This window comes from Rhamphochromis sp. 'chilingali' (genome assembly GCF_963969265.1).
Source record: "Rhamphochromis sp. 'chilingali' genome assembly, chromosome: 20".
In the NCBI taxonomy this organism is placed as follows: Eukaryota; Metazoa; Chordata; class Actinopteri; order Cichliformes; family Cichlidae; genus Rhamphochromis; species Rhamphochromis sp. 'chilingali'.
Window position 1 is genome coordinate 6,116,614 of NC_137947.1, and position 72,089 is coordinate 6,188,702.

At 39.6% G+C, this 72,089-nt stretch overlaps 1 protein-coding gene across 1 annotated transcript; it reads left to right on the top strand.

Annotated features, from left to right (window-relative positions):
• The first annotated feature begins 20,942 nt into the window (after positions 1-20,942).
• valopa (vertebrate ancient long opsin a) lies at positions 20,943-34,774 on the top strand. The gene is made up of 5 exons (XM_080869188.1): positions 20,943-21,498; positions 23,650-23,860; positions 27,653-27,770; positions 28,421-28,654; positions 34,378-34,774. Exons 1-5 carry the CDS (start codon positions 21,135-21,137, stop codon positions 34,621-34,623), a joined length of 1,173 nt encoding a protein of 390 aa, XP_080725314.1. The 5' UTR covers positions 20,943-21,134; the 3' UTR covers positions 34,624-34,774.
• The last annotated feature ends 37,315 nt before the right edge of the window (positions 34,775-72,089 follow it).

Sequence of the window (72,089 nt, forward strand, 5' to 3'; positions counted from 1 at the left end):
TCTGAGAGCCTGTTACAACCAGTCACAATGAAACTCCTGTTAACTCCTGTCATTTTGTCTCTCCTATGACACCTGTCAGGTCTGTCTTAACAAGCAGCTGGGTTGATACCGAGATGCAGAATCATACCGCCTGTTAGCCCTGCTTTAATATCGTACAGATTTGGGATTTATATTGAATTTCCTATCCGAGTGCCCCGTTGTTGGGAGCCTTGGACATGTTTCAGTTGCTCCTCTGGGGCTGCTGCTCATGGCCCATTTACTGATTCACTCCAGGAGAGCTGTCACCATGAGAGGAGAGAGTCACTTCTACTCCTCTGAGCTCATGAATTCACATGAGGCTGCTGTGCCTGCCTCTGCTTAAGAAACACTGACTTTTAGGGAGTGTTTCCACAGAGCTCCAACTTCAAATCTCACAGACTCAGCAGAGAATTGGAAATCTTTGACACACTGACAATAAACATGTCAGTAAATGCTTTTCATCACGAAATATGAAATTCAAAACATAGTTGATCATTAACAGACGATTTCAAAATCCATAATGTGGAAGTTCAAAGACAAATGAACTTTTAAATTTTAAATGTTTATTAGGCAGCTTTATATTGGTTCAGTATTAGTTCATACCAGTTGTGTGTGGTGACTTCTACATAAAGGCAAGCAGAGGTGATGATTCTCCTTGTAACTGTAATTTTTCATCTTAATGAAAAAAATGTGCATCACTATTTTCTAAAGTCGTGAATTCTAAAATTCATGGATAACAACAATAATTATGGTTTAGCTTAACAAATATTATCTTGATTAAAGAGCTTCCACATACTGGTGGATTAAACATTACAGAGAAAAAAAGATTTTGGTAATTACCAAATGTAATGTTAATTTAGGCGAAATATGTTATTTCACAGAGATGCGATCATGAAAGTGCTGGATCATCAAGGCTTTCCCTGCTAACATGGTAAAGTAGTTATTAAAAACTCCTTCACATTACACTCTTAGCCAAGGTGGTTAATAAGATGAAACTTGTTTGTTATGATTAGAAATTAGATAGTTCTTGCTAATACTAACTCTCACAAAGCTTTTACACAGTTGAGATATAGTGAAAGCAGAGCCAGCTGGAGCTTGTCCTATCAGTCTCCCATTAAAAACCAGATGTTTATCACAATACACATGTGCAAACAACCAGAAAAGCTGTCTGCCTTTCAACTTGAAATGCTCCAGCTGCTGTTAGTAGTACACAGACAGACCCATGAAATTGAGATGTACTGCAGATTCCAAGGGATTTGAAGGCGTGCAGAGTTAAACCTGCCTCCAGAGAAAATAACCAACTGTGGCCACAAGATGGCAGTAATTTTAACAATGGATACAAACAGGCCAGAAGCTTTATGACCAATGACTGAGCTTGTCACTAGACAAGCACGGCTTGCTTTGATTGCTCTGACAGAGTGCTACTGATCCACACAGAGAAGAGCATATGGCTGAGAGATGAACTCATCTGAGCTAGTTAATCCATCGGCAAGGTGTTAAAGGTGGTTTGGCTGCCAAAACCAATAGCTCATCCTGAGAATAAATAAATAAATAAATAAATACACGCACATACAAGTGGCTAACAATAACAAATGCTGCACCACAAATGGCACATATCTTCTGGATGACCCCTCCATACCTTTGGAGCAAATCCAGAAAAAACAGTTTGAATGAAAGTTATATATATATATATATATATATATATATATATATATATATATATATATATATATATATATATATATATATATATATATATATATATATATATATCAAATTATTCATGTTACAGGTCTGTAGGTGTGCATGCATGTTCATGTACTCAGCATTTCTGCCTTTGGGTATATCAAAACCTGCCAGCCAGTTAAATTGGTAGACTTCCTGTTGTCTTCTCCAGACAATGCTGTAACCTTCAGTACACTTTCAGGCACAAAGAACTGTGGGTAATTTATATAATTCAAAGGGCCACTGGGGCTCTGTTTTCCAACTGTAACATGTAAACAGACCAAAAGGGGTCAGTTTTAAGGCATGGATCAACACTATGTGTTTATATATGTGTTCATAAACATTGCACAACTTATTGCTGTTTCTGTCTTTTTATAAGGATTTAGATTCTGACGCTAGTGCTGTATTTTTCATATGTTGTCCAACAGGTTAATAGGTGTATTCTGCTTCATTAGTCTGAAAATTCCAAGAAGCGCGTGTGTGTCTAAAGAGGAATTAAGCCATAGTTGAGTTACGCACATGGCTGAGATGAGAGCAGCCCCTGACATATTTTTCTAGAGGATATCCACTTGACTGGCTCATTAGTCTTCAAGCTGTTCACTTTAGCTCCAAACTTGGATACTCGCCCATCTACAGGACTGCTGATGTATCTGTGCTATCCTACAGTGGTTTTACAGAAGACTGATTTTTTAAACCATCCCTCTTTTTACTATATGCAAACTTTATAGCATGGCTGACGATAAAAGAAAACTTTATTCTGATACCAGGTTCATGCTTTGTCTGTGGTTGCACCTTCCTGGTTTCTTTTGCTTAACACTTTCCTTTGTCTGCCTCCTGTGCTTTTATTCCCCCCCCCCCCCCCATTGAGTCCCTGATCATTTCCAGCTTTGTCATATCTTCTCCCGCCTGGCTTTCCCTCTTTGTATCTGTACAGTGCGCTATTCCCCACCATCATTGTGTTCCCCTGTGTCTGGGAGACTTCACCTCTGGTTCATTGTATAATGAATAATTGTATTATTTAGATTCCTGTTCTGTTTAAGTTCCATAGTGTTTTTTAGTGTTTGTGTGTGTGTGTGTCCAATAATGTGAATTTTTTCACATTATTGGATTTTTTCCAATAAAGACTCATTTGTTATTTACCTTGCCTCTGTGTCCTGGATTTGCGTCCTTCTTCACCATCATGACACGTAATCCTCTACACTCACCTACACCTTACTAGGACCTCCTTTTGTCTTCAAAATTGACTTACTTCTCTAGGAAAGATCCAGCAAAGTGCTGGAAAAATTTCTCAGGTCCATTTTGCTGCAAACATTCGCCTGCATCCACGATGCGACTCTCCTGTTCCACCACATCTCAAAGATTGAGACCTGGTGACTGCAGAAGACATCTGAGTACAGTAATCTCATTGTCTTGTTCAAGAAACCAGTTTGAGATTATTTGAGCGACCACCAGAATTATCACTTAATTCTGGTGGTAGAAGATGTGTACACTGTGGTCATAAAGTAATGAAAACAGGACCAATCTCTGGTAGACTGTGGTGTTTAAATGATGCTCAGCTGGTACTAAAGGGGCCAAAAAGTGTTCCAAGATAAATTCCACCACACTGGTTACGTCGCCACTACTAGTCTGCATTGATTATGCAGGTAGGAAGGATTTCATGCTTTCATATTGCTTATGCTAAATTCTCACCCGGCCATCTGGATGTTGCCCCAAAACGGTTGGAAAAAGACAATCTTAAAAAGACAAGTCTTTCTAATCCTCTATTACACATTTACACTTTTGGTGAGCCCTATAGTCTCCATTTCTTATTCTTAGCTGACACTGCCGCTGTAGCTTCAAGGTTTGATGTGTTCTGCGTTCTTCTGCGTTCTACATATCTTGGCTATAACGAGTAGTTATTTGAGTGTTGACTGTTGACTTCCTATTAGTTTGAAGCAGTGTGGCCATTCTGCTTTGACCTCCATCATCAACAGTAGATTTTTCTCTTTCTCAGACCATTCTTTATAAACCCCTAGGGTTAGTTGTGGTGGAAAATGACAGTAGATCAGCAGCACCTGAAGCCTCAGATCATGTTCAAAAGCACTAAAATCCCCTTTCTTCTGCATCGTGTTGCTCGGTTTGAACTATTGCAGGTCATCTTGACTAAGTCTACGTGCCTAAATACACTGAGTTGCTGCCATGTTATTGGCAGGTGTACAGTGGCCCTGAGAGGCCAAACGGACTGCAATTTAAGAAAACACCAGCAATAAGAAAAACGCTGCAAAAGCACACACAACACAACGGAAATAGGAAAAACAAAAACAGAAATAGAAAAAAACGAAAACTGAAATAAGAAAAAACAGATTTCCAAAAGCACAAGGGAAGTGTTTCTGGGGAGACAATAACCTGATGGACCAGTCGCAGGTACCAAAACATGCTAGGTAAGTGTATTTTAATCTCATGATTCATATAATAGTGATGACGAATTTTTCATCTTTTCTTTCCTCACAAAACCGATAGATCTTCCACTTCTTTTAAGTGTCTCCCAGCGCAATTCTTAGCATATTTTGGTTCCCGCAACTGGTCCGTTGGGTTATTGTCTCCCCAGAAAGACTTCCCTTGTGCTTTTGGAAATCTGTTTTTTCCTATTTCTGTTTTCGTTTTTCCTATTTCCCTTGTGTTTTGTGTGCTTTTGCAGCATTTTTCCTTTTGCTGGTGTTTTCTTAAGTTGCAGTTTGGCCTCTCAGGGCCACTGTACAAGTGTCCCTTATGAAGTATACATGTTAGATTCGCTCCCTGTTTGATTCAGATTCAGAAGCACCAAAAGGACTTTATTATTATTTTAAACTTTAAAGTCATGCCAGGAAAACTTTTTTGTCTTTTTTGTCTTATATGGTGACAAGTTGAGAGGCGGATGTTGTCCATGACCTGCTGGCTCGCCACAGGAGCACGTTCAGTGAGAGACTGAGATTACCAAAAAGCATCACTGAATGACACAGGAAATCATTCCTGCCCGTGGCCATCTCCCTGTACAACTCCTCCATCTAATACACTGTAAACACTGCAACAGTTACACCCTTTTGCACACGCTCGACAGTAAAATAACAAATGACACAGCTCACAGGTTGGAGTTAAATGTCAATCATATATACTTCACCTCTGTAATACTCTTGATATTTATAATTGAGCAATTTGTATATATTAGTGCTATTTCTTACATTTGTAAACTTTGTAACATATTGTATTATTTAATTAGTTTAGTCTGATACTGTCACTGTTACCTACATCATTTCCTTAGGGATTAATAAAGTATTCTGATTCTGAAGTTCTGCCCCATCTAAAGGTGGTGAAACCAGCATGAATTTTACACACATATTCACCTAATCATTAACAGTTCATTTTAAAACATAACTTTGAAATAATGGGCTGCAGGCTTGCTGCTATCAAAAGCTTTCAAACAGTGTTGCCTGCAACAAAAATTCAAAATTAATGTGTCTTAATGTGATAGATTATGGAAAAAACCCTCAAACACACATTTCTGGTGTGAAAAACAGCACATTGTTAGCTCGCCTTTGCAGGAGCCAATTCCAATTCTGCCCATTCTACATGCAACATGAATAAGCTGAACGCCCAGCACATATTTTGTTGCAGAACTGACCTTGTGTTATTTGAACAACCTTAACAAAGTGGGTTGTGTAATACTGATGAAGGAAGTGAAGAACATCACGTCTATCTGGTCCCCATGTGGCTGCAGAGCGATGAAGGGGGGAGGGCGGTGTTTTTTCGAGGTGACACATGGTTTTTCTCAGCACAGACAGATCAACATCTCCTTGGCCCTCATGAGTCTCTAGGCGAACAGCTGAGACTGGCTTCCTATCAGGGATTCTGTCTTCGCCCCTTCCTCACTGACATGATTTGCATTAGATGTAAAATTCACAACACGGCTCATTAGGGGAAAACTAAAATTTGTAACCTTGGAATAACAATGCTCCAGGTGCATTTTGGTGTAGCATTAGCGGGATATTAGCCCTTAAAGAATTTCTATTAATCTGGGAGGTTTCAGTGGAGGCTGTGTCTTAGCATCAATGTTCTTGTGATGTTTCTGCCGCTGTTTCTCTTTAGTGGGGACTTTAAAGTAGTTTGCAATCAAAAATGTGTTGAAATAATGAACAAAAAAAAGAAAAATCTATCCCGTTACATTAAACCCAAATTTGTGTGTGTGTGCCAGATATCAACACAAACACTTATCAGGAACATTGGGAAGCATTTACCAGAAGAATATTGTATTATAACTCAATGCTATTCAGTTAACCTGCCATTAGCTTTAACGTTGTCCTGTTCCACTGCAAATGTGTAACAATGACCAAATTTGTGAATGGAACCAGGAAATGTGACCAAAGTAAGCAATCTTTTTAGTTTCCCTGTCAGATTTCGGTACGTTTTTCAGACCATTTCAGTCAGCTTTAGAAAGAAGAGTTATCACATTTGGCATTAAGATCACCATATGCCTGTTTATGAAGCAGACATTCATGTTCTTTCATTTGGCAGGGCAGGGAGGTGGGGAGGGTTATGTGGTGGTCAGCTTTCCTGGAAGTGTCTGCAGTCTGAGACATGCATCAGAGGCATCCAGTCTGGATTTCCAGCGGCGCTGAAGGTCCCATCAGACAGCCAGCTGCTCCATCACACTCTTCACCTCGGGCCACGCTCATTTAGCAACACTGAAACGCTCCACACAGCTACATGCAGAGCTTACATTCATCAAATCAGTGTTTTCACCTTTCCTGTCCGGCTCAGGCTGGACCACAGTCAGATGGTTAAAAAGAAAAAAAAGCCTTTCAGTTTTTGTTTTTAATGTAAATGATTTAGTATTAATGAAATGATGAATGTTTAGTAAAATGATGACATCCATATCTGTATGCTAAATGCTATCACTGTTAAATCTGTCAGAGAAAGTCCTTCACTTTAAAAAAGCAAAGACCTACAAAGAGCATCTTTTCAAAGAAGCGCTTGAAAAGTGGTCCAATAGTAGCTTGGCCACTTTCCATTGTAAGGTGATTGCCTGGTTTTAGGCAGCCTATCTCCAAATAGTTGCGGTCTGATGTGGACTGCATGCAATCACCGTTACACAGACTGGTGAAGGTTTGCAAGTAAGTGATAATTTCAGTAAGTTTTATTTTATAAATGCAAAGAGATTTCCAACAGGTCGCAATCAATCTGAGTCCATCTGTGCCAAGGAGCTCAACTCAGGTGCAACGTAACTCTTTGCTGGAAGGGACTTAACGCAACTGATTGCCAACTGGTTGTATTCTGGTTATATTCATATATAAAAGCAAGGTTACTGAGCAACCATGTCGTCTTAGAGTTGAATCACTGTCTTCCAAGTACATCACAATTTATGGAGGGGTTTTCTGAATTTCTCTTTCAAATCTATGAGGTTCTGTTTGGACTCCAAGAAGAGCTTCAACATGCAACAAGAAGAAATGGGAGTGAGACAAAACATTTTTTGAGCATGCAATTTATTGAAAACAACACTTAAACTGAAACAGGCTGTTTTACAGCTGATCAAACGTTTAGGACCACATGCCTTTGAAAGGCCAAATCTCTGCAAAAATGTGGATTCAATGTCATAATAACAGTTCTGCTGTAGATTAGCATGTAGCATATACCTGCTCAATACCAAAGGAGCCTAACCAGAAGGAAGACATGAATAGCTTTTTCCTCATAATAGGAACTGATCCGACATTTAAGAACTTGCCCCTGGAGAGTAGTTTGGAAAGGTCAGGCCAACCAGTTGAGGCCCGTTCATGTGAGTGTCACATTACACCAAATGAACAGCATAATGCTGTGCTTTCTGATACAACATGGTGCTAAAAGGTTACAACAAATGAACTGTTCAACACCAAAGCCATTATCTGTGGGATCGCAAAGGTTGCTGCAGCTTCATGAGAGTCCTGCACATTGTGAGCATATGCAGTGATCATTCAGCATTGTGTACAATTACAAAAGAGCAATTAGCATTTATATAGGTTCCAAGTGTGGCATACGGACATTATTAAGATAACTACATGTGGGGTAAAGGCTGAGGTCTGATTACCACCGACATATTTGGCTTACAGACAATGTTCAGTTAAGTCCTACTCTTCCATTATATCCCTTCCCCTACAGACTAAATAACTTTTTTTGGTCAACATTGAATTTCAATAGTTAAATTAGTAAAATCGATGTGAAATGAGGGAAATCTTTTTGTTTTTAACTCTCACAGCTTTTTATTTCTTATGCATGAAAGAAATTGCTGAGGTTGTGATCTTTTCCTGCTCAGCCAGTAAACTAATGGGTATAAATGCCAGTCCATTTACCTTACCCGAGTCTTTCTCGAAAAGTGCTGACAATTATCATTCGACTCCTGATGGGGGGTTGTCTGGGCCTTTCATGTGACAGATAAGGGAGCGGGCAAATAAACTGGGAGACAGACACGTAATGCCATTTGGCAGACTGGAATATGAAGAAAGGTCCCAGGATGAGCATCATCAAAAGAAGCCACCAAAATCTTTTTTTTTCTTTTTTAATTTTCTCATCTACTCAGGTCACGCACACGCACACGCAGGGAGGATCATGTCTATTTGATCTCTAAAAGGTCCGGAGTGGAAAATTAGCTGATGCTGAAAGTGCAGAAATGATATTGACGCTGTCATAGGTCATCTATGCGTCGCGTACTGCTCGCCTACCTAACAGATGTTTAAGCAAAAGGAAACAAATCAGAGTGAGGAATATAAAACTATGATGATTTTGAACAATTCATCTCACTGTGAACTTGGAGTTAAAGTGTAAGCTGTTATCATGACTCATTCCTCTGACGTTGGTCTTTGTCACGCTATGTTACACATACGTCAAATGAGAGGCGAGCCAGTGTTGTAGAAATCCTGAAATCATTACTCTGAATACAACCCACCGGTAGTTCTGGGTAATATTTTCTATAAAAATGTACATTTAAAGATCAGGTCAGTGGAGACCATTAAAAATGTTTCAATATGCAATGACAACCAATAAATAAATAATTCGTCACAGGCAAATCCAGCAGCTTTCAGGTTCAGCTTCCAAACCTGCTCTGACCCTGCAGGGCATAAACGTGGGACCTTCTGTCCCCAATGCTTCTCCATTGAAGACGAAATCTTCTCATGTGGGAGGAAGTCCTTATTATAAGCTGATTATTTTGTTTCTTCTTCTGTAATCTCAACAGCCTCCATTGTGTAGTTCTAGAAACGTGACTTTTCACTTGTTGACGTCTATTGTCTTGAACCACAGCCTGCGCCTTCTTTTCCCCCCCTCAGTTTGTTAGTAATGATCTGGCTTTTAGCTGAAAGCTTATGTGTAACTGTTTAGGTCGTCCAACCTCTGGAAAAGCAACTTATTCTTGTAGCCTCCAGATTGCTTCTTTCTAGGTAAACATAGCTGAGATGAAATGTTTGAGGCTTTTGGTTCCTCAAATCCTTTTCTTCTGAACCCTTTCCTTTGGCTCCTGGTTGAACTCAGCTACTAAGACCTCCTGCATCTTCCAGTTTCTTGAAAACATTTTTATCCTTTTTTGCTTTTTTAATCCTTTGTGGACCCATTTCCTCCGTCCGAAGTTATTGTTGATTTCTCTATGTCCTGCTTTTTTTTTTTTTTTTTTTTTAGCTTGATGCATCCTTTTTTCCTGTGTAGGAGCCATATGAGTAGTTAGTTTTTTGGATTAAGAGGGTTGGTTTAAATGCACACACTGTCTTGGTGCACGGGTGTGGGGCGTGATTCATGGGTGTTATATGATACATGTGGTTGCACTCACTTGTTCACCACACCTGATGTTGATGAGCTGAAAGGTAGGGTGAGCATGAGGGGAAACTTTCTGTTGACCACAGCTTGAGTCATTTTGACCACAACCTGATGTATAGTTTAATGCACTAATTGATGCCATAGTCAGATGTTGTAGTTTGGCATGGTGTACTGTTTTGCGAGTTGCATTCATGCAGTCTGTGCATTTGTGTCATGTTTGATCCCATGTACTGATTTGTATAGTGGACACTACAATGTGGAATAAAAGGAGCAAATAGTACAGAAGTGCATCTCATGTGTTTATTGTTGTGCGTCATCAGCGTCCTCATGTTTAGGCTGCCGAGGCCGTTGGTTGGAGGAGCCGCAACAACCTCCCTGAGTTCTGGAGAATAGAAGGCCACTTTCTCTTCAGTTATCTGGTGATTGCTCAGGGCTTCACTATGATCTTGCTCTGATATGATTAAGAAGTTGGCCTAAAGTGGGTTTACATGGATTTTGTTATTACAGTCTAAAATTTGGAGGTAAAATAACTCAAGAGGATGCTGATTCAATTTTGGGGATCGCCATCGTATATCCTATCCTATCTGCTTTTTACTTCTGAGGGGTAAAAGCTGGGTCAAGGGCCCAGGACCAAGACAAGGTCTCTGTAGGCTCTTAATAAGGCCTTCACAGCTTCCCATGTTTTAACCAGTAAAGACTGGTGATAATTTTCAATCTGGAGTAGAAAAACAACTTTTTGTACCTTTTATTGAAGGGAAAACCTTTAAAACATCTGAACAAAAACCAAAAAAAAAAAAACAGAATTTAGATGATAAAATAATTTTTAAGCACTTACTTTTCATAAAAAAAAAAATCAAACAACATTTATCAACAGTAATTATCCCATTAAGTTTGTTGCATGGTGTTCTATAACTGTGTTAAACAATTTTAAACACAAATAGGAAATGGAAGTAAACATCAAACTGTCAGAGAGTACACAACCACAAACATCTACTAGTTCTAGGTGGTGACAGGAGTTTGGTTAGGAAAACTTATTTGGTGCTTTTCCACCCCGTGGTGCAAAAACAAACTATTTGGATCACAATGGCAATGCTGGAACAGCCATGTAGGAAAAAGGTAGCACGGCTTGGCACTGGCTGTCAGCTAAAAAGCAAACAGAGTAACAAAGTTAATCAATATGATTTAAGCTTATAACTTAATCAATGTTGCATTTGCTCTCCATTTGCCCAGCCCAGTATGTCCAGTATACATGCAAACTCCTCCAAAGCTGCTTAGAAAAGAAACCCGCTACATGACCTAAATGTTAGATGGAGACATGATGATATGATAAATGCACAAAAACGTACCAAGCAGCAGCACACATGCAAGCATATGGACATTTTCCCGAGGGTGATGACAGCAAGAATAAATTTCTGCCGAGTCTTTGAGGTTATATGATCTATAAGGTCACCAAAAAGCACACATTACTCATGGTACAGTTTTTTCTTTCATCATTTTATTATCTTTTGTGGATTTTTCTCACATCATCAATCTTTCGGGGACTGTATTTTTAGCTATTACTGAAGTCTGTTAGCAAGTCTTTGCTTTTTAAGAGAGAAAAGAGAGGCTGCCGCCCTTTCTGCCATTTTTGTTTGCTTTTGAAATTCACTGAATTAAAAAAAGATTACTTGTAATTCCTGTATAGTGCATTTATATCCCAATAAATTAAATGTGAACACATTCAATTTTGGGGATCGCCATGGTATACCCTATCCTATCTGCTTTTTACTTCTGAGGGGTAAAAGCTGGGTCACAGTCGTGTTAATTCTGAGAGCAATTGTTGATTTAGTTGAAACCACAGTCTTCTGACTAAAACATCATTTAGTTTTAGTCTAATTTTAGTCAACTAAATATCATAAGATAACAGGAGACTAAAGCTAAATTTTAATTAGTTCACTACAATACGAAGTGTAAAAGTTTGTTGCACACGGTTTATATTCCTTGACATCAAACATCAAATGTATCCATACTTTTTAATCCAGTCTTCCTCCCAGGCATCGACATTTCGTGTGTTTTCATGAGGACCGTTTTTATTAGTCTATGAAAGTGTTGATTAATTAATAATTAATTAATTTCATATTAGTTTTCGTTCACATGAATTTGTTTTTATTTAGTTATCATTTTGTTTTCCTAAGAAGAAAAGTTTGATGAAACTATGATGAAAATGAGTAGCGAACGACATTAAGACTGAACATAATGTTTCCAAATGGAATCATTTCCTGAAACAACTTTTTTATTTTTGCTTTCTGTGTTCAACTTGCTTGATCACTATATTTATGTCACCTTCTTTAAACTAGGTATGGGAGCAGAAGGAGAAAACCACCAGTAAGCTAGCAAAGCTTTAATTTTTGCTTACAATATTCTAACCTCTGTCGTTTGCCTCTACAAAGACATCATTTGCTTTAGAGATTACCGATATGGTCTGCTGCATTACTGTGTGCTGCAGCCCATCCACAAAGGTACCAACTTTATCATATTTATTTATATTGATACCAGTGCAGTATAGACTCATACAAAGTGTTTGGAAGGAAAAACATCTGTACTTCTTTAAGTTGCTTGAAGACGTTTCACCTCTCATCCGAAAGGCTTCTGCAGTTGTTGAGCGTGTAATTCCCTGCTTCCTGACATGTATTGTTTTTACATTGGGGTGTTAAATAGTCACTGTGCCCCGTTACCTGCCAGCAGGCGTGACTGCCTAAACATGAGGCCAAGAGCATTTTCCATTTTATGCCCACTTTCTTCTCTTTCATCTTTGCAGACACGATTATTTTTAACCTCTGGGTGGTCTTGGGTCGATTTGTGCCATTTTTCATTGTTCATTTACACGCCATTTGCACTGTGTTAAATGGAATATAGCGAAAGTCTGCAAAAAAAAGTTCGGTCACATTTACTGTTAAAATTTCAGTATGACTTCCGGAAATTAGCTTCAGTGGCTAAGCTACAGACAAACTTACACTATTGGTCCTAGTGGTCGATTTGTGCCCCATTGAAACCCATTATAAACGCTATTTTTCACGGCAAAAAAATTACGGTCAAATCGATCGTGATCGGTTATGTTTCCGTTTCCGTTTGCAGTACTGGCCTTAGAGTTGTAATTTTTTTATTTGTCCACCGGGTGGCGCCCTTGCCCCACATTTGACCCCGGGCTGGAAAACAGCGGGCTGCTTAAACAGACCTGCGGGAAACGAAGCCTCATTTCCGGCGTGCAGCAGCGGCTTCGCCCGCTGATCGGGCGGGACCATTTTCGGCCCCTAGGACCGTTTGAGGGTGCTTTTTTTTTTTTAATCAACAGGAAATGACGTATTTGTTGTGACGTGGTACCGGACGTGTGTGTTGGAAAAAGGGGTCCGACGCAACATGCCCCGGTCATCGTCGGGAGTTAACCCGGGAGGATGCACTGATTTCGGCCTAGAGGAGGAGCATTTGCCGCCTGGAGACCATTTTCTGGTCCTGAAAAAAAAAAAAAAAGGCGATCGAAATGAAGGTTGGTGCCAATCTTTAGTCCATCTAAAGGCCTAATTATAATAACAATCAAATATTACTTCAAATGTTTTTTTTTTTAAATATTTCGTTTTGTTTTGGGGGGCTAAAAAAAACGGTGCGCTCATGTAATTAAACTGCGATTAAAAGGGTTAAAATCCGTGAAATGTAATTAAAACTTGACATGAATATTTCAAGGAGAAGTAGGTCTAAAAGATTGGCTAATTTAAAGTGGAAAAAAATATTAATATATAAATTTTTTACAGCGCTTTTTAGGGCGTGGTCGATTTGTGGCTCTAAGCCCGATAGTGTATGCATTTTTCTAGGACCCCCCAGAGGTTAAACTCAATCACACATCCTACTGGGTCAGATGTTTTGGCTCTATAATTGTTGGTGTCTCTGAAGAGGCGAGTCTTGACTAAACAAAGTAATTTTTCAATTTTTAGTTGAACTTCCGAAGGCTGACTCAAAGGCAAGAACACCAAAATTAATTTATCAGAAAAGTTGTCTACAGCATTGCATTGGACAAAGACTACTCTGTCCAATGCAAAACCTTAACAATTATCTGGTTAAGACTTGTGTCAAAAAATTAGTTTATAGGACTGCATTCTTGGAAAAATGGAGGCATGTCAGGAGTCTTTCAATCATGGCTCCTAAGGATTCATTTGTTTGATAGTGTAGTGTGACTTCTGTTAGAGAGTCATATGTCAAAGCGCTTGACCAACATGCTATGTGGCACATGGGAATTAATACGACTAAATAACCTCCTCTTTATCGCCAATAAAACCTGACTATGTGTCAAACATCAAAAGAATCTAATATGTTTACGAGTTATGTAACACCAAGTAGTAATAAATCTATGAACAAAAGAGACCAGTGATAAGTTTATTGGTATCCATCTTCTCATTTTGTTCACAGTTACTGGCATCACTTGTTTACCTATAATTTTCATGCGCTATGAAAGCCTTGTTGAAAGAAGCTTTGTTATCACTTTACTATGTCTCTCTCTGTACGACTGCCAGAAACCTCAACAGCACTGAAATCAAAGCCACATTGTTCCGTGAAGCAATAAAGTGGTTTTTATTGTGCAAATCTGATCTGAAGGCTCACTATAAAAACTGCAATTTTCTGCAGCAGTCGCTGTCTTTTATGAATTCTGTAATTCATATCGGATACCATACAGAAAAGGGAAGAGCTGGTATTTTTCATAACAAATTAGCCCAAAATGCATTAGGATGTTGAACAATATATCGAGGTTTCCTGAATCCAAGCTCAAGGTTTCTAATAAAGATGTATTAGGAAACACTAAAGCTAAGACTCGCTAAAACAGATGACCACATCTCATGCTTTGAGTCCTGTGATACTCTCATAGCCAGCATGTACTGAGTATTCATTTTGGGTGATATGAAGACCACCGATTTGGTTCAAAGCCAGACTTCAGATACCAGTAACAAACCTTTTCTTTCAGCCTGTGAATGTATGGAACGTGGTCACACTGCTGTTTCGCTGTTCACTAGTCTTCACCTCAAAACAGGTGTCTGTGAAAAGAAAAGGGAATGGTGATTGAGAGAAAATAAGGAATGCTATTAAGGGGAACTAATGCAAATGTGTATGCAAAATCCAGAATTAAGGGGGGCACTAAGAAGTGACTGTATGATGTGATTACTCACCTGTTCTCTCCAAGGTGTTTGGGCAAATGCTTCCACTGGGGTCCAGACACCATTTAAAGGTTCCGGGAGCGACTGTGGGTTAAGAGAGTGTGGTGAATCTTGTTGTGCTTGGGTTTCTGGGTTTTTATAATATTGGGTTTGGTGTAAAATTAAAGTGTGAAATATTTATTAATATAAAAACGTGAAGTGTATTTCTGTATTTTTTTATTCAAATTGATATATTGTATACTGTGGTGGAAGGTTGGGATTTAAGAATTTACCTGAGAGTGGAAGAATGGTTTAGTCTGTGACAGCTGAACATATTCAAGGCTGCCAGTTGTCATTAGAGAGGGTGGATTGTGCTGTGAAGAAGCTCGACGAGTGAATTGTTTGTAAGGAGAGCTGTATGGCAAATAAATACTTTTTGTTCCACTACACTTGCCTTGGTCCATCTCACTGTGTTTCCAGCTGCTAAGGGCCGCCCTGTTACAGGGACTCTCAAGGGAATATCAGTGGTACTAAAGGTAGCTGTAGATAATGTTATATCTGTGAGATGATTATGAGTATTTTTTTGTCTAATGGTTAAATTTTTATTTGTGAAGAAGTTCATGAATTCATTACTAGCTAACGTTAAAGGAATGGTCGGCTCAACAGAGCTCTGACTTTTTGTCAGCCTGGCTACAGAGAAACCTGGGGTTGTTCTTGTTTTCTTCAATCAGTGATGAACAGTAAGATGTTCTAGCTTTATGTAGGGCGTTCTTATAAAGCAGCAAACTATTTCTCCAGGCTAAATGATGAAATTCTAAATTTGTGATACGCCATTTCCTCTCCAGTTTACGAGTTATTAACTTGTAAGCTGGAGATCATTAACAAGATAATCGACCTCTATTTGTGTAGCGTTCAGGTAGCTGCTCTGCTCTGTGTTGGCACAGGCCATTGAAGATGATAACTATGGGTGGATTATATTCTGAAACTTAGTTACAGCACTTTCAGAAAGACATCTACTGTGATGAAATCTGCTTCCCACTGCTCTGCAGTCAACTAAATTTAAATATTATTAGGAAATGATCAGACAGGAGAGGGTTTTCATGAAACACTGTTAAATGTTCAGTTTCTATGCCATATGATAAAATAAGATCTAGAGCATTAATTAATGGCACCACTCTGTGTTAACTAATAAACAGAGTGGTTTATCACACAAAGAGAGTGGAAAGAGGTGATTGAAGATGAAACATTCACTGCTTCATGAGCAGCCTAGGATTTGGTGTGCAGGCCTAATGATTAGGCTCTATCTAAATGGAAAGATTTAAGCTTACTCTTAAAAATAGAGAGGGTGTTCATCTGCTGAATCCAAACTGGGAGCTTACATGTTCCACAGAGGAGGGGCCTGAAAACTGAAGCGTCTGTGTCCCATTCTAAGTTTAAATATCCTGTGAACCACAAGGAAACCAGCAGTCTGAGAGTGAAGAGCTCTACTGGGGTGATACAGCACTATGAGGGAGAAATATGCTCTCTCTGTCTAGTCCCTGTCAGTACTCTCACCGCAGCATTTTGGATTAACTGAGCTTTTGGAACAAGCTGATAATAATAAACTACAAAGTCCAACCTAAAAGTAATAAATGCATGAACTAGTTTTTCAGCATCAATTTCAGAAAGGCTGTTTCTATTTTTAGAGATATTGAACAAGTGCAAGAATGCAGTCCTACATATTTGTTTTATATTGCCATCGAAACAAAAGTGAAAAAGTGCATCAGTCATGAAGTTAAATCCAAAAACAGGTATGTGTCATGACTCTCTATTTATTTAGTTCTTGTTCGGTTGTAAAACTTTTATTACCACCATAGTTATAACTGCTCATAGATGCTTTCGATGTGACAATGCAGTGAAATGAACCTTGACTGTCAGCATCTGCCACCTACACAGATTTTCTAAGTCTGTGTATGATCTCAAATGTTTGACGTGGACGCTCCTGGAACGGAATGAAACTGTTAGTGAAAGATAAAATGTTTTCTTTACACGGCTTTGGTGTTTACTGCATACATCCACATGCTACGAAATCAAAGTACACAAAAATGCCTTTTTATTTTTTTTGGCCCAACTTCTGATAACCAGACAGTTGCGTGAGAGAACTTTAAAATACACCAACTATGCTTGTTGAATACACAATTCTTAAAAGCAGTGCGTGGGTTTTTCATGGATGTGTGTTATATATAGTCTAGTATTCAAATTCAGATCAAACATTTCAGATGAGACTTAAACGGTGAGTCGACTGTAGATTTAAAAAGCTGCAGAGAATTCACTGGTTTTAGAATTGTTTGGTAAATTCTTCTACAATAAGCCTGAATAGTATAAAACGTGTTGTCTGCACACTGCCAAGTGATCTAGAGTACAGGCAGTAGAATAACGTAGGTTATTTTAGGACCCTTTTACCCCATGCTCACGAGAAACAGCCGTACATCAAATCCAGTCAATATTTTAAAAATGAATGCTTTTGTGATGCCTTTGAATTTGATGAGATCCTAATAAGGAAAGCCTGTTTTATGTGCTTTTAAGTTGTTCAGATGTGCACTGTCGCATAGTTGGTGTCAGTCATATCAGGCAGAAATGTACAAAAGCACAAACTGCACCATCAAAATAAACAAATATAATACACTCACTCATGATCCAGAAATTTCTTATAAGGGGTTATAGAAATCAACTGCAGCCACCCTACAGCTGCAAAATATTTCAAAAGTTTTTAGAACCTGCAATTATCTCTTTGAACAAACATGTGATTTATACATTTTTTTGAACATTTAAAATATTAAATGACAGTCCCACACTCCTACAAAGTCAGACATCGTTAACATTTCCACATTGCAATAGAAAACTAGTTGAATTTCACAGTATTATCAGTAAAAGTATGTAGAAAACTTTTTTAAATGTCTTTTTTTTTGTCACAAAAATGAATAAAATTCTATTATCATTCTATTTATGCAACTTTCATGCTGGAGCAAATATGACAAGTTGTACCACAACAAACCCCATCAGGAGACTGTCCTGTCCAAATAGAACAAAATTCTCATGTTTCCAGATGGTACTCTGATTATAACACAGGAAATCGTTGTGGTGAACGTGTGCAGATATTTTTTTCATCTCAAGAAAATTTTATTTTTGGAATATTTTCTGTTCAGTCGTCTCCATTATTTTTTTAGCACATTGAAATCTGAAGCTCTGTTTGAACATGAATATCTCAAAAACTATTAAAGATAAAACCATGACAATTTCAAATATATATGTTTCACAGTATTATATATGTTCAAACTTTGTAGCATAAAATTTTTATGCAAATCGGATTCAGCCAAGCAGAAGTCCTGTGTTGGTTTGAAATGAAATGACCTATTTATTGGTCCTACCCTTCTCCCTGTCTGTTGCACTGAACATAAAAGAGCACCCTGACCCTCACATGTATCCCTCATCTAAACTTTGCATAATTTTTCTTGTTTACTTAGGTATCTTTCTCTAAATAGCCTGATTGCGTGCCTTGTCCTATTCTGTAAGTTGGGTATTTTTTTTAAAGGAAATAAAGTACAAAAAAACATGTAAATAAAGAAACCTAATTTTCCCAGCTATGTGTTTTCATTTCTCAAAAAACTTAAAACATAAACAGCTTATTGGATCACTAACTAAGCAAGAAAGAAATCTGTGAATGAGCTTCTCCCATTTTCAGCCATTTCCACACCATCATAGAGTGCCATTATGCCATTATAGAGTGACCATCTAACTTTTCCAGTTCTGTCCTGGTGATTCCCCCCACCACCCTTGGGCTTGGACTCCTATCCGGTGCCACAGAAGACTGGTACACATGTAACAGAGCCAAGACATGAATTTGTGCTGTCAGTTGCCTAAAAAGGAGAAACATCAGTGCTGGAAAAAAATAAGCATGAGCCAGAGGAATGTTACATGTCATCCTGCTGTCATACTGATTATATCATTGACATTTACACCACTGAATTACACTGATAGGTTCGTAGGTGTTCATGCAGAAGTATATGTCAGGTGCAATAGAAAATCACTGCTGGAGCTAAATGATGTTGTATTTGAAGAAACTGTGGAAAGCATTTTAGCAAAAGATGAACTAAGTGAATCTGATCTTTTGCCTCTCTTGAGCAAAAGCACAAGGTTGAGCTCGGCAGTGGAGCTTTAAAACACCTGCCAAACAAAAGCAGTCATACAGAGGTCTGGACAGTTAGAGCAGGCAATAAATCCTCATTTACGTGATGGTCACTGAGGTGTGACAAGCTGGCTTTCACAAGAGGGAACTAGATCAAAGACTGGGCTGAGATGGAGACAGCGGGAAGGTGATTCACCTCAGAGGAAAAAGTTCTGTGCAGGCTTGACCTTCAGGTTCTGGCTCTAAGTTAACATGAAAGTGGAACCTGAAATATAGATGACATGTTTGTTTGACTGGGAATGAATTTGGAGCTAATCTTTAACTCCTAATCCTTTTGAAACTCTTGATCCTTTTGAACCTTCATGCCGTGCCTCGGACTGAATTGTATCATCACTGAATTACACAAACTTAAAGTCAGGAGCAGTTTTATTTAGCGCTGCATGCACCTTTCTTGTGGTGTTATTTTCTATAACCTTTGAGCAACTAATAATGTCTCACACTGTGTAGGAATTATATATGAGGCGGTTTCTCTGTATGCACAGCTTTCAATAGCGCTGGATGTTTGACTTTCTTGCTTGAAAGAAAATGTTTTGGATAGCTGCAGTTAAGTTACACAGGCAGTCTTCTCAGTAAGAAATTCTCCTCTTACCCCTAAACAGCCAATATGATGTAAAAATGCTCTTGAAGAGACACTTTCCACTAAGTAACAGTGAAGCTGTTTCTAACTAATCATTTAGAATACACAACCTTCACTAAGCCTCTAATTTTTTAAAAGAGCTTTAAAAATCCTCTGAGACAAGTTTGTACTTTAGCCTCTCGTCTGATGAGAGATTCAAACTGCAAAGCCTGATGTGCAATTTTCATACATTTCATAAATGTATGAAAACAACTCTGACCTGCTGGAGCAGGGACACCGGTTCTCTCCAGTGGCACTAACTGTTGAACGGTCCATCCAATGCATGTTCACTTAGTTTGAGATTTCAAATGTGTATGTCAGTGCTTGTTCCTGTGGCTGGATATATAAAAATATTAAGGTGGTGGCACTTTACATTCAGAGGTAAAGACCTGATCACCTTCACGCAGTGGTCTTAATGTTATTGCTGACTGGCATACAGTCAATCAGCCTTCTGATTTCTTTAAAAAGCAGTGGTTTATCAGCATAAGTACAACCTTCCTTGCTTTCAGACTGTTCTCTGCACAAGCATTTTCCCTCAGATTATAAAGGGTGGTTTGGAGCATAACAGGCTGTCTTGTAAAATGTTCGCCTTTATAAGATTAATGGATGACTGGGTTGGTAATTATCCAGGTGTGTTCCAGTTTGACACCATCATGTTGTGTGACTTGAACTTTTAATTGCATATTTACTTATAACAGAGAGCTTTGTTGTGATCAATGTGCAGCACACACGAATTTTTAAATTTGTGTGCCATAAATGATGGATTCCTGTAGATGTGAGTAAAGACTAATTATCCAGGTTAATTTAACACTTATCGCTCAAGGACTTCAATATGCATGTGAATTTTAGAGAGTTTAAAGGTGAACGTTTATAGTTAATTTAGACGAATACATCAGGTCCATTGCGACCAATCACTCCGCTGCGGTGCCTAATTATGCATCACTAATAAATTGCGCACTGAAAAGGCGAAAATCACCAGATCTCTACGTGTCCTTTCGAAATGCACCTAAAATAGCCACAGATTAGATGTAGCCTATTAATCATGCATGGTAGTAATTACTGGCTCGTGTGTAAAAGTGTTGGATGGCAGCTATGCGCTCCCGGGTTCATCCGGAGTACGCGCCAAGCCTGGAGACTGGATCAGTGTCCGGAGCTTGAACAGAAGCGCGCACGGAGAGGGCGTCCTGGAGGACAGCAGCGATGCCGGAGCCGCCTATATAAGAGCCGCCAAGATGCCCCCGATCATTCGTCCACTCGCGCTTTTTCAAGACATCTCCCCTGACCGCAGCGCACAGCTCGCGCTCTGCTCCGCTCTCACATGCAGACTGACACTTTCCAGCAGCGGCGCACAATCACGCCCAAGCGCGTTTAGTGGATTTCTCCGTCCTGCGCTTCGCCATGCGCGGCGGCCAGCGCGGATTTCAACATCTGAACTTTTGGAAAGAGGAGTCCCGGAGCGCACAGCGTGCTCAGCTCAAGCGGCGCGTTTCCAAGTGACTGCAGAGCGCGCCTGTCTGGCACAGACTCCACGTTAAGTTGTGAGTATGAGAAGAGGAGACCGAGGTTAGGGTTAGCGAGCAGCCAGCGGACTCTCCGGACACGGACAATGGAAACCTTCAGCGTGTCAGTGAACGGCGTGTCCTACACCGTGGCACCTGAACTCTCCACCCCCGATGATCCCTTTAACGGACCCATCAAGAACATCGCGCCCTGGAACTTCACCATCCTGGCCGTTCTCATGTTTGTGGTCAGCTCGCTGTCTTTAACCGAAAATTTCCTGGTCATGTTTGTCACTTTCAAGTTCAAACAACTGAGGCAGCCCCTGAATTACATTATAGTTAATCTGGCCATCGCCGACTTTCTAGTCTCCCTCACCGGTGGAGTAATAAGTTTCCTGACTAACGCCAGGGGTTATTTCTTCCTCGGGAAGTGGGCTTGCGTCCTGGAGGGCTTTGCAGTTACTTTTTTCGGTAGGTTAACACTTTCCCCCATCCTGTTACTGTAATGGCAGAGATGAATGAAGCTCCACGTTCCATAGCTGTAGCTGTCAGAGTGGCTCCTTTTACTGCAAAAAAGAGCTGCTGTGCGTGCGAGTAAAACAACTCCACGTGGTGTTATTCGACTTTGTCACTAAACGCTTGTTAATAAATTAGGGCATCTAGAAGCCATGTCAAATAAAGAATCAATCCCTCTAACTGACAGAACATTCCAGCCTCAGGAACTTTGCTTGCTTTCCTTGGACAAGATTCAAACGATGAAAGCACTACTTTCTTACAGTGACAGGAGAAATGTTGAAATAATAAATGCATTCTGGCATCCATCAATGTGTAGACTGATTTTAAATGTTTATTTATTTAAACAGCTCAAGACTAATATTTAAAAATCCATTCTATCTGACACACACCCTTTAAACCTCAGTTGTAACCAAGACACCAAAAGCACAAGGATCGGGATGATAGACATTTCTGGCCAAAGTAAAACTATAACTCCAAAATCAATGTCAGTCTCACTGTTAACTTGAAGTTTGATTCTTTTGAGGGCTGTTTTATAAACTGTGCATTATGTTTAAACTGAACCTGGATAGTATTTGCTTCCTGCTGCTGTGTGAGTCCAGAGTGTAAAGCAGTATTTAAAGCGATCCTGGTACAGAAGCCTTCTCACACACTTTTGTACATGACTTGCTTTAAGTAGGTTACCAGCGCTGTGACCACCAATAACCAAGTAGGTGGGTTGGAATGGCATGCAGAGGTTCCCATGCTGTGTGGGATCATGGGCATCTGGTGAGACACCTGCAGTACATAAAGTCTGAATACTTAATCATTTTATGCAAAGCCTTATTAGATTTGTGACATGGTTTCAGAGAGGAATGGCACATGAAGTAAAAGGATGATTTTGTCTAAGTCTGTAAAACTGACAGTCTGTCAACAGGAAATATTAATTTATAATGAATTTATATTTTCATGCAACTTAATGAGAATATTATCAAATTACTGTCACGTGTGGTGCTTTAATGAGCCAGCTTATTGCAGTACTGTATATGCTCTTTACCAGAACTGCATTATGCAGTGCATTAGTTGATGGCATCTGTACCCAGAGCTTACACACAGACAGTGATGTTAAATAACTCCAGAAATCAATGTATTGATCTCTATTTGCTCCATGATTATAACGTGTTGTGTGGGCTATTTGTGGGGACAAATTGCTGTAATGCGCTGCATTGCAACCCTGTCGCGTACAGTTATTACTGAATAACAAACAAATGACTTGTGTGGCCATGTGCTGGAAGGCTGAACAGATTTTGATCCTAAGCTGCAAAGTCTAGATGATAACTGAAGAAGCTGCGCTGATACATGATCAATAACCCGCTGAAGTGAAGCGCACATCTTCCATAGGCTCATGGTGAAAAGCCACTCAAATGTTTTTGCTTTAACAGCACTTTTAAGTGATTAACTGCAGTGTCATTGCTATTATTCATGTGTGCGTGTAAAAGGGTGTGGGTAAATATGAAAGTCATTACATTAGGTGAGCTTCTCCCCTCGAACAGGGTGGATGCTCCAATTAATATTCTACTCAGGGGGAGAATGTTTTCTGTTTGTGTCTATTTTTAGGTCTTTGTACTGCCCCTGTGCTGTACAGATAAATACATTAAATCTTAATGGGTAAAAACTGAATTCTTCTAGAAAAACCCTCCTTTGATGTTCAGTTATCAGAACTTTAAAAGCTATAAAACCACCGTCGGGAGTAATGGTATGAATGTATTTGGGAACCTATATACCAGAGGCTTTTGTTTAAATGTGTGATAATTGAACACCTTCGTTTATGCCCCTGTCTTTAGTTCTCCCCAGTGACACTAGCAGAAATACACATGAAGAATCTCACTGTGGAGAGATAAGCAATTAGCTCTTCTATGAGAGAGACTTATTACCACAATTAAATACTGCCTTTTTAAAACAAAGCTCATTAGGGGATAACCTAATGTACCCATCTCAAATCATTAAACTATATCAGCACCAGGGCAGCTGCTTTTACCCAGACCTCGTGCAAATCTGGGATGTTGCTGTGTATCACTGGTAAATGTCCCACTTGGCTCAACCACATTGACCTCCTGCTGTTTCCCTAAGGGATCGTGGCCCTCTGGTCCCTGGCTGTCCTGTCCTTTGAAAGGTTCTTTGTGATCTGCCGACCTCTGGGTAACATCCGACTGCAAGCAAAGCACGCGATCCTGGGTCTTGTGTTCGTTTGGTCCTTCTCCTTCATCTGGACCTTCCCTCCAGTGCTGGGATGGAACAGATACACTGTAAGCAAGATTGGGACCACCTGTGAGCCCGACTGGTGAGAAATGAGCACTTCTCACACACAAATCCCATTTAGAAAAAAAGCCAAACTTATTTCCTCAATACCCAAAAAGTATTTCAATGCTAGAGGTTTTTGCTTTGGGGCAAATAACCCTGTTGTATACTTAAGAAAGCAGGGTTTGATTGACCTTAACAGAAAATTATGATTTGAGTTGAACTTTAATTCTTAAGACCGTTTTTCCTTACTCACATCATGCACCAATTCAAAATCAATGGCTGTATTTGGTTAAATATAAACAACTGTTGGTTTGTGAATCATTTTTTTTGACCACTTGGTGGCGTCATAAGAAACTCTCAAACCATAGCATGCAATCCAAAATAGTGATGTCGCTGGTTGGAGCATGAAACCTCCACATTAGTGTTTAGGTTGCTATGATGATATTTGTTTTTCTTTTAATCCAGAATTGACCATTTTTTAATGAGATGGTAGAGTGCTAAGCTAATTGTTAGTGCTAATAAGTTTACTTGGTTAGCAAGTATTATGCCTTAGCTTTATGAATGCAAAAAAACAAATAAACCAAGAAACAAACAATATAGTTTTTGCTCTGTTTTGGTTCTGAGGGAAATATCTTGAGATGTAAATGAATATGTGACTGTTTGGTGTTGGGCAGATAAGGTGTAGCGTGTTTCTCCAAACTGAATGAAGTTCAGTGTGGTACTGAGGCAGTTGGTCATTTAACCCAAGCAAGTTTACAAGGGCTATAATACTCAAAGACAATGATGAAGGGTCATTGAATGTGAGTATGTCCCTAAGATTGTCTTTACATGTACTTAAGTCACCTGATGAGGTGCAACATGTTGATGGCAGAATTTAAATGAATTAATGTTACTGGATTTTAGGTGTTTATGAACCTCACTGGTTCAACGTTAACCTTAAACAATGTGTTTTACATAGAAACGGAGCAGCCATTCTTCCCTCAACCCTGTCACTCAGCTCTATGTCGCTCTTTCAGCCATGTTAGCTTGCTGTGTCCTAATTTTTGTTATAAAAAAAAAAGAGGTCTCCTCTAACCTCGGCCCTCAGGGCGTCATCTGGGTAGTGCTATTTAGCTGCTTTGATCAAAGGCGTGCAGATATGGGCTGAGAGTTTGCCCGAAGCCCCGTTGGAGAACCACTGCTTAGAAGAAGCGCCAGGAGAACAAATTGTCCACACAATGCAATTAAGACATCACCTTATGGAGATACCAACCACATATATAATCCCCTACATTTCTGGCTGCACACGGTGTGAGCTGTGTCAGAAAATATTTGGTTAACAGCAGGAGCAGGTGTGTGAGCTTCAGTTGCAACATGCACAGCCTGATAAATTTTAAAAGCCTCATTTATGTGCATCTTTTTATATGCATATATGTATATATGCAAATATTCAGTGCTGGAAGCGTTGGCTTTTGAAGGACTCGCATGTTGCCACAGAACTGTCGGCAGGTAGCTGCACCCTGCACGGAGTCTACTAACTTTATCCTACTGACTTTCTTTGAAATCCCCTCTACTGCTCAAGTGTTCTGTAGGATATTTAGTACAAAGATACATGCAGAGGTGGGAGGTTGTCAGCTCAAATCCCTGGGCTTGATCAGAAGATCTGCATGTATGGCACATATTATTCACCCTCTACCATACGCTCATTACAAACTATCATGTATACTGTTTTGGAGGTTTGCCTATTGCTCTGTTTCCTTGTCAACTAGAGACACTAGCATATTGTAAATATGTGAGTACAGCATTGTGCAATGTCATCTACATGTCAAATCATTCAAAACTCTATCACCTTGCAGTACAACATAACATTAAGGAGGATACATTTAAGTTTAGGTAGTTTAAGTAGGATGTGGTTGGAGGTTGAATTTTCATGAGCTTGTTTTCCTTGTTTTTAATATATTTATGCACAATATGGCTACAGCAGAAGCCCAAGTCAGCAGATGATAGCTGATGGTTTCCCAGACTGCATCTTTCTTTCACAAATCTAAATTACACAAATCTCATATATTAGTTTCAAATACTCCATATGTTCCCCTTTTATTATCAGCGACTCAGTCTTCAGCATGGACGATACCAGTGTTGGCTAAATTTATGGAAAGATGATTTTTTTTAGAGAATGCTGAAGTTCTTCTTCCAGGATTCTGGAGCTGTCGCTAACTCACAAGCATTTTTGGTTTCCCACTGCTGCAACTTAAGTTTGTGAATGTGAGAGCTCAAGAACGAAGCAGTGTAGGAGTTTCAAATTGATTGAATGAGAATAACTTGAGAATAAGGTGATGTAAGATGTTGAATTTCATACCATAGGTGCATGAACTATAGGCTGAAGAGTATTTTTTGCATCTGCAGCCGTTATCCAGACAGAGTGGGACACAGGCGGGTCCAAAACTAAGAAAGTTCTGATGGTCACAGGTCAACCTTTTAATTATGTTCATGCTCTCAGCCACATATATTCTCAGTTTAATTTGAATAATCAGAGGTTTGTGTGTCGGTGATCACAGTGTATTTTATAGGAATTAGGGCTTCTTTCTAATAAAATATTTGTTATTTTATTGTTTTTTAAAAACCTGTCACACAAAACATGAAACATGAAAAGTTTATTTTTCCTTCTTCCATTTTCATAGCACACATTTTTTAACAAAAAACCCCAAAACGAGAATGTTTCATTATAGTATATAGTCCAGTTACTTCTGTCTAGCTTCATGCAAAAACTTGGGTGTTTTAAACTTATATTTTATGGTCTGAGCAATAATGTAATGTTTCTGTAACAGATTGGATTGAAATATCATTCTTTCCCAGTGTGAAGCAGCACTACTGTTTCCGACAATGTGAATGAAGAGATTTTCTCTGGCAGGCATGCTGTTGGAGAAAAAGCACACCAGCTGGTGGTGGAAAGCAAGATCCTGAGTTGCTGACATTTTTGAGTTGTCAGCAACAGTGCAGGAATTCACCTGATTAAAAATGACTCTTGGAGGTGATTTCAATGCTGTCTGTTTATATGCAGAAGTGACTAGGTAATTGAATTGTAAGCTAATTTGGCCCACTGAACAGTAGATGGCACTAATGAGGAAAATGTCCTGCCCCTCAGAGGGTTGAATACATGCATATTGCTACAGTTTCAGGATTCCAGTGAGTTGCTGTCACAGGTCCGAGGATTTCTGTACAAATCTACCAATTTCCTACAACTCTTCTGTCCTCTAAACACAACTTCAGTGTTTGATATTTAGCACCATGGATTCCATAAATGAATGAGGTGTGAAATGTTGCATTGCAAATCTCCAACTGAACCACACTTCAAACCCCACCCTCTGGTGTTTTGAGCCACAGAAATTTGTGTCAGCTGTGAAATTACCCTTTTGAACTGAAGCTCAAATGAGGTGCAGAAGTATTTTTTTTAAATTTTGTTTTCTTTGAAAAACCTCAAAATGACATTTTGTTCTGAATTTAGATCGGAATTCAACTCAATTTTATTTATACAGCATCAAATCACAACAACAGTCATCTCAAGATGCTTTATATCGTAAGGTAGACCCTACAATATTACATATATAGAGAAACCCAACAATCATATGACCCTCTATGAGCAAGCACTTTGGCAACAGTGGGAAGGAAAAACGCCCTTTTAACAGGAAGAAACCTCCGGCAGAACCAGGGAAGGGCGGCCATCTGCTGCGACCAGTTGGGGTTGCTGCAGATGGCCTTATTTAGATTTAATTCTCGCAGGGAGTCACAGGTAGACACAGTGACATTAATTTAAAATGGAGTCAAACTTTTTTTTCTGTTCATCTCTGAACAGGTATTCAACCAACATCACAGATCACAGCTACATCCTTACTTTCTTCGTCACCTGTTTCATTTTGCCTCTCGGGGTGATTTTCTTCTGCTATGGGAAGCTCCTACGGAAGCTCAGGAAGGTCAGTTCTTACACACACACACACACACACACACACACACACACACACACACACACACACACACACACACACACACACACACACACACACACACTATCATTTTTACAGTTTTACAAAATTACAGAAACGTTAAGAAGGAGAGCTCAGAAGGAAGGATGACAGAAACCAGACTTCAGCGCTGTACTGATGTCATCATTGTGACTCAGTATATTACTAGTTAAGATGTTTCTTAATTTGGAGCTTTTATTACAGGGAATATCAGGTACTGGATGACTGCTCATTGCAGCTGACAGTACTATTACTCATCTCTCAAATAAGCGTCAGGTTATAATGGCTGTTGTCCACCTACACGGAAATGACTGGATATTACTGATCAGCTGATGGACATGTACAGTTATGTAAAAAAGAAAGTTTTCACACAACTCTGAGAAACTAAGCACAATCTTACGGCTTCTGTAGGAATTCAGAGGGGAAGTAGCAGTCAGATGCCTGTGGTCAATTATTAATTTGATTAGCAGTTATTGTGTGACTGCCTCTATAAAAGTTAAAGTTCTGGCAGTTTGCTGGTCTGGAGCACCAGTGCTGCAATCTTTCCAGGAGCGGACGTCCCAGCAAATGCATGACTGCATACATTTTTATGTTGCTGTCAGGTATCACATGGTCGTCTGGCCACTGCCAGGAAACCAGAGCGCCAAGTGACCCGCATGGTGGTGGTGATGATCGTGGCATTCATGGTGGGTTGGACACCATACGCAGTCTTCTCCATATTGGTCACAGCACATCCAACTATTGAACTGGATCCAAGACTGGCTTCTATCCCAGCCTTCTTCTCCAAGACAGCTGCCGTTTACAATCCAATCATCTATGTTTTCATGAACAAACAGGTAAGTAGACATTTTTAGAGCCACTGCATCATAGTTTCACTTTAGTCACACTAAGTGTTGCTTTACTTTAGTCTGGCCATTCCTTCCTGGAGACACATTACTGCTTGTGTCACATGAAAGCTGTTGAACTATAGAGGTGGGTTTATTCTGTTGTTTTGTAGTGTCGGCCTGTTTCTCAGTGCACGGTGAATGACTGAAGTATAAAATCCACAGTGCACAACTGTCTGCTTAAAAAAAAGGTGTGAGGCTTTCCACTGTAAAACGGCTGCTGCTGACATTTCTTCATGTCATTTACTTAATTTTTTATTTTACTCTGTGCTCTCTTGCTCTGTTCTCAGTGTAAGGGACTAATACCTGGATTTTCACTGCAGCTTTTGAAAGAACTAATAAAGGGAGATTTTTTTGACACATAATGTATAGACTTTAAACACCCATCACCTTGGATGTGTTTTATTCCCTTGATGGCATAAACCATTTTCTATATAAGACACTCGTTCTTTATGCAAAGCATTTAATAAATATTGGTAGTTGATGCTTGCTTCCAAATACCACCATATTTAAAGCACTATTTAAATGTCTTAATTAATTTCTCATTGTCCATGGAACTACAGGGCATTTTATATTTCTTTCATTTCTGAATAGAAAGAAGGGAAGAAGAGATTTAAATAATTATTTATAATAATTAACAGAATGTATATCACTTTCCTGTAACTTTCCCAGTGTACAAAGTGCAATGCAGTGTCATGTCTCCTTTCACGGGTCCCTCATTTGCATATTGTGTAATTGACCATTTTTATTATTTTCTGTTAGGATTATTTACATTGCTGCAGTGAAATATGACCATTAGAATTGACTACATAACATTTTTCATACATGTGCTTGTCAAAGGGCCTAGATCAGACTATTGCCTGTAGTCTGTTGCATGTCGTCCATCTCCATCAGATTGCCCCACTTTGCTGTTTAAGTAGGTCAGCCAGACCCACTGAATGTAAATAACACCTAGCCGGCAGGTCTAAACACCCAACTGCTAATGCTCATAACAATCAAGTGACCTCTACTGCTTGATATTTTTCCCTCTCTGTGTCTCTGTTGGTTACATAACAAGATGAGGTAAAGTAGAGGCTGGAGGTGACTTGATGCATGACTACTGCAATATATCCCTGTAGTTCTAGAGGAAGACCACCTCCAGTTACATTAAACCTCAAAAAGCTAAAAGGTGAAAAAAAACTTTCTACATTCATAGAGCACCATAGCTGTCATGACTGTGTTGTGTGGAAGGCAGGAGGAGGACTCTCAAACGGAAAGGTAAACTCAAAGCCGAAGCTTTACTTGCTGAGAAAACAACAAATACAACAAACTAAACTGGAAACTAGAAACTCAGACTAGAAAACAAGAAAACAAACCAGGAACAGGACCCAGCAACAGACAGAGACAAACACAGGGCTTAAATATACAAGCAGGACAACACGAGGATGGGGGACATCCAGCTGGGACAAATGAGGCCTAACAAGAGAAGGGGAAGCAAAACTAGTTACACTGCACGCAGGACACGGACTATCAAAATAAAACAGGAAGCATGACGTTCATAAAGACGCAGACTAGACACTGAGATGTGGAAATGGACTCGGGAACAGAGGAAACATGAAGCACAGAGACAAGGGAGGCACAGAAATAGAACAGAAAAAACAGAAACCAGGAACTATAAGTGCAATACAAACAGAAAACAGTAATTCAAAGAGTACAAGTTAAACAAAAAACACTGGGGCACTAGACCCAGTGCCATGACAATAGTATAATTGGAATTTATTTCAATTCATGCTTTAAACAGGCTTTACTCTCTCAATGTTAGTTTAATTATTGAGGATCTAAAAAAGCAAAATAACCCCCCCCCCCCCCAAAAAAAAAAAAACCCCCGTCCTAATCTTGACGGTTCTGGAGAGTACTACAATGTACATTTTGTCCACAGGATCTTGATCTCTATTCAGGAAATCAAATTCTTTCATCCAACTCCCTCTGCCATTGACTCAGTTTAGTAAAAATCAAATCAAGAAAGCACAAGTACCAGCTAAAGTACAAGGGAGTACCTTAGCCAGGCATACCGGAGAACTGATAGCTTGCATTTTGAAAGATAAAGTGCATAATTGGAAAGGTGGTCTCTAAGGTAACAGATGACCAGAAGCATGTGATACAGCATATTTACTTTTCTTGTGTAATAATAAGTCCACAGGTACAACTTGGCGAACCAGAAGAGCTGCAAGACCAGAAAGGATTCTTAGACCATAAAAATATAAGAAAACAAAAATGAGTCCAACAGCCAGCAATAAGAAAAAAGAAGGTTTTGTTGAAGTTGCACAGCTCAGTTTAGTTAAAGATTGAATTAATTCACAGTATTTTCAGTTAAAAAGTTCTTATAAATATAAATATGTCCTGCTTGCCCATGACCTCAGTTTGTCACCAGAACAAATTGGTGTAGTCAGAGTTTCAGCTTTCCAAACCTTAGGGTGTTCTTAAACTTTAAAGAAGGTGGAAGTATCTGCTATAAAGAACTAATGTGTTTCAGGCCAATCGTTTTGCCATTAAAGCGATCTTTTATGACCTGTTTCTCTATGTGGGAGTGCTTTAAAGTTACTGTTTTATTGGAGGAAAGCTTTATACAACCATTATATATATAAAAAGCTACAACATATTTTAGGTCACAGGAGGAATCGCTATTGAATGCAGCACTGCCATAACGGCAGCCTTGTGCTTTTTCATGACATCGGAGGATAGCAGAGGTGTTGCTCTCACACTCTGAACAGCACTGCTGCTTTGAGGGGGGCAGTTAGGAGGCTTGCACCATTAAATTAGATAGGTCACCGAGGGTTGGGAATGATTTTTTCTCCTCAAGACTACACAGAGTGGGAAGCGGAAAAAGGGATCAGGGATTTTTAGTGTTGATGGAATGTGAAATCAATGATTGAAATCAATGACTGCTAAAAAATGGCTGTATTCTTAAAGGTAACACTGGTGTCAGTTCCACTGCTGTTGTGTCTTTCTGAGCAGGTGCACGCCTCCCAGCCACCGTCAGAATCAGCTGAATCAGCGTAACAGAACAAGCAGTAGTAACCTAGCTGTAAATGGGTTTTCAATACAGTGAAGCAACATGAAACTTCTGAATTTAAACCTAAACTGCTGTCAAGCTTTTAAATGCCACTGGAGCACATTTGATTCTTGGGTGGATGAGAGGCAGAAGAAGAACCCCAAATTACTGTCATGATTTGCACAAGGCTATTTTTTTTTTTTTACCACAGGATCCCCATGTTCTGTGAGACATCTCCCAAATTATAAGAAGTCCTGAGGAGATACTTGTCCTGCACCTTATGGGCATAAGGTGCAAAAACCTTACATTTTTCAATTCACATCTAGTTGACCGTGCATACAGCTACAGTTTCCCCTTTTTTCTCTGTTACATAACTGTACACATCATGACTGGTTAAATGTCTCCAGGTGAGACAGGAAGAACTCCATCTCTTCTCTCTTCATGGATTTTCCATCTGGCATTTCTTTCTGCAGAACTGCATCTGAGTAATGGTGGCACATTGACAGCTGTCAGCACATCACTAATGAGGAAGCTTTACCTCACCTGCCTCGTCGAGCGCTGACAAGATACCAGCCTGTGTTTATGTTCGTGAGAAATGGAGCCCTCAGACACAAATGCAATCTCTTTAGAGGGGTTCACATAAGTAAACCACTTTAATATTGTGGATACCTTGTAGAGCTGATCTTCTTCATGGTCACCTCTGTACAGTCAAACTTCATGATATACAGTTATAGTCACTCTGGTTCCCTGCTTTGGTCATAGGAACAAGCAGTTTGCTCTTAGCATCAGAATCAGATACTTTTCAGCTCTGTTTTTCTTTGCTTGTTTTCTCTTTTTTCTTTCTCAACAGGTGATCCAGGTGATTGACATATGTATTTTTTGTCTGTTTGTTTTGTTGGTTTTTGCCCTTTATCACTGTCCCTCTTCCCCGCTCTTTTTCTTTCCCTCTTTCTTTCTCCCTTTTCTTTTCCCCAGTCAAGTCTGTCCCGTGTTCAGCAAATGAAAATAAAATAAACAATTAAAGCAAAGGTGAATCAAATAGACCAATACGGCAAGGCTGGGACGGTCCATTTGGTAAAGTAAATCCGTTGGGCATCTTTCTTTGCCTTTAGACAATAATTTTGATGGCAAAAGAACCAAACGGGACAGGCAAAGAAAAAAAAAAATCAGATACTTTTTTAATACCTAAGAAAATTATGGTAAATGGACTGATTCTTAAATAGCGCTTTTCTACTCTCCCGGAGTACTCCAAGCGCTCTATACAACATGCCTCATTCACCCATTCACACCCACTCATACAAGCACTTCTAAACTCAAGTGCAAACTAAACTACATTCACACACATTCATACTCCGATGAATGCATCAGAGAGCAACTTGGGGTTAGTATCTTGCCCAAGGATATTTGGCATGCAGACTGGGGAAGCCAAGGATCGAACCACCAACCTTCCGATTAGTAGCCACAGGTGGTAGAGCAGATCTCTTTAGACCAACTGTCAATAAGAATAGTAACAGACTGAACTAAATTAAACAATTTATTACAAAGTTTACAAATGATAAGAAATACCTTCAATACATATAATTACCTTAATTATAAATATCCAGAATTTAACAGAGATGAAATATATGTGATTGACATTTTACTCTAACCTGTACATATTTGTTATTTCTTATTTTCAGTGTAGCGCATGTGCAAAAAGGTGTAACTATTGCACAGTGTGCATTAGATGGATGAGTTGTACAGGCAGAAATGACTTCCTGTGTCATTCAGTGGTGCATTTGAGTAATCTCACTGAGCGTGCTCCTGTGATTGGCCAGCACGTCATGGAGTGAGTGGGAGGTATTGTCCAGCATTGTCCGTATGTTGGACAACATCCGCCTCTCCGACATCACCTTAGGGGAGTCCAGCTCCATCCCTACAACATTACTGGCTTCGCAGATCAGTTTATTGAGTGCTTTAGTCCTACCAAAGGAAATAAATATAAATGATCTTAGTTGCAGAGATGCATTGACTTGTGATTTTGATTACTGTTTAGATCATTTGTAAGGAACAGGAGAAAAAAAAGAGTCTGCAAAGGCAGTGTGCAATATTGTACATGTGTGCATATAGCCTCAACTAATTTCCATCACCAGTCTAGTTGGTCATAAACATGTATAGCTGATAAAGGAATGTTAAAAAAAACAGCTCTCCCCAGCAAGTTGAGTAATCTGCATTTTGCTCTGGACTATTGCCCTGGATCTGTATATGTAAATACTGCATTAGTTACTGCTGTTCATTGTGTCTGTCAGTGTGGTCCTGTTATTGCTCGTGGGTAGCATTACTTCCAAATGCATGTCTGTCTTGTACCAGATCCAGTCGTGTGAGAGATACTCTGAACACACTGTGTAACAAACACTTTAATAAAATGTTATTTGTATCAAACACACCAGCAATTAACCGTGACATTTGTTCGTTCAGCAGCAAATTCAGAATCAGATAAGTCAAATAACAGAGGTGGTTACAGTAAGTGTGGCTGAAAGTAAACATTAGCGTTTGGCTAGCAGTAGCTAATAAGTTATTTAAACAGGGCATTTCATCATTACATGATATTTCAATGTGAACATGGCATAAGAGGTTCTAATCTGTTATCTTGCTCTGTGTTCAGTTCAGGAAGTGTCTTATCCAGCACTTCACCGGCGTGGGGACGATCCCTGATAGCAACCTGAATCAGACCTCTGATCGACCTGGAATCACTGCCGAGAGTCACACGGGAGAGATGTCAGCCATTGCTACCCACATCCCCGTGGGCAGCACCACGTCACCCAGATCGGACTTCAGATCTGATTCTCCAACCGACTGCGGTTCATTTGCTCAGCTTCCCATTCCAGAGAACAAAGTCTGCCCAATGTAACACTAGGCTTTACCCCGATAGGTGTTCTCTTTCCCTGAGCGTGAATAGACACCCTTCTGTAGACGCCCCACCCTCACCCTGTGTTTCAAGGACAATTAAGGGTTAGCAAAAAGTAAGAAACTTTATGGTCCAGAGTATTCTGGTAGATGTTCAGTTTATTATTGGAAAAAAAAGACTTGGGGGAAAGAACTGTAGAGACTGAACTGCTCAGAGCTTTACCCTGTAGATATCCTATAAATATTTGCTCACCAGTGCTCCTCTGTCCCGTTATTCAAGAATGTCTTGGATGTTCTCTTGACCATCACGGCACAATGGAGGGCACTTGATTCAACGCGATTCATTCATATCCCAATGAAAAAAAAGGGACTGCAAAACCCACAGACCTTGACATCCGTTAGTTGAGGGCTAGCCAGTGTGTTTCAAATATCACAATGCACCCAGCCTTTCATCTTGTCCTCGCCTTCTCCTTTGAAGCCCCATGATGGTGCCTGCAGAGAAAGCGTGTTTTTCTATGCTGTTTCAGTATTTGCTTTGGCAGCAATTTTCATTCATCTCTGTCCGTCAAAAGGACGGAGCAGTCTGCTGAATTTTAATTTTTTTTTTTGTGTCCCGCGTAAACTAGTTTGGGTCAAAGCTTTTATCTTTTTTGAAGATGGTCAAGAGGGCTTAGAGATGCCAGTCTCCCGTTCCCTCTGTTGCAGATATAGGAGGACAGCATATTAATGAGGTGCCAGCAGTGGATCACCACATACATGCACACACTACAGTCCAATGCTTTGATGTAAGCTCTCTATAGGAACTGTGAAGAAATGCATCAATAATTATCACTAGCAAACAAGTGGGTTTGCTAGTTAGCCATGTATAAAAGCAATGAGTATTCCATCACAAGCACAGTTCAGCAGCAATATTGAAGCTAAATACCATCACTTCAGCACTTCAGCAGTAGCTACAAGTAGATGTAGCAATCAGTGTTACAATATGTCTTCTACTTTGTGGTGCATGTTCATTCATTATTACTGGGTATCTGTCAAAAACACCGTCGTATGCTAAGCAGTGATTCACCAGGTATGGTGTTTGTTTACAACGTGTGTTTCAGTCATGTCTGGCCGGGAGTAAAATCCAGCATTTTTAAGCACCAGTGCATCTGTGTCAAGTTAACTGTGACACCAACAACAGACTATTTTAAAGAGAACTGTCAAATTAGCTTCTGTCCTGTCCTGGAGAAGTTTGTCACAGATTTAATCGCTTCAATGACTGTTACTGCTTTGCTGTCAGGTCCAGAAACTTTAGATACGTGTCTTTGGAACCTAAACCTGCATTAATCAATATGTTTTGTGTCAACAGTGAATAAACTATGTGTGTTGTGAAAGGGTTACTGTTCGAAAAAACACTGAAGACCTGTGTTCTTTTTAGCTCGTTTAGCTTGTAGGTTCATTTTGAAAGCAGCAAACTTTCACTGTGGTTCAATTTTAGAAACGGGTTGCAGATTTCAGAAAAGGTCATTTAACCACCTCTATGCTACCTGGGCAGGAATGTGCAAGACTTCTTTATGAAAATTAATAAAGGAGTCTTATACTTCTGCACCTGTGGCATTTTTTATTCATTCCATATTTAGTGATGAGTTGAAAAAATCCTGTAATGGATACAAATTACAGACAATGTGCGTTAAACATGACGTGAAAGAAAAGCAAACAGAACATAACACAGGGGGAAGTTTTGTTCAGATTAGTCCACCCATTAAGAAGAAGACGGGGTACATTCATGCATGCACTACGATCATTATAGCAAAGATTATCTCAGAGAACTTTTCACTAACATCACGCTCATGGATCAGGAATTTTCACGCAAATTTCCCTTGCCTTACATTTCTAATGCTTTAGCTAGTTTAGACCATTTGAGTCAAGTGGAGATGTACACATGTGTATTTAAAAGCCTACTTTTAAACTTGTAATCTGACAAAAAGGAATCTACCAAATACCTCCACAAGTCATCGCTAAGTCACAAGTACTGTCACCAATTTTGGGGCAAGTCAAATATTAAACAGCAATAAGGACCTCATCAAGAAACCTACAGAAGTGTAGTTACAGTAAAAACTAGTTCTGTATCAGCACAAAGGGAAAGCCCACTAAAGAAGCAATGACCTCTTCTCTAAAACTTGAAAGCCTTAAAGCAGTTTACAACAGCACGCGGGGCTAAAAGAATATTATTCTTTGGAGGTAATTGGAGCTGAGCCCCCCTGAAAATTTGAATCTAGAATCGCCCCTGGATCGGCCGTTAATGACAATGCAGCATCAACCGCTCAGCAGCTCCGCTACCATCGATGGTAGTCAAAAATCCCAACTTTGTGTTTAAGTGTCAACAACCAGTCAGGACCCTTAAGCATTCTTTTAACGTTTCTCTAAGTCGTGCCACTACTGACACACATACACAAGCTTCAGCAGCAGTGGATACAGCAGATGTATATCGTGGCTTCACCTTGAAGATCCGACAGGATATAAATCAAACAAACCTGCCAGGGTTACATTTTGGTGAAAAGGATTACAGACTGCACTGAATGCTGATGAAGGGAAGGGATACTTCCAACGTTGTAGATGGGTTAAAGCACCTGTTTCTCACCTCTTTACAGTGAGTTGTGTAATACTTATCAGGCATGGCAAGACTTGTTCAGCTGTTTGTTTTTTGTCTCATGAGTACTATTGTATATGTCATTAGATGCACTGTGGTTGTAAAAATGTGTGTATTAAAGTATATATCTATTTTAAAAAAAGCCATAATCTAGTGTTGATTATTTTTTGCCCTGATAAAAATAATCCTAAAAATGTGAACTACTCTGGGGGTGTGATTAACAGCTTTGGATAAGATGCATTTCCTGTTTTTTAATTAACACCACAGACTCAGAGCACAGAGATCCTTCCCCACATGTGATGCATCCCCCAAAAATGCAGTTGAGAACCATCAGCTACAAAGAAAAAGTAAAACATGAATTAAGCATCATATCAGGAAATATAAACAGACTATCCTCTGAGGTCTTTAATACTTTCAGAATACTTTGTTTGGTTTTTGTTTTAAGGCTCTAAAAAAGATAATTATCACAGATGATGAGCTTCATGGGGTTGATGAGACAATAAGATAATACAAAACAGGAATCCAGAATTCAAGCACTTAAAGTACGTCGAGACGACTATAATGACTCAGATGGCCGATTGCAGAGGAAGACACAGGTGGAAACGGCAAAGCTGAACACAATCAAGGCACAATTAAAAATAATAATAATAATATAGGAAGCAAAAAGAAGACAGACTGAGTCCACCATTGAATAACAGCGGAAAACAAATCATGTTGAAAAAAAAGAAGAATGTTGCAGAACACTGTTGATCTGGTGACCTGATCATGACAAGCAACACTAAGCAGAAAAACAACACAGATTCTCTCGAACTCATAATTACACATTAAATGCAACTTGTGTTCATGTCTGACTCTCTCACAGTCCAATAAAGGAGACATGGAAATTACTTACGTACAAATTTCAGTGATCATGTGACACATAGTTTGCACTTCTGTAAGTTTACAGCTGGACAAGTTGCAGGTAAAATTTATTCCTGCAGCGGACAGTCTCACTTAAAGCGCACGGTCAAGAGAACAGCCTAGTAAAAACATCATGCTTCCAGATGATTTGTGTGTGTAACCTCGTCATATTTTTGGAATATTATAGTTTTCACTTCCCTAGCCTGATTTGCAGGGTGAGCAAAGCCAGTTAACAAAAAAGATATTCTGAGTATGTTAAAGTTGCTTCATACCGTGTCTAAGAAACGAAGGGAACACCAGAAAATTATGAACACGAAATAATATCAGCAAAATCACAACAGGGACCAACACTCCACAAATACCTAACATGGAGCCATGACTTCTCACTGGTTATTCTCTCTTTGGCTTATTTTTTGGAGGTTATGCACACTCTCTCCCTCATCACACAGATTACAACTGACAGTAAACAGTACAAACTTGCAAACTGCCTTTCAGATGGATGTAACACTCTAATAAAATCTGCTATTTAACAGTCAGTAGGTTCGACTAAAATAATGAGCGAGCTTGATGTTTTCTGTGGTTGGATTAATTCTTTGTATTGGCACAGGGATGTGCACATAATTCTGAGTAAGCTCAACCAGTTACATATTATAACACATAATCCATCAAGTCCAAGCACACAAAACCAGAATGCATGGCACATTTTACAGACTAGCAGGAACATTACGGCTTGGCTTTCAGTAACAAACGGCATCTTCTTGAGCTTCAAGGAAGAAAAAGGTCTAGTGAGAATTATTATTGTTATTTGACTATCTGGGCAGAATAATTGGTACTTGTGGTGTGTTTTTAATTTACACTCTACTGAGCTTTTTTGTACACTCTCCCCTTTTCAGGCTGTAATGGATGGAGAGGATGGAGGATAGAGAAACACAGTGTGTACATAGTTCTTCAGTCTGAGATCTAAATAGCACAACATAAAGCTACACAAAGAGTCAAAAGGGTCTCTCATGTTAGAAAGAAGGTTTTCTGTCTTCCTTCTCTTTCTATCTTACCTGTCTTCTAAATGGTTGCTTACAAGGTCCTGTCTGCTTTCCACGCAGAAGAAATCAATATTTGGAGCACATGCATGTTGTAAAACCTGAGCAACACATCACAGACTGTATAAACTAACTTATCAGGAAGCAGCGGGAATTTGTTCAGACCCCATTATGGTGCATTCATTGGGACATGTCCTTAATATTTTAAAATACTCTCAAAGACTAACACATGCCAGATCCATATGTGTAGATTAAACGGTGTGATCTGTAATTCATGAGCCGGCAGGAACCTCCACCCCCTCCATCATCTCCTCCCTCTTCTCTGTGCTCTCCTGGTCTGCAACCAGTGCAGACCCAGACGGTGGCAAACAAATGACCCCCCTACTTCATGTAATGGGGGATATTTGTGCAACATTTAATATATCACAGACACAGTGACTCAGTCCTCCAAGCTGGGAACAGTTATTGTAAATTCACACAGTCCATAAATTGTTTTACAAAGTATAGACTGAATGAGAGCACAAAGAAAAATCTGAATGTTTGGTGACATTAATACAGAAAATTTCATTGAAAAGACTTTATTATTTCAGGTTTTGAGCCCTCATGCAAATGTAAATACATACGACTGTTGCATTTAGTTTTAAACTTTGATATACTTACATTAAGCTACATACTGCAAAAAGAATCATATACGTAACATTATTATTCATTCATGTGTTTACATGAAACTTGCTGCTGGAAGTGATTTTTTGATTACTGGTAAATACTGTTTATGGGGCAAACAACTTGTTCTGAAGGATGTCTGGGAACTTCCTTAGAACCATGTCAAGTGGTCTGAGCATCTGACTAGGATACCTCCTGGTGAGGTGTTTCGGGCACCTCCAACTAGGAGGCCCAGGATCGACCCAGGACAAAGCACCTGCTTTGATAATACCTCAGTATCCCACCAGAAAGGTGAAGGAGTGTCTCTGGTACAACCCAGACCCCTCTACAAGATTTTAAAATTTCCATTATTACCAAACACATAATGCAGAACAACTGTTTTGTACTTTAAGTTTTGCTTCTTTAAAAAAATGTTGTTTATATGGAAAACAGAATATGGAAATATTAAATCCGTATTATCAGCAAAGCCAAACTGAAATACAAAACCAACCTAACAAATGGGTATGATCAAACCAAGACAACCAACCAAGGAGAAGAGAATTGCAGAGCAGTGCAAAGTTGAGGAAGAAGGTAGTTGAGAGTCAGTGCCCTGCTCAAGGGTCTGTGTTGAGTATTAGCACTTTCCTCTACTCACTTGAAACTGTCGGTCCATGCTTTGAAGGAACAGTGACGCCAGTGACTTCATATCTATCATGCAGTAGAAGCGGTAAATATTTACAGAGACTGTCAAACCACAGTTGACAGCTGAGATGAAAGTGTTAGTGCAGCCAAAGACAAAAAAAGAAGAGGATGGCACAAAACAAAGTAAAAATAATGTATATGTGCAGTTTTACAGCAGCCTTGTTGCTGGTGTACACACTCAGTGGATGCCAACCTAATCTCTAATGAATATATCAGTCAAAAACGGTGCCACAATGAAAAGTATAAATTTAATTAATGTGTCTAATTAATCATTTTCATCCTCTGACAAAGCTTAGCCTACTTATGGTTATGCTGTGCGGTGCATTCATCAAGCTCGGCTTATTTTGCTTTTGTTGGAGTTTCAGGTGGTCTTGCCCTGTTGATGCCAGCTGACAAAAGTATTATTACATTCAGCTAGTAGAAAGATTACAGACACTTCCTGCTCTCACTGATTCACACAAACCACAAATCCTCCTCCTTCCCCTTTTTCTCTTCACAACTGAAATCATAGTTGTGAGACTCCTGAGTACAGAGTATTAGTGTACCAATTCTAAGCTTCCCCAAAGTATGTTGATGGATATAACTAGTATGGCATACACACTGTCCAAGCAAAGTAAAAAGATGATCAGGTAAAAATGTCGACATCTTTAATAACCTTATGTGTTCTGTTTCATGAGGCTCAAACACAAAGAGTCTCTTCACTCACATAACACTTCACATATAGGGAACTTTTTACCCTTCTTATAAATCACTATAAGTGCCTTTACTTTCAGCTAGTCAAAACACTCACAGGTGCCATCCATCATTGTGTACATATAGAGAGCAGAATGAAGGTAAGGGCTTAGACAGCACTCTGAAGCCATCAGTCTTTTCTGTTGAAGAAGATGAGACATAATATTGACTTACAAAAAGAGCAGTTCTACAGTAAACTTTTAAGTTTGTAATACTACTACAAACTACTACTACTTAAGACTGGTAACTTAGATCATGCACAGTTAAGCCCATTTAGCATTTGTAGTGGTGGCTCTGTGCACCACCAGCGCCACTGTGGGCTTTAAATCAGTGATTGAAATGCAGACTTCCAGCTTCAAATCAAGGAGTTTATTTTAACAGCCACATTCAATACACAATCCCCAGAGGATCAAAATGAAACTGGACAAAATAACTTAATTTCTAATATAAGGATTTAAAAAAAAAAAATACAGTTCTCAGTGACTGCCTGAGGTCTAGATGCCATGGACATCACCAAATGACATTTCCCTTCTCTTGAGATGCCCTGCCACACCTTTACTTTCAGTCACTGCATCTTTGTAAGTCTCTTTACCTTCAGTGTTGGCTTCAGTAACTGAAAAGCATGCTTTATTGCAGGGGTGGGCAATTATTTTTTCCAAAGTGCCACATGTGAAACCTGAGCTGTGTTAGAGATCTGAACCAACAATGACCTATATATATATATATATATATATATATATATATATATATATATATATATATATATATATATACACACATACATACATACATACATACATATATATATATATATATATATATATATATATATATATATATATGTATGTATGTATGTATATATACATATATACTAGGGGTGCAACGATACACAAAATTCACGGTTCGGTTCGATACTTTGGTGTCACGGTTCGATATTTTTTCGATACAAAAAAAATGTTCATGCCTTTTTAATTTGTCATTTATTAAAATTATAAATATATATTTTAACTCAAAAGTACAGTTTTTAAATTTAACCCTAACCCTTGTGCGTGTTTTTTTTTCATTTTGACAGCGAATGCGCACCTGCGGACCACTTATGTGCAGCCCTGGTTATTTAGCTCGTCATATTGCAGCCACAGAAATTCTTTTGTCCATGAAACCATAAAGCTGCACTTTCTTTTTGCCTTATAGTCTGATTTGTCATAACTTCTCCGTTTTGTGGTAAGCTTTTCTTTGGCTGTCACTTCTTCACCCTGACCTGTCTTATTTGGCTCAGCAGAACTAAAATATATATCCTGCTGCTTTTACACAGGCACTCACATAAGCTCAGCGATTCTCTGCGCGATCAACCTCTCACATGTTTAAGCTGCGGGAGATTTCACTTGTCATGTTTGCATAGTAAGCTAACGATTGATAAGACGATGTCAGAGGAATTGGTGCACAAATTATCATCACTCACAGATCAGTGCTGTCGCTCTCTATACACAGTTCGCGCGATTGCAAAGTGAAAGCAAAAAACAAGCGCAAATTCAAACGCGATTTCAATATGTCACATATTGACAGTGGCTCACCGATGCCAATGACATAATTACCCAGCTACATTTCCAAAAGAATGCAAAAGCATTGACATATATTTTTCCTTCCTACAATAGCCCGACGGGCAGGGCAGAGATAGATTTTGGTAGCCCAACTGAAAAAATCGCTAGCCCCGGGACGTCGGGCTAGCGATATTGCGAGCCCTGTATCTGATTGAGGAATCACTCATCTTTGGAAAAGAGAGTTTATTACAGAGAAATGTCTCTTTCCAAAATAAAAGCTATACTATACGCTTCTTCTGGGCTATATTCTCAGCAGCATAAGGAGAATCATGTGCTAACAGCTGTCTAAATGACTCGGCTAAAGTTAGTAGCATGCTTGTTGTTTTTGTCTTTGCACTAGGATGATGTCGGCGTAAATGTGCAGTCATATTCGTTGTGTTCCCACTAGTGCTTTCAGGTTAATCTCGTTGAAATGACGTTAACACCACAACACGGCAAATCTCCGTTAACGAGCTAACGCCGATCGCCCCGTGCATGGGGCTAGACGGTACATATATATATATATATATATATATATGTCAAAAATACAAGTCATAACGAGGAAATCAATAATTACAGTATTTCATTTTATTTTTAACACATAGCTAAGAAATACTGAATAGTTGTTCAGTGAGAAAAATAACAACAAGTGCACTTATTTATCTGGACATAGCCCTGCAGAGTCCACCTAGCACTCTTGAATGCACTCTCCATCAGAAAATGCTTTACTGCCTTTTTTAAGAGTTTGTGGGATATGACACAACATATTTGCAAAAGTGCTCCGACATTTTTGGAGATGTTTGTTACCCACCAAGTTGATAGCTAGCCGGGGGTTCAAGGGTCACTAGAGCCGGCCAGAGCAGTGGATTCCCAGCACATCGTTTTCAGACCCCTGCGGTCTTTCGCTACTCAGGTTAAACATGACATATAAGTCACTTAGATGACTTAAAAATGTTATTGTTTGGCTTTTTTCAGTGTTTTATTTGTCCCTGAGTAAATCGGTTTGGCTGAGATTAAAGATTAGATTAGATTTGATGGTCGAGAATTTACGCCAGTGTCCTGTTATATTTTAGATAGCAAGAAGCAGATAGGTGAGTTTATTAAACTCCACCGAGACAGCGGTGACGCAAATCTGAAAGCTAGACCGTCCCATTTCACAGCCTCGCACTTCCGGCCTTCTCGGTCTTCGAAGGACCCGGCCCACATAAACCAAGAAGGCCGGGTCCTACGAAGGATGCGGCCTAGGTTTTGGGACACAGCTATTATGTAGTGGGCTTCAGATAATGGACCGTTTCTCACGTTCTCTATAATTTTCTCTTCCTATCATTCTGGTACAAGTTTATCTTGGTTCCATTTGCCCAAATATTTTTCTTTAGAATTGTCCAGGCTCTTGACTGTTGTTTGATTGTAGACTTAACGAAAGAATGAATTCTGTGATCATCCACTTTGGTTGTCCTGTATGGTCTCAGACCTTTTGGTGATGGTGAGCTGGCCAGAGTCGTGCACATGGCTGTAAAGGATTCATTCTTTTTAAAGTTTGCCAAAATATTTATCACGATGTAAAAAAAACAAAAAAAAAAAACCCTCTAGAATTTGTGCAAAGTGAGGCAAATAAAAAGATAATATTACTTAAAAATAGAGGAAGTCCAGCATCTGTCTGTGATATTTGAATACATTTTAGATTTTACTCTGTATGAACTCTTGCTAATAGATACCTTGAATTATATGTTGTATGCTTACCTTTCGCTCCACATCTGTGAAATCTTCCTCCTGCACAAAGTAGTTGTTTTTTTTTTCACAGTAAAGAATCATGAGTTTTCTATATAAGGTGTCTGATACGAGTCATTTCTGAAGAAGGCTTTAGGTCAGAAGGTCATTCAATGGCTGGCAATGGGAGACACACACACAGCATATGAGTGGTATCAATGAAAGACGGAGAAAATGTGATCCTTTACTAAGGGCAACATGCTGGAAGCTAACATAATATGACATCTGAACTGAAAACAAATCAGGAGAGTGGGCAGCAACAAAGGATTGTTAGGATTAATCAGCAGGACAGCAGTGAGCAGGGTCATGGGTGAAGATGGGGAGCATGACTGAATCTCTAGCACATATCATAGCATCCCTAGAAGATGGAGCTAATTAGTCAGTTTATGTGTGCGTGCCAAAAAGGGGGAAAAAAGGAAAACTTTTTTTTCAGTAATAATTTCCTCACTTTGACGAAGACAAATCCTGTCATCACATTTATACTGTCTAGATAAGATAAGATAACCTTTATTAGTCCCACACGTGGGAAATTTGTTTTGTCACAGCAGGAAGTGGACAGTGCAAAAGTTATGAGGCAAAAATTTGAATACAATAAGAATAAATACAGTACACAACTGTACAGAATAGAATAAAATAAAATACTATATACAGTAGAATAAAATAAAATAAAATAAATATACAATAAGATAAAAATAGAATACAAATACTATATACAACTGAGTCTACGGATGATATAAGACAAGTACCATCAAATTTCTGACAGAGCAGAAGTTATGGATTCCTAGATACTTAACAGGATTAAGACTAAAAGGAATTTCAGACTGTAAGTTGCTGTAGTAAGTAGCACTAAGTGGCAAAGCCAGTATATCTATAGGCAGAGGTGTGGACTCGAGTCACATGACTTGGACTCGAGTCAGACTCGAGTCATTAATTTTATGACTTTAGACTTGACTTGAAAAAATGTTCTAAGACTTGTGACTTGACTTGGACTTTTACACCAATGACCTGGGACTTGAATTGGACTTGAACCGGTTTACTTGAAAAGACTTGATATTTTACCCCAAATATAAAATTTAACATGCATATTATATAGAGATTGAAAATGTGACGTCATTCACGGGTAGAACCGCAAAGGATTCTGGGAACTCGTGGCAAGAGGTACTATCGCGCGCAGGCTTTCAATTGAAATCAGTTATACAGCGATAAAAAGAAACACAAAAATGTCAAGAAGCTGTTGTATTATTAACTGCAATAGCCGGTCGCATGACAGCCACGGGAAGCCGATGGGTAAAGAGATCGGTTGTTATCGGATTACGTCGTTGAAGAGAAATTGTTCGAGCCATGTTTCCGAAGTGACAAAGACGCGACGGATGGCCTGGATTGCAGCCATTCAAAGACCAAATATAACGTCCCAGAACACTCCAGCTCACAGGTTAATCTGCTCCAAACATTTACACAAAGGTCAGTCTGCTGTTGTAGTTAACACGTCATTTTCATAACATAATTGGTGATATAGGTTACAAGCAAGTCTGGTGCTGAACAGAAATTGTCGCGCTATGCTCCTTTATTTATTGTGCATAAATAGTGAATTGTCCTGACACAATATTGCGTTTCGCTTCTGTTATTATGGTACATTAACAAAAACATATACTTTTATTCACAGGATAAAACAGGTTTTTTGTATCACTAATTGTCCAGTACAATTACAGCATACAGTATTATTGTCACTGCTACATTTCTGTAATGAACCAGAAATTATTTCCACTACTAATTAATTACCGTTGAGCTCAAAGGTTATATTAATAAACGGTTAACGAATGTGTATTTATGAAGACGATTTGTGAGACTGGTAAACTTACCTTTGTTCGTACGATGGTCTTTACTTTCTACACGGTGCATTTCAAGGTCCTGCACCCATCCGTCGGTAAACTGTACCTGGGCTTGTTGCAGTGACCTGAAGTTACTAAACTTCATGAGTGTGTGCACTCACTCCAAGAACCGTATGATTATAAATATGCATATAAATATGCTACGATGAGATAGCTGACTTCATCTAACTAGCAAATGTTGGCCAGGCTACGTTGGTGATGCAGTTTTTTTTAATATGTATGATATTTTTGTCATGCGATTTTAAAGCCGGTCCTAAAACCGCATCCAAGAATAACATGCAGCTTATCTCAGAACTGTCGGTGAAAATTATTCTTGGAGCTAGGTTTAATTGAGCTGCATTTTAAAGAGGTGCAATTTCACAATTTGTGTATATTTTCTAAGTTCACTATTTTGTCATGTGTTGAGAAAAACACAGATTTAAAAATTACATGGTCTAACATTTACATTTAGCATAACTGCAACATGCTTTTTTCGTTTTTGTTTTTTTTTTAAAGACTCGAAAGGACTTGAAATTCAAAGTTTCAGACTTGTGACTTTACTCGGACTTTTACACCAGTGACTTGAGACTCGACTCTGACTTGCCTGACATTACTTGAGACTTGACTTGAGACTTGAGGATAAAGACTTGAGACTTACTTGAGACTTGCAAAACAATGACTTGGTCCCACCTCTGTCTATAGGCTAATACATAAATTGTAATTGTATAACCTGAAAAGAAGCCAAGACTCTAGAATGTATACACAATTAACATAAAACTTTTCAGTCCATCTTATACATATAGAAGTAGATCATCTGCATAAAAGGGACAGTTCAATTCAATTCAGTTTTATTTATACAGCGCCAAATCACAACAAAAGTCGCCTCAAGGCGCTTTATATTGTAAGGTAGACCCTACAATAATACATACAGAGAAAAACCCAACAATCAAATGACCCCCTATGAGCAAGCACTTTGGCAACAGTGGGAAGGAAAAACTCCCTTTTAACAGGAAGAAACCTCCATCAGAACCAGGCTCAAGGAGGGGCGGGGCCATCTGCTGAGATCAGTTGGGGTGAGAGAAAGAAAAAGGAAAGTTTTAAGCCTCATCTTAAAAGTAGAGATAGTGTCTGTCTCCTGAATTCAAACTGGAAGCTGGTTCCACAGAAGAGGGGCCTGAAAACTGAAGGCTCTGCCTCCCATTCGACTTTTAAATACTCTAGGAACAACAAGTAGGCCTGCAGAGCAAGAGCGAAGTGCTCTAATAGGGTGATATGGTACTACAAGGTCATTAAGATAAGATGGGGCCTGATTATTTAAGACCTTATATGTGAGGAGCAGGATTTTGAATTCAATTCTGGATTTAACAGGAAGCCAATGAAGGGAAGCCAAAACAGGAGAAATCTGCTCTCTCTTTCTAGTCCCTGTCAGGACTCTTGCTGCAGCATTTTGGATTCACTGAAGGCTTTTCAGCAAGTTTTTTGGACATCCTGATAATAATGAATTACAGTCGTCCAGCCTGGAAGTAATAAATGCATGAACTAGTTTTTCAGCATCACTCTGAGACAGGATATTTCTAATTTTAGAGATGTTGCGCAAATGGAAGAAAGCAGTCCTACATATTTGTTTAATATGTGCATTGAAGGACATGTCCTGGTCAAAAATCACTCTTGACCAGCAAATAACACATCACAATGCAACTTTGATTTGCTGTTTGAGTGTCAGCTTTGATGGCCAAGAAAATCCCCCAATCTTAGATGTAGGATCTGGTATCAGGTCCATGTCTCATAATATCACATCAAAAATGTATTGGTACTAACAAGATACTTAGGCAACCTAGCTACAATTATGTGTCAGTTGGGGCATATCTTTTATTAAAATTAGGGAGGAAAACACTTCTGAGGCAAAATCCATACAGTTTAGACAAGGCTGCAAAGCTGGAAGCTAATCAATAGAATCAATCAGCTGGTTAATGATTTTGAACAGATTATGACGTTTCTTTGTGGAGCATGGAAGCTTCGGGAAGTAATTTGTATGTTTCCTGACTAATACATGCCTCCCCTTTAACAATGAGCTGACATTTATGGGCTTTGTGGATGCCATCGTGTTCTCAGCAGGAACCCAAATTTTTCACTGAGCAATTCAAGTATGAAGACAATAGCCTGAGCAGGTGATTTAGGATCACTTTGCTCCTTGTTGTTTCACACACACCCTCCAAACAGAATAACAGGACAAATTGCATTGGCTCTTCTGCTATTTATTCTTTTTCCTGTTTATTCCACTGTGACTCTTAAAGGGCAAAAGGGAGTGCTCAGTTGATTGGACCAGAAGCTATTTTATGATTGCCAACATCAAACTCAAGCCTGTTTAGGTGCCTATGATGTTACGTTTGTGCCGTAGGTGTGTGTTTCCTCAGTATACTCTGCACAACAAATCATTCACTGCCAGCTCAATGAGGCTACATCTTGCTCATGTGTCGAGGGGGACATTATTCACAAAGTGGCCAAACTGCTGAAACGAGAGGTGGCAATGTCAGAGACTGAAAAAGCCATCAGACAGGAGAGGGTCATAGACAGCAACGTGAGCAAAGAGCTTACAGGATAAGTGTTTGCTGCTCTGTACAAATGTATTAAATAAAGAAGCTGAAGCTCCTGTTTTAGGAGCTTTAGTCCAAAAGCATTAAAGTTGAAGTGTTAATTGGTCAAAGGGCATCACCATCACAAACATCCACACTGCATGGAGAAGGGCCAAAACCGGTATTTAAGAACAGCAGCATGCCCTGAATGGATAATCCCTCACACCAGGTAATAGGCGGGTACAGTTCATTCTTTTGTAGGTGGTTGCTCTATATGTACAAAAATCACGTCATTTTTTAAAAATTAGCAAATCAAAGTGTCAACACTGTAACAACGTAGAATAGCTGGCCAGCCATGTAACATTCAGGTCAGCAGGATTATTTTGGATTTGTACACAATGTAATGTACAGCAACCCATTTACCTTATAGGAACTTCTCTGTTTTACAAAAAGATAAAAAAACAATACAAATATTTAAATAAAAATACTTAATTATATATATAATGTCTCAGGTGCCAACCACTGAAGAGACCAGCTGGCCAAAGTCCAGCAAAGCTCACCTCTATATATGAATACTGTCATAATACCAGTGCAGGAGCATGGGCTCCGTAGCAAAGGGAATTCACAAACTAGCAAAAATTTAAATTTTTTTCAGGGAAGAAGAGGATTTGACCATTTGACCAGAGGAGTGCCCAAGAGAAGATGATGGGTTAGTGCAGAGCTGAAGGTGAGCGTTTCATGTGTGTTGTTAATAGTGTCGTTGATTTCCTTACTTGGGATTTTCCTTAATTTGCAGATCAGGAGGTTTGTCAGGGTATTTCCAGGGTTTGGAAGCTCTGGAGAGCGGCCAGGCAGGTAAGTGCAAGTCTGGTGAGAATGACCAGGGCTGAGCTGGTCTTTAAATCCAGGGAAGTGAATGGAGACGAGGGGCAGGATTGATGGCTGAACCAGTGACCCAACAGGACAGCTCAATACTCCTGAGAGAAAAAAGAATCATAAAAACAACACTATCTCATTTTGGAAAATAAACAGTGTAGTGCATTACATTAACAGCTGCTGCCGTCAGCTTCTCAGAACAAGTTTGTGCTTTTAACACCACAGTCATTCTCCACACGCACAATATGTTCATCAATATTCATAAGATGTTTGCAAAGGCCATTGACAGTATATGAGAGTAGTAGAAGGACAATGAGACAAAGATTGTTTTTAATTGTTTTCTTTTTACTACATAGGCTGTGTGGACAAGTATGCTTTTGAAATGATGCCTATCCAGTTTTACACACTCGCCCCCTGAGATCAGAAGACTGGCCTCTCATCAAAATGAGCATGAAGCCATAAAAGAATAAGGGCACTCAGAGAGTGCATCCTTCAAGGCCAGTGCCCTAGTTTGCATTTGTAAAGAAAGCAACCCAGATTTTCAACAGATTTTAATGGGTTCTTCCTTTGCTTATGTCCATCGCACCATCAGTTTGTTAGCTTTTCTTTAATGTGCCCGACAAATAGATGGACAGAGAAAAAGACACAGCAAATTAAGAGCAATGATTTTTCTGTAAAAATCTGTTCAAGTAAGTAGTTAACATTGAACGTAAGTGCAAAATGTACTTCATAAATGTGTGTTTCACAGGCTGTAGTGTGTGACACAGTGGGAGTGAGAGACATGAAGAGAATAACGTGAAAATGAGAGGTTCTAATCAGGGTTTGAATCGCAAATGCCGCATGAAAAGAAAAAAAATAGCAAAAGACACGTTTCTGAATGTTACGTTTCGGTGTTGTCAGTGTGTTGTTTTTGGCGTGACTGTTATGTGTTTCCTGTTTTACTTTGAAAGTCTGTGTTATCTTAGTGTTTTCAGTTTACGTTTCCCTGTCTCGTCAGTTCTGAGTTGCCCCAGCTGTGTTTCCCTCTTGTTGTCCATTTTCCTGATTGCTCCCTCTAGGTATTTAAACCCTGTGTTTCAGTGTGTCATGTTCGTGATCTCCCCCGTGTTGTAAATAGGTTGGTGTTTTGTTGTAAATAAATAGTTTGTTGTAAATAGCTGTAAATAGATTTGTCGATACTTTCGTTTTGGGATTTTGGTGGTGAGCTTTAGTGGGTTTTTTTCTGTGGGGTTTTTTTTTTTCTTTATTTTTACTTTTTTCGTGTTGCACTCCGGTTGCCTAGGCTGGGGTGTAACATGAAACACAGACACTATTTTTGCTGTATAGAGATAAACAGTGATAACATGCTTTGGTTGAAACATTAATTCCGAGAATTTAAATGAATGAATAAGTGCATTTAATTCATTTCACTACAGTAAAGAATTATTTATGGAAGAGGATTAAGGCCACCAGAAAAACAAAACGTGGGCACATCTTTATTTTTCTTCTTTTCCAGAATTCTGAGAAAAAAGTCAGATTTCTGAAATTCAAACCTTTTTCTCAAAATCCTGACTTTAATTTCAGAATTCCAACTTTAATTTCAGAATTCTGACTTTTTTCTGAGAATTCCAACTTTTTTCTCAGAAAAAAAGTTTCCTTTATCAGAATCCTGAAAAGGATATGGCAGAAATGTGACTAGACTGAGCAACATTAATTTTACTCTTCAGATAGTATGCATGAATATTTTATATTTTATAGGAATATTGTACTCATTTGTTTGCATTTACAGTCTGATACTTAGACAGTTATATGTCACAGAGAATATACACCCACCACAACACCCATAAAATAAGCTGGCATTGCTCCCCGTCGGCCTTCTTAACAACAAAAAATAGATCAGGAATAATAATGCTGTTATACAAATCTATTAATTCTTTTGACTATAGGAAAGATTCTGCATTTATTTAATTGCTTTCATCTGTCCTAATTATGTACTGTAGCATCATAGCACAGGATGCATAGTTGTATTTACTCATCTGGCTCCTAATAATCACACTTTATTGTAATATATGAAGTTCACAAAGACAGTTTTCTTGTCACTGGTTGATTGCATTGCACTAATCTGAATTCACTGAGAAGTCTTGCAAGAAGGAAAAAGGAAGGAAGGAAGAAGGAAAAACCAGTCTCATTTAATTTGCCAATAAGAGTAACGATTCATGTGACAATTGTGTCTCATGTAGCATCACATATGACCTTGAACTTGATCTTGAGTACAGCTTGGATGAGGAGATGTTAGGTATTCACTGTGTACATGTTTCACTCAATTCTGATCAACACTGTAGGACACTTCTTTATCGCATAAGCTCATTGGTCCTTCAGCTGGATGAACAAGTAACGTTTCTGAGTCCATGCATCTTTTATGATTTTATATCATGCACTTTTATGCTCATTTAAATTCTTGTTTGCTCTGTACCTGTTGCTTTCCTATGTATTAGTGACAGTTATCTGCTTGCATATTTAGTACTTGCTTTGGTCCTATTTCTATTATCCTCCTCCTATACTCTATCTTACTTGTTAAGCACCTTGGCATACCCTTGGCATAAATAAAGTTTATTATTATTTATTTATTATGCATCAAAGTGGTCCAGTCTGACAGATGCAACAAAGGCCCTCTGTAAGGATGTACCACAGGCAGGGTTCAATGATCCATTAAAATGTTCTCTTGCACATTACCACTGAGTGCAATCCTTTACTTTGGTTTTTAGAATGAAAACTGTATAAAAGCTTTCATGCAAATTAGTTCTTTATATAAGGAGCTGATCACCCAGTGTTGCATTTTGTTCTTCAATGACATGTTAAGAAACTTATTAAAACTGAACTGGAGACTGAACTTGGACTTTTCTTCTCTCGTGTTAGTGAATTGAGGATTAAAAAAATAAGAAAATTAAAAAGTTAATTTCATGTTAAGCAAAAAGTCAGTCTCAAAGCAAGCATACTGTCACGGTCCTGGGCCATGTTGGCCCAGTATTCTTAGTTCTCATGTATATTTGTATTCAGTTCCCTGTTTAGGCTCTGTTTCCTGAGTTGCCCTGTTGTGTTGTTCCCTGAGTGCTTTCCCTTTGTGACTCTCACCCCCTGTGTGCCCCTCTGTGTATTCATGAGCCCTCGTCCCCTTTCGTGTTTATTCCGTGTCTCCCCTGCCCGTTATGTTGGTGTTCTACTCGTTCTCTCTCCTCCTGTCTGAACCTCTGTACTTCCTGTTTCGCCTCACCCGTCTCCCCGCCAGTGTTGTGTTCACTCCTGCCATGTCTCGTGATTATTATCAGTGTCACCTGTGTTCCCCATGTGCTCCCACTCCGCTCGTTAACCCTTGGTGTATTTATGTCTGCGTCTCCCTCAGTGCTGTGTCGCGTTCTCCCTCATGTTGTGTGGATCTTCCTGTGTCTACCTGCGAGTGTTAGTTTACTTTTCCCAGTTTAGTTTTGTATTTCCTGTGTTCTGCTGTGCCAGCATTAAAGCTGTGTTTCTCGAGTTCATCCCCGTGTCTGTGAGTTTTGCATTTGGGTCCTCCTCCTGCTTGCCACACAGCGATCCATGACACATACAGATGTCTACAATTTATTATTCACACCTTGTGAATCAGCCTTTTGTAATCTTCTATTTTTAGATGAGCTAAGTAGCACAGAGCTAAATAGTTTCTGCTTAGCTTAATGACAGGGGTTTGTGATCGTTCTGCACCTCCAGCTAATGAACAATTAAAACTGATAGTATATACCATCAAATTACTTAATTTTTTATGTTCTTCAGTACACTGCTAATATTAGTATCTAGCTAGTGTAAATAGTGTTTTCAGTTGTAGTTTCAATCGCAAGTTTTCTGTTTCAGCGATATCAGGAACCACATAAGCTGTTTCTGTGCAGACACACAGTGTGTATGCAACCTAATGTACAGTTGCTGTGTTTTATAAACTCACTTTAACCCCTGGTTAGCAGTCATATGTAAAGTTTAAGGATGGCTGCTGTAGTGTTGTAGGTGGACCATCCAGTGCATTTGTAGTCTGAACACTTTTTTTTAGAACCACTATAGTCCTTTAGTGTGAATATGGTTGATAGCTTATTTTACTACGGGTTGCATTTGTTAATAGCTAAAGATCTGAGTGGAAATCTGGTTGCTGCATTTGTGTGGGTAACTTCAGGCATCACATTGATGAATGAGAAAAGAGGAGCTACGGTAGAGGTGGGTTGCAAAACAGCTTGCAGATGTAAATTAAGTGTGGGTAGGCGAAAGCAGATTAAATAATGTGCCCTATATGAGATTTGCCAGTTGGATGTGTAACGATGTCAGTTGAGCTCAGTGCCAACTTCCACACAGCTCCAGGCCGTCCTTGCATTCTCCTCTAATGCCTCATCAGTTACTATCCACAGAACAGATCAGTGAATATCTTTTGTTTCACACCACCTCAAGAAAACAGAGTAAAGAGACGGTTGTGCATGAAAATCCTGGACAATTAGCACTTTCACAAAATGCTTGGGTACCAATAGTCATGCCATGTTGCTAAGATGGACTTTTTCCTATTCTGATGAGCGCATTTTCAAAATATTCATATTTACATGCAATATTAACAGAACAGTGTTTTCAAGTCATCCTGGGAATATTTGCCAATTATATAATTCTACTGAGGAAAGCAGCTGTTGAAAACAACACAAGTGTATGAATGTTGTCAGCTTAACAAGATGAGTCATTTGTCAGGGCTTCTGCTCTTTAAAGGGCCCGGTCTAATTGCTGGTGTATAAATATTCCTCAGCATCAGTCTTTTTTCCTCAAGATGAAAAAGGACATTAGGGCTTTCTATTTCCCCCCACACTTTTCTTCCCATCATTAATTGATAAGATGTCATCATTTTGTCAAGGCTTCAGTGTTAATATTTTATCTCAGCAGGAGAAAAAAAAGCAAAAGCAGAAGATTGTGAATTCTGATGAAATGGACCTGAATGAAAAGACTCCGTGTTGTTGGTGCCTTTTGGGTGATTCAGAGGGAGACTAAAAATAAATCTAAATGTCAGTGATAGATTTTAGCTGGAGTAGGTAATGGATTTAAATACTTGCTAAATTGGGCTCTATAATAATTAGTCTTGAGAGATTAGAATATTCTCTTTCACCTGCTCGGAGATGAGTCACTTTGGCACAGTAGTCTACTTGGTTAATTACACTTTTCTTTCAGTGCGTTTGTAAATCATCTAATCAATTTGCAGACATGCAGGTATTGCAAAATCAATTCTATTGATTATGTTAAAGTTGATATAAACTGGAGCTGTCAGAAAAGCTTTAATTCTTTCATTACACGTTATGGCATTCATAATTATTATCTGAATTGAATCTGCTCAGGTTTCCTGTCATCCACCAATCTCGGTTGAATCGGGCAGGCAGCTTTAAATTCTGTTTAACAGCTTCTTGCTGTCATTTCAGTGTGTGCACAGCTGCTCCATCGCAGTGCCTTCACTTTCTATGGTTGCTTGATTTGCCGATGGTTTCTAATTTGGGCTTCAAACACTTGCAGCAAACTCATCAAAGTGTACTGTAGCTCTGTACTTTAATTATATTTACTCTGACAGGCACCAGTGTAAGATGGTCAAAGAGGGCCCTGCCTATCGCGGTGTATCATAACATTCATTCTACTGCCTTCCTTTGCTCCTTTCCAGCATCTTACATTTGTGTTAGCTTTAGCTAATTAAAGTAGATTAGCAAGCGGTGGCCTCACAGCGTCGCTGCCATAACATGTTATAATGTTAGTGGTCAATGGAAGAACCAGAACTAAAAGAGATGAGGCAGATGACACCTAAATAAAATGATTACTGTTAGATTTTTTCCTGTTTCTTCATGACATGACCCTCACATACTGTATATATAGCTTTTAGGCAACTTCTTTTGTGCTCTACATGTCCAGTCTCCTATATTTTCTAAGTACACCTAGCACACCATGCTAGTTTTTTAAAGGTTTCAATGCTTTTCCATTTTTTCATTGGAAAAGCTTGTTGGGAATTACCTTGTTGGTGCCAAAATACAATTTTATGCCTGTCAAACTCTGTTATCGTTATTCTCATACTACAGAAATGCAAAGAATTTTATGTGTCTTTGCAAAGGTTGCTAGTAACAAAGTGCCTAAAGATACAAATTAGGTCTAAAATGAGTATTAAAACTATTTTATTTGTGTTTTTGTAACCCAGTGAGTTTACACGACTCAGTAATGCACTACAACATGTTATTGTTAATTGGGATTTATCATTACTCTGTTAATCACTGAGTTGATCAAAAATAAATCAATAATAAAAGATAAATACCGTAATTGTCGGGCTACTTTTTGCACAAGCTTTGAACCCTGCGGCTTTTAGTCAGGTGCGGCTTTTCTATGGATTGTCCATGATTTTTGTCATATCGTAAGACGATTTGTTTTGTTTGTTCCGCTGTTGTACGGCACTACGTTGCCTGGCGGAAGGGCATGTGATCAGACACACAGTATCTGGGTTCAAGAGTGGTATGTTGGTCACGTGTCCATCCGCCAGGCAACATAGTGCCGTACAAGTAGCGCGAAAAACAAACTTCAAATTAACGCTACGCGTTCAGCGGGAGGCGTGGATGACGAGCGGCGATAAACTTGCGAAAAGCAAGTTATGCTCAACTCCACCGGTGGAATCTGACAGCGTGGAAAAGTGTGAAAACATCCACGATCACCAACGGATTTCGAAGGGCTGGACTGCTGCATGATGGAGAGGAGGACACCGCCACGGCCCTTCTGAGGGTGTTTGACTCTGACACTGACAACGAGGATTTCTTTGGTTTTGTAAGTGACAACGAAGGAGAGAAGCTGAGAGTGGATGACGTAGCCATCCTGAGCCTGTTCGTATCCGACACTGGAGAAGAGGACTTTGGTGGTTTTAGTGCGCAGGAAGATGGTGGTGAATGACTTGACTTTTCTTCTTGTTAAAGCCGTGTCACTGCACCTGAGCCTAAAAGGTAGTCTGAATCTATTTTTCTGGTGTGCTGTAGGTTATTGTTATGTACTACATTTGTTACTCATTTATGAAGCACAGTACATGTTTCGTACTTGTAATTACCGCTACTTGTACATATACCTAAAAAGTTATGCAAATATGTACCCATAACTTGTTTTTCAAAATATTAATAAAAGGGGTGTGTCTCCAAACAGCCATCTCTTTCCTGACAATTCCCTTTGTACATATTCTCTTACATATGATAAGTCAACATTGAAACACCTGCGGCTTTTGGTCAGGTGCGGCTAATGTATGTACAAAACAGGATTTTCCCCTGATTTTAGCTTGTGCGGCTAATATTCAGGTGCGCTTTGTAGTCCGGGAAATACGGTACTATAAATATAAGAATAAAACCCAAAGAGTATATTTAACACCCCTACTGGTTAGGAAGGAACAAGCCCCGCCTTCCCCTGCTTTGTACCGTCACGTGCTCAGACACAGAGAGAGACGGAGGTGCAGAGACCATCGCTGATTTTCACCGCCAAGCTTTTCGCTGGAAAATAACTATTAACTTGATAAATTGAGCAAATATCCATACCGGAGATCTGCATGGACCTTGGAGAAACGGACCTGATTTATTGTGAACATTTCGGACCTTGAAACCATCGCAGTGAGTCAGAAGCTGTTAAGCTAACCTTGAAGCTAAAAAGCTAACAAGAAGTTAACAGGGAATATAATGGCCCAATTTCAATGTTGTAGATCTGCGCGGGAGCGGATGAAGTGGACAAGATCCCCTCTGAGAGTTGAACAAGATCCCCTCTGAGAGTTGAACAAGATCCCCTCTGAGAGTTGAACAAGATCCCCTCTGAGAGTTGAACATTAGAAGTGTGCTGGTGAGTTAAACTGGGACTGGGCGAATCAGGCTAATTGAAAAGCTAACTAGCCTAATGCTCATAGCTGCAGCTGTAGCTGACCACGTTTTCACTGTGGGAGAACACACGGGGTTTCTCACGGAGTTCAGCCATTTTGAGCACTCAGCTTGTGTGCTGTTGATGTTCTAGTATTACTTGTTGAATATTAAACGCACTAAAATTAGATGATGGAATAAGTTAATGTTGATCTTAAAGGTCATGAATCTACTTAATTTTGTTACATTTGATGCTTGAGCAGCACTGGATAGATGTCCGTGTGTATTCTTACTGTGCTGATACGTTACCACATACTGTAAAACTACAGCCTGTGAGTTTTTGTATATTCTTTTGGTAATTTTATTCTGTACATTGAGTGTAAATAATATATTGCTTCATTGCTATGCAGTGTAAAGCAATGCTCCTGTAATTCAGTTAAAGGGCAATACTGAAAAAAAAACAAAACAATCTACCATAGTTTATGGTTTATTTCTGATTTCTGATAGAATTGTGCACCTTAATGATAGAATAAGCTGATTGTGATTTAAAGATTGCATTCATGATTAAGGATGCACTGTATAGACTATAGTTAGAAATTAGAATTAATGTTTTGTGCTTGTTTTGTTATAGCACTTACATTATTTACATATGGCCATGTATATCATTAGAGTGTGAACTGAATTAGTAATAGTCCTGTTGTTTACAGGCTAGGTTTTTTTTTTTTTTTAATGGGATCGTGAGACCTGGATCTCTTCCTGACGAGGAAGATGGCGAGCCTTTCCCTTTGAACCGAACCACAGCCATTCCGAGTTGGCCCAGAAGGGCAGGTTGCTCTTCTCTCATGAACAATTGCAACAGTGCGGTAGGACGAAATCGCACCAATCACAAACTTTTGACCTATTGGATCTGACTTGACTGAACACTGAACTATTAAGCCGGCAAGACTGACATATCTGAGCTCAGATAGGATTCTGATTGTTAACATTATTGCTGTCACTGTATTTTATTTTATGTTTTCATTCCTGTTCATGAAATGCTGTTAAATTGTTGCTAAATAGTTTAATACAATTCATAGCAACTTTACCTGTGGCTCCAGTCATTCTTCTCCACGCAACTCACTTTATCCCTCCTACGAATCTAGCTATTGGCCCATTCTCTCCATCTTACTTTAATTTCCCCTACCCTATCCTGTACTTGGCTACATTTTCATGTGAAAACACAAATCAACTGACTGGAAAATAAAGGAATATATTAAATAAAATAAATCAAGGAGGACACCATTTCATCGCCTTTTCATTATTTTCATTTCTCATCTTTCCTACTAAACTTGATTTAGACAAAACCAAATCCAATAAGCTAAATGTGATTAGGCACAGAACAGCCGTGTGCCTACTGAGCAGCACTCTTCATTGTCAGCATGCTGGAAATGAATCAGTCCCAAATGACCTCCTTTTCTTTGCTAGGACCTTATAAATATCCATGTAAAAATGTAAATGTAAAAAGGGAACCATTCCAACTTCCCCTCGGATGGAGTGAACACCTTGCTTGGGGTGTATATTAAATTGAGGGCGCAGGGTGTTCAGGGGTTGTTATAGTTCTGTTTGATTGTCTCCATCTATTGGGTCCGCTCTCCATTTCAAGGTGTACAACTCTCAAGCAGCTGCATAACCTTTGTCCTTGAATGTATAATGCCCACGGCTGTATGAATATATCTTTGCAAATATGAGTTTTACCACACACAAACACACACACACGGATATTTTTGTGCAGGTTGGAAAAGGTGTGAACTGCTGTGCATCTGGGTGTTTCCTGATCTGCAATTTTTTTTAAACCCTAACTGTTTAGTTAGAAATATTATATCTCAAACATCACAGGTGAGTGTTTTTAGACACCTTTTAGCCACATATTACACAAGGCACACTGAGTAATTTCAGATAGAGGAGCTCAGGCAAACTTGCACACTTCTGTCCTTGAAAATGTACCATGAGAGTGTATAACAGCTTACAATATAAAGACTGAAATTGTTTGGAAAAAACCCTCTGCATTCTTTTTAAAGATTGGCCCAGTTTTTTGTCTTTCCTTCAGGCTATAAGAAGGAAGGTCAGACAGTTGGGTTAAAGAATAAATGACTGTAGGATCAAACATTTGAACCGGACTGACTCTGGAAATCTGGAACTCGTAAGTGAACAGAAAATTCTTGTCCCACCTTATAACCCTGTGGTTATAGAGGACTTTGGAAAAAGCAAACATAGTGTACAAATTCAAAAAACACAGCACAATCAATAACTCTGCATAGGTTCATATTTTATCCACCTTGCGCTTTGAAACGCCAATATCATAGACAAAGAGGAAAACAACTTTCTGACAAGTGGAGCCACACACTGTCACCGCAAGTGCCTTGTAACCAAGTCCCCCAAATCCCCTCAGATCACGGTGTGATGTATTGCTGTCTCGAACACTTCAAGGATCGTTTCCAGCTTTTTCTGCAGCTGTTTGGAGTTTTCCCAGGACCTCGGCATATGATCCACAGACCCATCCGTCTGGCTAGTTGCTGCACCTCAGTTGAAGTGTGTGACAAGTGGAAATGTTGTGACCTTCAAAGAACCCACACTTTATCCTTGGCTTAGGTGTGCTACACAGCACCCAAGCACTGTACAACAGAATTAATATGTGGGTGCAAAAAAGGACCAGAAGTGACCATATTGGGACAAGGAGATGTGGTTTATAATGATCAATTAATGCTAGCAGATGTAGCCATCATACTGCCTCCATATATACTAACCAGTGCTAAGTAAAATACATTAATAGAATTTCCCTCACCAAAGCTGCAACAGAGTTCTTGCACCTACTGTACACCACAGCAGGCTGATATACAATCATAATCAGTTGGATAAGTATTAGGGGTGCAACGATACTCGTATCGATATTGAACCGTTCAATACAGTGCTTTCGGTTCGGTACGCATATGTATCGAACAATACAAAATTTGTAATTTATTTTATCAACTTTCCTTCTGACTAGAGCAGGGCGATATGGCCAAAAATATTTATCACGATATATATTTGAAAATTTGCAATAACGATATAACTGACGATATAATTGATGCGTGACAAAATACAACTCCACAACATTACTAGCGCAAAAAGACAACCTATCATTTATTTTCACTTAAACAAGAAGCTGGTTTTTATGTACATTAAAGCTTTATAAAAATGTAACAGTGCAAATGCAAATTCCTTGCTGAAAGTTTAACCAAAAGGCATTTCCAGTAGAAATAGGCTGACATATCCTGAGCATAACCATGTATAATATCCACTGAAGTTAAAAAGAGGTGCTTTGCAACATTAAACTGCAGTGTGCAGTACGTATTTTTCGGACCATAAGGTGCACGGGATTATAAGGCACATTAGCAGTCAGATAAATCAAACTTTATTAAACTCATTCTTCTTGCTTCCTCCACTTCTGTACCATTGATTCATTAATGTTGAATTCTCTGGCAGCGGCTCTATTCCCATGTTGCTGCAGTATATTAATGACTAACCTCGTATTGTGGATGGATTATCTCAGTTGTTCTCCTGACTGAAGTTTGGTCCGTTTACAGCATCCTGCCATGCGATTGCATTTGTCTCTAACTATCAGGCACGTTAACTTTTATAAGTGGAAAAGTGTTAGTGTTCGTCCTCCAGCTTCACTGTTATGTTATGCTAACATAGCTGTGTCGCTAGCGATCACGTAGCACATCATTATATACCAGCTAGCCCAACTTCAGTAACCCTACAAACGTCACTGCTGTTTAGTTTCCTGTCTTCATTTATGTTGGAAGTGATAGCAGAGCTGTACGTTTGATTTTTTTCAGAAATCTCTCAGTCAGAACATGCTATATCATGCTTAGGTAACTAGCGAAACTAGCGAGCTAACTTCCGCTAGCTTCCTGCTAGCTTCTGTTGAAATCTCCCAATTCTTTGAATCTTTGGGCTGAAGGAGGGACAATACTCGGTGTATCAATGCTCAATCAACAATCATTTATTTCCATACAATTCAACAGTCAGAGCATTACAACGTCCGGACGGGAGAGATGCTACCAGAGGGTCAGGCACATGTCTCTAAATGGTGACGGGTTGCTCAGCTTTTTATAGTCTCTAGTGGCCCCCAGCTAGTCGTAAAAGCCAAAACATCACATTTTTTCTCTGTTACAGCGCCTAAGTTATGACCTCGGCAGTTGTTTCTCTGCTTTCTGTAAGGTGGGGGTGTGGAATGTGGTCTATCTATCCCTTTAGACACAGAGTCTCCTGCTTACAACCTTCTCTTCATGATTCAACAATTAAGCATGTCAAGAAAACAGTGTAACACATTCCCAGCAGATCAAGGATACAGAGTGATGCACATTTATCTAATGAACTAATATGTGAATATGTTCTGTTAACTCAAAAGTATAATGAGAACTAAACTACATACAGCTCACACACTCTATATTAAAGGGTATAATGTGATCTACAGCAGTATTCTAATTCAACTACTTTGATTACATATATAAGGTAACATATAATAACAGAATAATCTAATAATTCCCCCTTTTGATCTCTGAAAGAGATCACTTACAACATGCACTCCAGGGTCGCAAGGTCCAAGTTTTCTTGATCCTGAGGCCCTCTGTCCCCCTTTAACGGGTGGACCATATGTGGGATGACCTCTGTGTTCACGCAGTTCAGATGCAAGCAAAGTTAGATTTACAACCATAACAGCAGTTACAGATGACTCTCCCATCACTCCCCAATTCTCCCACAGCTTTATTTTGGTGCTCCAGTTTTCCACTCCCATTTTAATGCCCCCTTATACCTTTCAAATGTACTTAGACTAGAACCTCTGTCTAAGGAGCTTTTAACCTTTATTTTTATTGCTGCAGCTACCAGTGTCTTCCAGTTGGGTGATTCTCAGCTTCTTTCTTCGACCTCCGGGGTTAGACCACCCTTTAGTCATTGCACAGTTCTGGGGATTATTCTGCCCCGATTTCAAACAAAGATCTGTGTATTTTGGGGTCACCGGCGTGTCCCCCTTTTTGCCAAGAGCCTCTTGAACCTCGTTGGTCTGGTGTTCCTGGTTTTCGCCAACCCCTTCATGGTTATTGCTGTGTTTGTGGGATCCATCTTCTCCAGGAGCCCAAACGTCATGACACTTGACCCCAGTTGCTGTCTCGGCAGTCCCTACATCTGTCCCTGCTGTGAAGGGTCCTCACATCTCCGGGTCCCCGTCTGGTGTCTCTTCCTTTCTCTGCAAGAGACAGAAAACCAAAACACCTCTCTCCCTAGCCTTGATAATCTAATATTGTTATCCATTGTTGTTCTAATGATTCAAATTTGGTTTAAAATATTATGTTCAGGACCTATTCTAATCATAATCTATGTGTGTGTAAAAGAAATCAAAAATTAGTGAACCCTTTCTAAGTCTAACACATTATAAGCTTAAGTTTTACCATAGCTAAATTATTAAACACAGAAATAACGTCATAAGATGTTCATAAAACCATTGTTTGATGTTCGGACTCAACTTCCCCCTTTTTGACACACTCCCATGTGTCAATTCATTGGAGCTAGACAATTAAAAGACAAGGTTGGTGACATCATATCTCAGAAAGTATCAGAAATTCTTCTCTCGAGTACCGTTGCTCCAGCCTTGTCATCCCTGAGGATCTTCGATCCCGAAAATGTCCCTTCTCCTCATGTAATAAAGTCTGTCATCCTTCCATGCCCTGGTAACTGGTCCATCCAGAGCTGTAACATTTTGAAATGTACATACAACAAGCCAAACCACACCTTGGTCACACCAACCCTTTTCTGCCCCGAAGATGTCCATTGCCATCCTAGTATGGACTGTCAAAAGTGGCTTTAACGCTGACTATCCTGACCATCCATTTTATAACGTTTCCTGGTCAGATTTGCCAATCTCTGCACCAGGGTTTTAAACTTTTCGCCATTTCCATTAGTTGTTATTTTTATTTAGTTTCGACTCCAGATTTTCAATTTTTACCAGTTGTAATTAGTTTTTACCAATTCTTTGCTAGTTTAGTGTAGTTTTTATTTTCTGAAAATCCTTAGTTTCAATTTAGTTTTATTTGTGTTTTGCAAGAATTAAGTGTAACAAAATCCCAGTTCCATCATATCAGTCATGCTCTTCTGGTTATCCTTGGGTGTTGAGACTAATAACTATTAACTCTTGCCGCACCGAGTGGTCCTAATTTTGGTTCAAGTGAATTGATAACCTTTTGAAGGCGATTGTTTCACACCTTTATTTAGATGTCCCAGTCCTGTTGTCTCGGGATACATCACGCTGCCTTATCTGGGGTTAGCTGTTTTCTGGGGATGCGGGTTGAGTGAGTGAGCTCTTCAAGGAGGGGGAGTGTGCTCCCCCTGATGAGGTCTTCTAGGTAAGCTAGGTTAACCTTCTTGTGTGGGCTTTTCAAGTGCACTTTAAGGTTAGTGGGACTTTTAGTTTTATAAATGTCCCTCATGACCCCCTGATGACCCAGTATTTCATTTTTGCACACTGTAGTACACATTTTAGTTTTTGCTTGTAGCTCGCATACTCTACTTGCCACTCCTCTAATTCCTGATGTTTCTTAGAGAGGGCAACAGTACCTTTAAAATTATATCACATGTGTGGGGGTGTGACCTTGCCAATTGCTTTGCCCACCTTTTCAAAATGGCTGGCGTGCCCACAAGCACATTTCATGGAAAAAGAAAGGTAAGCTTGATATTTACATTTGAAATGTTTTGTTAAACTCAGATTTTTATTTTATTCTTTTTACAAGTACCCCTCCTCGGTGGCGAGAAACTGTTGGTGTGGTCAAGTGGGTGCTCTGGAAACAAACGCTCAGGACAGAACAGTTATCAGTCATGTACTTCCTACAAATTTTGCATATGTTTTATTCCATATTGATCCTCTGAGTGTAATGGTACATTTTAATTTGAATTTATCCAAACTAAACACAATATTTTCTTTATTTACTTTGCTCTTGTTCTTTTGCAGTACCACATCCTATCAAATGTCCCTGTCGATTATATTCTACATTTAATAACTTACTATTTCAAGTGAGAACCTAAATCACGTGGACCAATGTTTATTATTGCATATCTCTATTCTGAATGTGGCCAGTCATTCATAGGTATTGTTAAATTTTGGCGATTTTCCTCTATAAAATTTAATTGACTTTTTTACAGTGGCCTGCTGTGGTTAATAGTAACATATTCCAGTCATGAGTGATATCAATAGTTATCTCCACTGTAGCATTTGGCATTCCCAATAATATAACATGATACCTTAATCAAAACACAGCTAATATAGCACAGTTTTCTTAATGCAAACATCAGTAACTCAAAATCAGCAACCACAGTGTTAAGTCTGCAGTTCATACTTATGTGAAGCTAGAGTCTCCTCCTCCAGTCTCTCTTATCCTCCTGCTCCTGAAAAAACAAAACAAAACAAAGCGAAGCATCCACCCTTCTCTTGTCGGCTGGGTGAATTGTTTATGAATTGTTTATTGGCATTTACTAATCCTAAAGTGGGTGCAGTCATTGTCTCAGTATCAAGTCAGTCAAAGCTTTTAGTCGTCAGTCCATCACAGTCCATTCACATGCATACCTCCATACACATTCATACCAGATGTTGCTGATAATGGAGTCTCACGCGCAACCTATTCGAGCGTCCATCACCAGCAAGATGACGTCATCATTTTAAAGGAAAACAATTCCTTGTTGTTTTTTGGGCCGGATTGACTCGGTGCAATCCTTTTAGATCAGTGTTCCCTATAAGTGAATTTCTCCCAAGCCAATTACAATCATGGAGAAGCACACTTTGCAACTGTTTACAGTAATAATATTTTATAGCGCTTTAAATTTCAATCTTTCAGGCCTTGTTTAAAGAGCTGATTGTTAAATCATGAACTCACAAAATATCAACATATCACCACCGGTGGATCACACCTCTCAGATGTTTTTTCTCCAGTGCACTGTAACAAAAACGAAAACAGACATAACCAACAAAATACTACTAAAATAACACAAACTAGGGCCCGTTGCAGACATGTCCAAGCATAAAACTATCCCTCTCTCGCTTACGAGAAAGAACACAAGCCAAAGCTCACTGATAAAATCAAGCTAGCGCTAAACAAAACCAAACAATCAACCAGAAATTCACAGGAACATTTTGCTTCCTGCCGGGACAATATTGTGTGGGAATGAGAACCTCAGGTGCCGTAACACCTTTTGTTCCTCCTTGAATTAAAACTCAATCACAGAAAATGCCGTACTCCGACCTAAAACTTACACTATTAATTCATCAATTTCACTCTGTGCCACTGTTCCTCATCAGGGCTGTGTGAAGCACAGCAAAGAATTCAGTCAAGGCCTTGAGCCATAAACAGACATCACGCACAGACATTGTTTTCATAACCAAACCGTTTTAGAGCTTATTCCTAAAATCTACATAAATGCCCTCTGGGTGACATATAACACATTCTAAGTAATCAATGGCTCCTCATAAAAATTATGCATTGGGATGTTTGTGTGCAGCATTTTGCATATCAGCATAAGCAAAGCATTCTTCATTGCATCAGCGTGTATGTGTGTGTGCGTGTGGATCACTCTTCATTGCACAAGCGTGTGCATGTGTATGTGTGTGCATCACTTCTCAGTGAATCAGCATTCCAATGTGTGTGTGTGTGTATGTGTGTGTGTATATGTGTGTGTGTGTCATTTCTCACTCACTCAACGAGTGCACGTGTTCATGTGTGTATTTCACTTCATTCTGAATCTGTGTGTTTGGAGACGTGTGTGTGTGTGTGTGTGTGTGTGTGTGTGTTCATCACTTTCCTGTTCTGGTGTTCTGGGTAAACCACGGCCTGAAGCATGCCCTGGGGTCCTGCCCCCCTCCTTTTCAGTTTGTTTGCGACCATTGCTGCTGCTGCTGCTGCTCAAAATTCAGTCCGTCCTGGTTCTGACCCCAATTGGGGCAGTCCTTTCTCCAGTGTCGATGTTCACCGCAGGTGAAACCTGCATCTTCTTCTGTGTTTTTGTCCATTCTGAGGTGCCTTCTGTCCTCAGTTACTCCTCTTGTCTCGGTCACGCCCTTTTTCGCCACCCGATCATCCGTGTTGGTCCATCACTGTCCTGCACAGTGTGAATGCAAAGTTATCAAGGTCAGCATTCTTTCGCTCGGCCTTACTTTTCATTCGGGCTTGGCGGGCGTCTCGTCACAGCTCTGTCAGCTGACGCAGTCTGGGAATTTTCCCCCGTGTAGTGAAACGGGCCTTAGGTTTAGTGCTCTCCGTCTCGGCTGCATGAGATCACATTCCTGCAGGTCTGTTGACATTCTCAGGTCGTTGTTGTGGGTCCAGCTGTTGCAGCATTTGGTCAGTGTCACGTATGGGGGAGAGCAGGAGTCCAGTCAGCCTCGGCTTTCAGGGCCGGCAAAGCAGCCTGTAATTAAATATGTATAGAAAAAACAAAAACAAAACAAAACAAAAACAAACAAAAAACAAAAACAAACGAACAGGAAAATGTTGTTGTGTTGGCTGTGTTATTCAGAGGGGAGACAATGGGGCCAGGCCCTGTGTCAGCCTTCTCTCCCCCTTTTTTTGTTTTTTGTCTCCCGATATAATCAACTCCTAACCCACCAAGTTGACAGGACAACACCGGTATATGTTAAAATTCTTAAGATCATGTTTAAAAGCCCAAAAAAGGAACTTTCTTTCATTCAGTAATCACTTTTATTAATCAATCAACAGAAAACATGTCACAATTTGAATCTTTTAACCACTAAATTTGTTGTGTCTTGCCTGGTTGGTTAGACCAGTGTTCCTTTTTTTTTTTTTTTAGTTAAATTGTTGTCCTGCAACCCAGAGGGTTTCTTTGTCAGTAATGTATAGACTTCATCATTTAAGTATGTTAATTTTTCTTTAACCTTGCTGGAAAATCTTCACGTGTTCATGAGTGTAAGCTGTTTCTTCATTGCGTGTATGTGCATTTGTATAAAAGCAGGTTAATTTTATCTTTTCTCAAACTAGGCGTTACCTTAAAAGGAGCCTTTCTCTCAGATTTCTCTGCTTGTGTGTGTTTTTGTTTCACCTTTTTGTTGTGATGCTCCGGACGCCTTCCCAACCTCCACAAGTCCGTTGGCCCCAATTTTATGTGTTAAAACTTCTCTTAATTTCTCCTCTAATTCTCTCCTCGCTGCTGTCTTTTTCACAGCTGCTGATTCGTGCTGGGTGTGGTTCCCATTACCTATAATTTTGCTTCGGCCGCTGTGCTTGTGGGGGCAGTTGGTCCAGGTCCGCAGCTTCCTGTATTAACACACTAAGAGATTTATTTAATTTCATTTTCATCACTGTTAAACAGATAAGCAGGCAACCCGCCTACCTTGACAGCGTAAACTGTACGCCAGTCTCCCAACACATTCCTCTCTGTACTCCTCCATAATTCTCCACTGCACACCTCTTACTATCTCTCCTTTTTATTTTTATTACACCACAGAGTAATACACCCAATTATGCCCGTCTATCTCTATGTGGCTCCAAATTCCCTCTTTATTTTAATTTCACACTCGTCAGGGGACAGGCACACAACAATTTCAACCACTGAAACGAGGAATTCAACCTTTTTATATTTCTTTACTAATCTAGACTCAACGTTTGTTCGCAAAATGTGTCTTGTTCTAGTCCGGAATAAATGTGAACCCGTGATTACACGGCCGTTCCAGTGTTATTTCCGTAGCTATGCGGGGGCCCTCACCTCCCCAAGTCACCACCTCGGCACCCGGACGATGCCGGTCCTGGCCACGCGTCCACGGACAGGAGGGTCGCCACTCCTAGGGCAAATGTTCCACAGGTACACTAGGCATCAACCTTTGATCCTAAAATGTGTATTTGCTCTAATGTCCTCCTAATCAAACACATCAACCGTCACTGTCACTGTGTTCACGCTTCACACTCCACACAAAAAACACACTCAGAGCGCGCCTCACTCACACTCTCACTCAGTGCGCGCTTTACCCACAAGACAGCACCCAGAGCGCGCTTCGCAGCTTCACACACACACTCTCACCCAGAGCGCGCCTTCACACTCACACACAACACTTTTCCTCAGCGGGAATTTTACACAGAAACCTCTGAGCTCAACTATTAGATCTTCTTAAAGCACACTGCACCATTGACCAAAATACCCCTTTCTCTGCGCTTATGACCGCCACCACGGGGCAAAGTCGCATCATAAAAGTGATGCTTGCATCCCCGAAGTTATACCTGACATCATAAACCAGGTGTTGCTATGTACTTAAATTTTACTTTGTATTATGACCGCAGCCCTTTAAACTCGACTGACGCCACAAACCACCGTCAAAACCTCTATGCAATGTACTAAAACTAGCACCAACCACTACTGCACTTCACGGCCGCACCACCGGAACACGCCGTATCATAAACCAAACCTACGGACGTGTTTCGCTCTCGCGTTGCCAGCGTTCAACTGCACCGTGAAGCCAGCATCTGCTTTTCCTTAAATCAACTTCTATTTCATAGCCGGCAAAAGCCAGGACGTCACTGACACCATAAACAAAATAAACAAACCTCGACTTCAATGTACTGAACTAATGGCCGCGTCTTCAGAAGAAATTCTAACGTATTATTGCTACAGAAGCCAGTATTAGACAAAATTAAATGTGGAAGGTAAAGTGGCTGCAACTAGTCCAACGTAGTATGTTATTAGTATCTCGGTAGAAGCAGTTTACTGCAACTAGTCCAACGTAGTATGTTATTAGTATCTCGGTAGAAGCAGTTTATTTAACACACTGGAATTCAGCCTCAACTTATGTTGTTAGTATCTTGCGCCAAAAACCAGACACCGACAAATTTACTGTGAAAATACGTGTAACTCAGTGAACAGATTAATTTGGAAAGCCCAATATGCACATTTGGTATTTATAATACAACAGGCTGTGCTTACCTTTTTATTTTTGGACCGGTCCTCTGTTCACCTCGCCTCACGATCTCACCAAAGGTCAAATCTGCACCTCCTCAGCACACCAAAGATCCGGGTCACACGGCACCAAGTTGTTGAAATCTCCCAATTCTTTGAATATTTGGGCTGAAGGAGGGACAATACTCGGTGTATCAATGCTCAATCAACAATCATTTATTTCCATACAATTCAACAGTCAGAGCATTACAACGTCCGGACGGGAGAGATGCTACCAGAGGGTCAGGCACATGTCTCTAAATGGTGACGGGTTGCTCAGCTTTTTATAGTCTCTAGTGGCCCCCAGCTAGTCGTAAAAGCCAAAACATCACATTTTTTCTCTGTTACAGCGCCTAAGTTATGACCTCGGCAGTTGTTTCTCTGCTTTCTGTAAGGTGGGGGTGTGGAATGTGGTCTATCTCCCCTGTCTTTAGACACAGAGTCTCCTGCTTACAACCTTCTCTTCATGATTCAACAATTAAGCATGTCAAGAAAACAGTGTAACACATTCCCAGCAGATCAAGGATACAGAGTGATGCACATTTATCTAATGAACTAATATGTGAATATGTTCTGTTAACTCAAAAGTATAATGAGAACTAAACTACATACAGCTCACACACTCTATATTAAAGGGTATAATGTGATCTACAGCAGTATTCTAATTCAACTACTTTGATTACATATATAAGGTAACATATAATAACAGAATAATCTAATAATTCCCCCTTTTGAATTAAAACTCAATGTTATGCTAACATAGCTGTGTCGCTAGCGATCACGTAGCACATCATTATATACCAGCTAGCCCAACTTCAGTAACCCTACAAATGTCACTGCTGTTTAGTTTCCTGTCTTCATTTATGTTGGAAGTGATAGCAGAGCTGTACGTTTGATTTTTTTCAGAAATCTCTCAGTCAGAACATGCTATATCATGCTTAGGTAACTAGCGAAACTAGCGAGCTAACTTCCGCTAGCTTCCTGCTAGCTTCTAACTCCGTTAAATGTAATACATTTTGTTTTCATGGATGCCTGGAAGTTAAACTTCATAGTTACACCTGGTAAAGCAGCAACGCTGATCGTTTTTATTAAAGATGAAAGAATTTAGACAGTTTTTAACTCACAGTGATGCTGCAGTTTTCGTTTGACCTGAAGTATACGGAGTTTAGGACCCAGATTACTCCCAGATTTAAGGGCATCTTAGTCCGACGGCCGCTTGCATGTTCTGCAAAAAAATGTGCTTTGTCCTGTATCTGACAGACAAACACCAAACCAGTTCCACATCACTGAAGTTGCACCATTTTTACAAACCAATTCTGGTTCATCTGTTTCACTCAACAATCGGCCATGTGCGTATGAAAACAAAGGCACTGCGCATGCGTGTTTTACTCATATTCTATCGCGATATTTCATTTTCCTATCGTTGCCTAACATTATACCGGTATTACCGTGAACGGTATAATATGGCCCAGCCCTACTTCTGACGATGCTGTCTGTGTTGAGCGCTCAGTGAATCTGCGTTCGACTACACCGCCTAGGCTGCACTGTCGAGCGCAGATCCACTGAGCGCTCAACACAGGCTGTATCCCAATTCAGGGTCTGCAGCATTAAAGTACGCATTTCAAGGCCGATTACGTCACAGCGGCGCGCCGAAGGCTGTCCCAATTCAAAGGCTGCTCGAAATGCGGCCCTGAAATGCGTCCTTCATTTCCCTGAATTTTAAGGCTGTGGCAGTGTAGACTTCGTGGTCCCATATATCCCACAATTCATAGCGCGGCAGTCGGTGTGGAGAATTCTGCCGCAGACGGCAGAAGCGGAGCTGCCGAAGAGTAAACTGTGAAAAGTAAGTACTGAATATTATGTCACTTATTTATGTGCAAATGTTTAATAAGGAAGAACATTAAACATTACTGTTGGCCATATGTCGGCAAAGTTATGTGACATTAGTGACGTTTGTACTAACTTGGTTTTAAAGCCTTTACTTTAAAATATACGCCGTTCAATAGCTGAGCTTAATCTTACAGAGAATGATCAAAGCTCATGTAGAAACAAACAAACAACTGAACAAAAGATTTTCTCCTTCATTTCTGTCAAACAAAGCTATGACACGTTTCCAGTGGTTAGTATCATGGTTGCTAGGCAACCTGGGCAGCGCAACGGAGGCTTTTTTTTTAGCACATGATTCTCCTTATGGGGACATGATATGTTTAATATTGTGGCGAGCTCAGACAAGGTGGAGACGGAGGTGTCGTTTGGTCTTGCTTCCCGTGAGCTAGCCAGGGAGCACAGC

Excerpts from the sequence above, each read along its gene's own strand:
- valopa (XM_080869188.1), top strand. The coding sequence starts at position 21,135 with ATGGAAACCTTCAGCGTGTCAGTGAACGGCGTGTCCTACACCGTGGCA. Across the intron at positions 21,499-23,649 it reads CTTTGCAGTTACTTTTTTCG|GGATCGTGGCCCTCTGGTCC; the intron begins GTAGGTTAACAC and ends TGTTTCCCTAAG. Across the intron at positions 27,771-28,420 it reads TCCTACGGAAGCTCAGGAAG|GTATCACATGGTCGTCTGGC; the intron begins GTCAGTTCTTAC and ends TGTTGCTGTCAG.